Here is a 72,089-nt window from a genome sequence, read left to right on the forward strand (position 1 = left end):
TGAAACGTTAATTTTTGTTAAAATGCATTGTCTCACTTTATCTTAAAAATGCACTTTCGCTTAAAAGATTAAAGATCTATTTCTAAAACGTAATAAGTTAACTACAGATGCTCATTATGGTAGATCCCGTATATTCATTATTGTAGACCCATCGATAAAAATTCATAATTTGACAATTTTCCATCAATAATATCTGGTGTTATTTTTTCATCTTTAATCAAGGAACAAACATGTCAAGGTCTTTTCTTTTTACATCTCAACCATTTTCCAAACGATAGCTAAAAATTTGATCCGGGTTTATATTAATTCTGCAGAAGCAGATCGGAATCAGTTCTGACGTAGTGAGTAATCGCTTTAATCGTAATCATGTTCATTGACCATCATGACGATGAATGCACATCATCATAATGATGTTTCGACATCATCATAATACTGTTCTGACACCCTATGATGTTACATTGTCATAATATAATGACACTACCACATCATATAACGATGTTAGCACGTAACATAAGGATACGTTCACATCATATAAAGAAGTTTGCACATAATATTAAGACATCTGCACATGATATAAGACCATTTGCACATCATATAAGATAATTTGCACATCATATAATATAATTTGCACATCAGATAATGTCCAATTGTCATCATATAAAGGTGATTGCACATCATATAATGCCGTTTCTACATCGTATAAGGAAAGCATCACATAATAAAAGGACGCAATCACATGACATAATGGAGAAAGCACATTATATAATGAATTGTGGACATGATATAAAGATGTTTGTACCTCATATAAATGTGTTCGGACAGCATATAAGGACAACTTCACATCATATAATGACACGTGTACATCATATAAGGACAAGTTCACATCACATAATGACAAGTGTACACCATATAAGAACAAGTGCACATCATATAATGTCATTTGCACATCATATAAGGGTAAAATAACATCATATAAAGGCAAATGAACATCATATAATGAGAAATGTCATAATAAGACAGTGTCGGCGTTCCATAGTTTGATATTGTTAACATGGTTAACACTTAGACAAGGTCTGCAAGGAGTTAAATAAAATTTTGTTCCGATGATGTTTTACAATACCCTTGTAAACAAAACACAGATAGGGGGTCATATTAATAAAGAAATGTATTACCATTTGCGAGTATGGTCTTGAGGAGACGGTGATAGTCCGTCGGAAGGGGACGATAAATGGCTGGCCCGTGTTAAGAGAGAGCCACGTTAAAGACACCCTTGTAGATTTCGAAAAAGAGTAGGCTAATGCCGCTACAAGGCTGGACCCGTACCCGCAAAGTGGAAAGCGATTTATATAAGTTGCAAAACTTGTTTCCCAATCCACTATAAATAAATATGTTTAAACTAAAGAAATGTATAAGTTGCCAATTATTCTATTGACTCATTATGGACGTTATTGCACTTAAAAGATAATATTTTCCAAATGTTTGTAATATTAAAAAAATAACTAAAGAGAAACTGCAATCAGCAAAATTATTGCTAAAGTGTGCTTATTATTACTGTGAAGATTTCCCTCTTACAATTTTTCATGAAACGAGAAATTAGTTTGGATTCAAAGTCGAAAACTGCCTGTATAACGGTTCATATTTCAGTATTAAAGATATCTGTTACAAGATGTTAGGCAAGAATATATAAATCAACAATTTGTAAAATGAATTACACATTATCTAAGTATTAAAAAATATCACAAACACCTAGCGGGTACAGACAAATGAGGGTATAATAAACTTTTAAGATATCAACACACAACCTGAGAAATAGAATAACACACGTTATAGTAAATACTGTGCAATGATTGTCAATGAAAATTGATTATTAATATGAAAACAAATAATCAAAATCATAAGGTTGTATGAGGACTGCAAAATTAATAAGTCGGATATTGTGCAGATTTGTAATAGCAAATTTAATGGATTTTACAATTTTTCACACGCGATTATTTTGTCGTCAACTAGGTTTGTAGCATACTCAGTTGTTTTGAGTGCTTTCATCACGAGTGATTAGACTTAAGTGTATAAGAAGTCAAGGATACACATATGATAATTCAAGTAATGCTATAATGGTGCGAGAACAAAAATATAACAAATATTATAATTGTATTCCTATAAACCTGTTTAAGTCTGAACTGGGTTATATCTGAACTTGAATGTGCTGATTTTTACTCGACCAATCTGAAATAGTTTGAAATTTACTTGATAAGACTCGACTGTAGTCTGAACCATACTTATCACTTGTACTTTAGGTGTCGGACCATCAATTTAAAAATCCCTATCTGTTTAACCACATTTTGCAATTTTCACAGCTTTCTAAATATTTTACCTTAAGTTTAACTTCATAGGAACCAGGTATATCCTTAATTGTACATGTATCAGCTTTTTACATGCCAATTTTCACCATACCTTTAAAGCCTTCTAACAAAATAACTGACCATCAAACAGAGGTACTCCAAAACAAAAACCTTGTTTTCTGGAAATCTAAAATTAGTATACTATGGAGCGCATTAATCCTCAATTTTTAATGCAAACTCATAGAGAAGTAAATTTTGGCTCAAAATGATCTAGATATATTTGTCTTTCACCAAAAGTTTCATTTCTACAAATTTGTTGGTTAGTTTAAGTAAACAAGGACATCAAAAGCACTATTTTGTGTTAGAGTAGGGCTACTTTTACATACGTTCTAAATTGGAGGGAGTAATTGGTGGTCTGACACCTTTACCTTCGCTAAACCAGTACTTAACCATTTTAATCTCATCTGCACCGTCCTTGAGCTAGTCTGCACCTTGCTCGACCTACTCGACAAAGTCTGAACCATCCTTGACCCAGTTGTAATCATACTTTACCTAGTTCCAACCAGCCTAGGCCTTTTTTGTATCTAATTATTGTTTTTCATCAATTTTGGAACTGATGTTCACTACGACTATTTCTTCTTGCTTGAAATTTGAACAGCAATAGGAAATTTAAAATGTATTTCATATAGCATCGACACCCACATTTCACAATAAACATAATATAACTTCAATTCCATATGCTATTAGCACTTACATATATACATGTATATATCACCTTTATAATTAAGATAAACAAGCTGATAATTAAAATCTCAAAACTGAATTGTAACTAATATTTTCAATCATTCAGATATTTTTTATAGTTACTGGACAAATTAATCATTGCATTTAGCCTAGTATAGATTCATGGTGTCAGTTGTGTTTAGTTAATATTGCAGTGAACATTTTTTTATAAAGATATAAATAGTAGAAATATTTAAAGCTACTTAATTAATTTGAAAATTGACACCTTTGTTTTATTGCTTATTTAAACCAAGAATTTGATATAATCATAATAGTAGAACTTTCATAACAATCCCTAAAAAAGGGAAATGTATTACAATGATAAACAAAACATTTTTTTTAAATTAAATTGAAATGAGTCTTGTCAAAATTAAACACATGCCAAACAAGAATCGCTTCAATAAGGTTTTACCTTAGTACAGGTGTGTTTTACAGGTAACAAGAACATTTGTTTTTCTTAAACCCGTGTATTACTTATTTAGTTAATGCAAAATGCCTTGCGATTTAAATTGAATAGGATGATGTTATTTTGAATGATTGTTATTTATAATTAAATACTCTATGACCAGGTGTAATCTTTTTAATTAGTTTGCCCCAGCTAGCAGGTAAACATTTATACGTCAACAATAATCAGAAGAACAATTGTATTAATTTTCTTTATTCTTTTTATCTGTTTTTGATATATATATATATATATATATACAACTCGTCTAAACATTAACCCAACAATGTTAGATCTGTGAATTTGCTTTCGCAAATTTTGTGTTCTTCCCTCGACGGGATTCGAACCCATGCCACTGTGATATCGTGACACCAAATCGCCTGCACTGCAGCCGTCCCGCTAGACCACACGACCACCTAGGCTCTACAATACTATAGCTTTTGGTGGCCGTGTGTTACTGTTCCTCGTCAGTTTTAATCTAGCGTCGTACTACAGTACATGATAAATAAGGCATGGAGATGTTATTGTTACAGATCAGCTCAATTATCTATAGTAAAGGATCTTACAAATTAATGTAAAATACAGTCACAGAAAATAATTATATTTATAAGTACGTCTGAGTCAATGACAACTCTACAACAGATTTATCCATCGGATCGCCATCAATGATGGTGATACATGGCTGTGTACATTATGTATATACAACTCGTCTAAACATCAACCCAACAATGTTAGATCTGTAAATTTGCTTTCGCAAATTTTGTGTTCTTCCCTCGACGGGATTCGAACCCATGCTACTGTAATATCGTGACACCAAATCGCCTGCACTGCAGCCGTCCCGCTAGACCACACGACCACCTAGGCTCTACAATAATGAAGCTTTTTGTGGCCGTCAAGCAAAATTTACAGATCTAAAATTGTTGGGTTGATGTTTAGACGAGTTGTATATACATAATATACACAGCCATGTATCACCATCATTGATGGCGATCCGAGGGATAAATCTGTTGTAGAGTTGTCACTGACTCAGACGTACTTATATATATATATATATATATATATATAACTCGTCTAAACATCAACCCAACAATGTTAGATCTGTAAATATGCTTTCGCAAATTTTTGGTTCTTCCCTCGCCGGGATTCGAACCCATGCTACTGTGATATCGTGACACCAAATCGCCTGCACTGCAGCCGTCCCGCTAGACCACACGACCACCTGGGCTCGTATATATATATATATTTATTTATATATATATATTTAAACGCCTAAAAAGTGTACATAACAACACCAATGATATAAAAAGGAACTATAAATGTAATTATTTATAAATATTTCGGATAACAGATATCCTTCGTCAGTCAGATTCTGATGTTAAATGAATCATCTTTAAGTCTTCTTAGATTAAACTTTTACTAAATCTTGAAATTTATACAATAAAAAAGGCAAACCGAACATCAGTTAAGACGCTTGCACCATTCTAAAAAAATGTTGAATATGACATAGGTTATATGACTAATTACATCAGAGAGTTCACATATATGCTTTAAATAAAAATAATAATGTGCGATGTGAACTAGCACAATTTTAAAGCTTTAACGGTGTCGATATTATGATGTTACAAGAAAGATTGCGTCAATAAGAATTCCAAATAAACAGCACTGAACGGTCTAAATTTCTAAATATTTCAGATTTGACAACTGTAGTGTAGTTACATTAGAGTCTGCGATGTTTAAAACAAACGGCCGTTAAAATATAATAACAAATTTTGACTAAAGTAAAATAGTTGGACGTGGCTTGGTACTTATACATCCCTCAAAAAATAAAGCAATTTAAATTGTTATATTCAACAGATTTATTTTAGAGATGAGTAAGGTAAAAAAATAGAAACGGAGACTGTAATAATAAGTAATATAACCCAGATGTGAAGCACTGCATGGTGTCGAACTACATCTTTTCATTTATCCCATTTGGTGCCAAAGTTGTTAATTTTCTAATCCAAAATCTTTCCCGAGTAAGTCTATCCTCCCTAGACCAAGCAGAGTTGTGGTCAATGATAGTAATGGTCAGTCGATTGAGATCTGCCTTAGTGTGGCCAGGGGATCTCAAATGTCGACTAAGAGGGAGGTCTGGCTTGCATTGGTAGTCGCTACGATGACCGTTCATTCGTTTGTGAAACGGCTGTTCTGACTCGCCTACATACTGTTTACCACATTTACACTGTAGGAGATACACATTAACATTGCAAAATATGGTGTATTCTGTACCAGTGGAGTGACTGTTAAAAGTCTGGGTATCCAGTATTTGTTTGCAAGTCAGACATCGTTTGTTTCCACAACCCTTACAAGAGCCCACTGACGAAGAGCCTGCTTGAGAGGATAACTCAGCTCTCACCAGCAAGTCTTTAAGGCTTTTGGGCCTGCGGAAAGCCAGTACAGGTGGCTCGGGAAAGATCTTGGATAGTTTAGGATGTTTTTCGATATCTTTCCAACTTTCGCGGATAAGGTGAGACAAGTTGTCAAATTTTGGATTGTAAGTCAACACAAAAGGCACCCTCCTGTTGACCTTTTTGACTTTATATTGTAAAAGTTCATCTCGGCTGATATTGCAAAATATGGTGACAGTCACTCCACTGGTACAGAATACACCATATTTTGCAATATTAATTGCAAGACTACAAATGTTGTGTATCTCCTACAGTGTAAATGTGGTAAACAGTATGTAGGCGAGTCAGAACAGCAGTTTCACAAACGAATGAACGGTCATCGTAGCGACTACCAATGCAAGCCAGGCATCCCTCTTAGTCGACATTTGAGATCCCCTGGCCACACTAAGGCAGATCTCAATCGACTGACCATTACTATCATTGACCACAACTCTGCTTGGTCTAGGGAGGATAGACTTACCCGGGAAAGATTTTGGATTAGAAAATTAACAACTTTGGCACCAAATGGGATAAATGAAAAGATGTAGTTCGACACCATGCAGTGCTTCACATCTGGGTTATATTACTTATTATTACAGTCTCCGTTTCTATTTTTTTACCTTACTCATCTCTAAAATAAATCTGTTGAATATAACAATTTAAATTGCTTTATTTTTTGAGGGATGTATAAGTACCAAGCCACGTCCAACTATTTTACTTTAGTCAAAATTTGTTATTATATTTTAACGGCCGTTTGTTTTAAACATCGCAGACTCTAATGTAACTACACTACAGTTGTCAAATCTGAAATATTTAGAAATTTAGACCGTTCAGTGCTGTTTATTTGGAATTCTTATTGACGCAATCTTTCTTGTAACATCATAATATCGACACCGTTAAAGCTTTAAAATTGTGCTAGTTCACATCGCACATTATTATTTTTATTTAAAGCATATATGTGAACTCTCTGATGTAATTAGTCATATAACCTATGTCATATTCAACAATTTTTTAGAATGGTGCAAGCGTCTTAACTGATGTTCGGTTTGCCTTTTTTATTGTATAAATTTCAAGATTTAGTAAAAGTTTAATCTAAGAAGACTTAAAGATGATTCATTTAACATCAGAATCTGACTGACGAAGGATATCTGTTATCCGAAATATTTATAAATAATTACATTGATAGTTCCTTTTTATATCATTGGTGTTGTTATGTACACTTTGTAGGCGCTTATATGATTTATTTTATTGTGTACATGTATCGTTACTTGTAACGATCCAGCTCCCACGTGGGAAAAATCGTTGACTATTATTCAGACGTTTGATATATATATATATATTTATATATATGAACGAGTCTAAATTGAAAACTACGTTCAAACCTATGATTGCGTTGGATAAAAACCGCAATTTTTATACGTGTGCATGTAAAACAAATTTCGTTGTAGAAGGGTCTAAAAACAGCACAAACACATTTTCCAAAAGACCAAAAAAATGAAAAAGTATATTTAAACAAAACGCATTTGACTAACAGGTCGAACAACTGATGTTCTTAAACCCTGCTGTCTGCCATTGGCGATTGCCAAATAAAATTGATCACGAGATGTAACAAAATGGATCTTAATATAAATTCAATATTAAACAGAAAACGATAAACTTGTGACCAAGATGTCATGCCACAAACACAAGATGTCAATATTTTTTGTTCACCAGATCTAGATGTCGACAATATATGTCTCTTCAGTGATGTTAGGGATCGAAACGGTATTTGGAAGGCCATATAATTTACCCTCAATTTCAGATCGACTCTTGAATATATACACTAGTATATATACAAAATATAAAAAAAATGTAATCAATCATGACAGTACCAATTAAAAAGAATAATGAACTGATGATACCCTCGGGATCTGATAGTTCTTGTCAATGGTATTCATCCAGTGAAAACTAAGATTCTTAAATGTTATGCGACAAAGTTCTTTTCTTGATTTCCTTCAACCTAAAAAAAAGTCAAATCTCAAAGCCATATACTGGAAAACCACTGATGTATGAGAACCCATCAACAGGAATGACTTATTGAGCTGTTATTTGACTTTTCAATGAAAGGAGTGACACATGTATAAGTGCAAGTCAATAAAAACATAATTGTAAAGTATACAGTGTACAGAAGATAAGACAAATTATGTAGACTCTCAACATGCTCAAAGCCTTCTTAATTTTCAACAAAATGTAAAAACACCATATTACTGAAAAATTGTTGTGATTTTTTAGTTTTTACATGATCGGTGGCCAAAAATTAACAAACAAAGTATAAACGTTTAATTTTTTGTATAGAAGAATTTGAATCAAACAATGTTTATTAACCATAATACGTACATGTGTGTTATAGACTATCAATAATTTAACAGTAATAAATTAAGTCACATATAATTAGTTTCTTATGATTATATATTTCAGAACAAGTTTTGACAATTCTGGAAGCATGGAAGATGAAAAACTCAAATTTTGTTAAAACTAAAGCTGCCAAACATGTTCTGAAATGTATACAGGAAAACAGTTGCGTTACTATAACTGCTAGTTCCGGTGTTGGGAAGACAGCAACACTACAGCATGTTGTATTGCAAATGGCTGATGCAGGGTACAATGTTTTTCTGGTAACCGATTCACAAGAAATTATTAAGTATCACAATCCGATACAGAAAACATTGTTTGTTATCGATGACTTTTGTGGAACTTTTACTGTAAACCAGTTTTTCCTGAATAGTGTAGAGATAGTCATAGAACGTTTAAAAGAACTAATTAAAAATAAACGTATAAAAATAATTGTGGCATGTCGATTACAAGTGTATCAGGATGAGAGGTTTGAATCTTTAACAATGTTTAGAACATGTGTATGTAACCTGATCTCAGCAGAGTTGTGTTTATCACGAAAAGAGAAGCAGGCAATAGCAGAATTATATCTGAAAAAAGATGCTACTGAAATCATTCAGTACTGTGACAAATATGACTTTTTCCCACTTCTTTGTAAATTGTTTAGTGAGAATTCTGGCCTCAATATTCAAGACTTTTTCAAAAATCCTTTTTTAGTGTATGAGAAAGAAATTGACCAGCTTCATAAAAAACGTGTTTATGGAAAATATTGTGCTCTAGCCCTGTGCGTAATATTCGACAACAGTTTGGAGGAAGAATGGTTGACTGATGAAATACATACAGTCATAAGGACAAAGATAGAGAACACATGTGAGGCATGCAAACTGGACAGAGGTACATCACGACTTATTCTACTAGATGAACTTAAGACACTTGAACATTCTTTCATAAAGAAAGAACAAGGGACTTACAAAACTATACATGATAAATTATTTGACTTCTTGTGTTTCTATTTTGGAAAAAAAATCATCCAATGTTTAATCAAGAATGGGGACTGTTGGCTTATTTCGCAACGCTTTTTACTAGAAAAACGAGATGGCATGGATCAGTTTATCACTGTTTTACCCTCTAAATACCATCACATATACATAGAGAGAATGATACATGACTGGTATGATTGTAGAATACAATGTGTGTTTAATAACATTAATATGAAGTTACAAGATGTCCGACTTAGGTTCCTGTATTTGTTAACCTCATTTGATATTTCATTCCAGAAACAATTAGCACTGACCTGCGATGCTGATACCAAAGACACTGTACTGCTTCAGTGTTGTAACTTAGGTGATATACCATTGATTAAGTGGTGTATTTATCATGGTGTTGATGTTAACCACGGAAACTATTCTGATGTTTGTCCATTGTATGTATCAGCGCAGAAGGGCTATACAGAAGTAGTTAAATTATTACTGAACAACGAGGCAGATGTTAATAAGTGTGAAATTAATGGACAATCTCCTTTGGTAATGGCTTCTCGTTTTAATTTCATAGAGATAGTAAAACTGTTACTGGATAACAAGGCAGACCCTAATAAGTGTTCTCTAAATGGCACAGATCCTTTGGGTGTTGCTTGTGAGCATAATCATTTAGAGACAGTAAAGATTTTACTCGAGAGCAATGCAGACATTAATAAGTGTAACGCTAACGGCACATCCTCTTTGTTTACTGCATGTCAACATAATTTTATAGCACTAGTGAAGCTATTACTGGATAACAAGGCAGACATTAATAAGTGTATAAATGAAGGATTATCTCCTTTGTTTGTTGCTTCTTATAACAATAATATACAAGTAGTAAAACTATTACTGGACAACAATCCAGATATTAATAAATGCAGAGATAATGGATCATCTCCTTTGTGGGTAGCTTCTCAGTTTAATTTTAAAGAGATAGTAAAACTGTTACTTGACAAAAAGGCATGCATCAACAAGTGTGCGTTTAACGGGGCATCACCTTTGGCAATTGCTTGTGAACATAGTCATATAGAGATCGTGAAACTATTACTGGTCAATAATGCAGATATTAATAAAAGTACGAATGATGGACAATCTCCTTTGTATATTGCGTGTCGTAAAAATCATAAAGAAGTAGTAAAACTATTACTGGACAACAATGCACACATTGATAAATGCATGGATGATGGATCGACTCCTTTATTTGGTGCCTGTCTTAATAATCACATAGACATAGTAAACATCTTACTGAAAAACAATGCATACATTAATAAGAGCGGTACAGATGGAGCATCTTCTCTATACGTTGCTTGTCAGAATAATAATATAGCGATAATAAAGTTATTACTAGATAACAATGCAGACATTAATAAGAGTAATAGTTGTAGAATATCTCCTCTATATATTTCTTGCTATTTGAACCACATAGAGATAGTGGAGCTATTATTGGATAACAAGGCAGACATTGATAAGTGTATAGATGATGGATCATCACCGTTGTGTACTGCGGCTGATAATAAGCACATGGAAATTGCTAAAATGTTGTTGGACAACAAAGCAGACATAACTAAGTGTAGATATAATGGTGCATCTCTTTTATTTGGTGCTTGTCAGAGAAATCATATAGAGACCGTCAGGTTACTACTGCACTACAAGGCAGATATTAATAAGCGTGAATCTAATGGAGCAACTCCGTTAGTAGTTGCCTGCAATCTTGGTTATATAGAAATAATAAAACTATTACTGGACAATAATGCAGATATTAATAAAAGTACAAATAATGGACAATCTCCTTTGTATATTGCGTGTCGTAAAAATCATAAAGAAGTAGTAAAACTATTACTGGACAACAATGCACACATTGATAAATGCATGGATGATGGATCGACTCCTTTATTTGGTGCCTGTCTTAATAATCACATAGACATAGTAAACATATTACTGAAAAACAATGCAGACATTAATAAGAGCGGTAAAGATGGAGCATCTCCTCTATACGTTGCTTGTCAGAATAATAATATAGCGATAATAAAGTTATTACTAGATAACAAGGCAGACATTGATAAGTGTAGAGATGATGGATCATCACCGTTGTGTACTGCGGCTGATAATAAGCACATGGAAATTGTTGAAATGTTGTTGGACAACAAAGCAGACATAACTAAGTGTAGATATAATGGTGCATCTCTTTTATTTGGTGCTTGTCAGAGAAATCATATAGAGACCGTCAGGTTACTACTGCACTACAAGGCAGATATTAATAAGCGTGAATCTAATGGAGCAACTCCGTTATTAGTTGCCTGCAATCTTGGTCATATAGAAATAATAAAACTATTACTGGACAACCAGGCAGACATAAACAAGTGTGCATATAATGAAGCATCTCCGTTATTATTTGCCTGCAAATTTGGTCATATAGAAATAATAAAACTATTACTGGACAACCAGGCAGACATAAACAAGTGTGCATATAATGGAGAATCTCCTCTAATTTGTGCTATTTGTAATAACAACAAAGACGTAGTCAAGATATTACTGAACAACAATGCAGACATTAATAAGAGTATTACTACTGGTGAAACTCCTTTATACATTGCGTGTCAGTGGCATCATATAGAGATAGTGAAGTTATTACTTGACACTAAGGAAAACATTAATAATTGTACAGTATCTAAAGCACCGCATATGTGTATTGGTTCCATTAGGAAAATGCAGACTTAATAAGTTTAAGTACAAAATGGCCATTAAGGAGTCACTCATAGATTATATATATACTGAACGACTTTAGAAACGCAACACTAGATTATTTTTGTGTTATTTTTGAATGAATGTGTCAACGTCAAAAGCGATGACTGCCTGTTACTAACGCCAAAATGATTGTCAGAAAGGTCAACAAATTCTGTCTGACATGTTTTGGGTTTTGTTTTACACCTTCTGATTTTGCATTTGTTCAACCCAATAATTGGTTTTGGCAATTATGCGGTTGGAACTGGAGGGCTTTACAGGTTTTCCTTCAGTCAATTCTTTGGTAATGCCGTTCATGGGAAACATGTATGGCATGAATCTGTACTCTATGGCACTCGGCAATTTGGTTAGCAGTTGACGTTACGGTCGTAAACATGATTGGCAAATGACGTTGCATAATCAAATTCTGCTGATGTTTTATTGTCACTACACGTTGATCTTTTCATTAATGGCCAGCAACAAATCTTGTCTTCTTGTATCGTTGTCGGAAGGACAGTAGAACGAGTTTCTGAAGTCATACGGTATGGTTGCAGAACATTTATGTTTTCATGTTGGCAGTATTCTTAAGGGCTAATTTAAATTTTTTTTTTTTTATTTCTCAGACTTGGCAAAATGGAGATGCAACATTTAAAAAAAGTAAGTAAGGCAAAGGATTGAAAGAATTGTTTCACAAAGCAAAAAAACTGAAACAATCTTTCATGGGACCAAAATTTCGCTTTAAGAAATTCGTGCGACTTCAAAAATTCGGTATGTTAAATAACCATAGGTAAGTCAGAGGTTGATTTTTTGTAAGGAGAAAGAAGCATGATTAGCATGAAAAGTAGTTGTATTAAAGAGAATCAAAAAAGATTTGGTAAAAAAAATCAACAAAATGAGTGTTGCCTTTCTAAAGTCGTTCAGTATATATAATACGTTTTTGAGAAAGATCAAATTACAATAAAGTTGATATACTACCGATATGAATTGCAAGAATATAGTGACATTCGGATATATCTACAGATGGGTGCGGTCCTAACCTTGACAAAAGTTAACTTAGAGTTAACTTGTTGACTGCTTTTTTAGTTAACTTGAGAATTTTTAAGCAGACCAGCAAGTTAACTTCGTCTACGGTGGACCAGACCTACGGTCCGCTTTTTTATGACTGCTGCAGACCTATCGACGGGTCGGTTCCAGACCAGACCTGTGGACAAGTCTGCTTTTGACCAGTCCTGATGACAGGTCTGCCCAGACCAGACCTGTGGACAGGTCTGCTCTTGACCAGACCTGTGGACAGGTCTACTTCTGACCAGACCTGTGGACAGGTCTGCTTCTGACCAGACCTGTGGACAAGTCTGCTATTGACCAGACCTGGGGACATATCTGCTTATGAAATGTTATCGTTTTTCCGACTTTCCATATCAGACTTGAGCTTTATTAAAATATGTATAAACAACATTCGCATTGTTCTTCCCAAGGCCTCTGATAGCAAATTTCTTTACTCGCTATACTCTACTAGACATTATTCATAACAACACAATTCTTTCTTTTTTGTATTTTATATATACTTATAAACATTAGTCAATTACATAAAGCTATCATATTTTTTTAATTAGAAGGCGGATAGAAATTAGGGTTGTCCAACGAATCGGAACAACATTCGTATATCATGGGATATCAACATCTTTGTCGACGTTACTTCGTTCCCCGTTTTTTACCTGTCCCTTCATAATTTTTACTTTACGCATTTAAACATGCATGGATATTTCATTGTTATTCTACTTGTTTGGATTGGATTTACTATTCTTTTTCCGCAGAATATTTTAACGAAAATTGTACAGTTGTACAATGTCCGGATATGTACGATGTGGTAAAACTACCAAGTTCACAATCTCGTCAAATTCGAGAGATTTGTGCACATGAATGAAATAGTTGTCACTTGACGTTTAACCAAAAACAAAATCAATCAACCGACATAATATATTAACAGTATACTATTACCAGAGGAGAACCTCAAATACATTTTTCATTAAAAAGCACAAATGAATTCAGACATGTCAGTGTTGGTACATTGTACATGTACTTGGATGATGCGGCCTAATAGTTTCGTTTTACACACCCTAGTGACTGTTCAATATTATGAATACAGAGATAAAACGCTGACATTCTCAATGCATGCGGGAAAAAAATTGCATTAATTGTTTTCCTTATTGCTTACATTTGCCGTCCTACTAACATGTTCACAGGAGTGCCAGGAGAAGACATAATTAGGCACCATTCCAACAGGGGTCATTTATTTTATACATTGAATCCAGACATCAAACATATGGCTGATTTACTATGCGGATATATATAGATTTTTAAATTAAAGTGCACATATGCAGGTCAGTTTTTGGTCGATGCAGTCAAATAATTTTGTTGTATAAAGTCAGCATGAGGTATCAAATCTACTGAAATTTTGTTACGTAACAATATTTTGAATAAAAGGAGGACATGCTGACATCCAAAATTAATGCGAACAAAAATTTGTTGTTATTATATTGCAATTTTACTGTCCATTGTATTATACATTGAATCCTGACATAAAAAATATGGCTTATTTACTATGCGGGTATACATGGTATATAGATTTACAAATTAAAGTGCACATATGGTCAGTTTTGGTCAATGCGGTCAAATTATTTTGTTGTACAAGTCAGCATGAGGTATCAAAACTGCTGACATTTTGTTACGTATCAATATTTTGAATAAAAGGAGGACATCCTGGCACCCTAAATTTATGCGAACAAAAATTTGTTGTTCATGTTATTATTGTATTGCAATATACAATGTGGATAAATCAATTAAAATTAAAACACTTCACATTATTTTCGAAAACAACAAGTGAAAATGAAAGAATCATCGGTATCAGACATATTCAAATCTACGAGATCAAGATTTTTTTTTAATTTTTATTCTGAAGTTAGTACAAACACTATAGTTGATACCGTGTATTTGATTAAAAAGTTAAAACTTCGACAGGAATCTTCACAGACAAGCCTTATAATACCAAAGGACAAATTTCAATTCATGGTAATATAAAAACGTAAATGTATGACTTATATCTATGTGTAGGGTACTATTGAAAAGACTTTCAAACATCATTGAAAGTACCGGTTAACCGGTTAATCGGTCGAACGATTATCCGAGTAACCGGTTAGGCAAAAGTGTACGATTTGACAACACTAATTTAAACTGAATTATTGTAGCGATATTGTAGATGAATGGAATTTTACGGATGCAATTGTTAAAGTGTTTGTAAAATTTTATGCCAGTAATAAAAAAAAATGGAAAAAATGGAAACAAGATATCAAAAGAGGTAAAATATTATAAATCATTGAATAAAAAATCTTGACAATCCTTTAATGGCTTGCTTGTAATGTTTAATTGAATATGCATTGATTTCATTAATCCTGGTGATATTATTGATGATAGAGGGGAAAATATTGATAAAAATAAGAAACACGAATAATAGGAAATTTCAATAGTAACAACGTGAAACCAAATTCATGTTTAAAATTTGTTTTGCAAATCCCCCAACTCAAATGTAAATTTAGTCCTTGGTCGGGCATATAGCAGTTGTTACCTTCAGTCTGATTTTTGTTAATTTAGATCAGTTTTTCTGTTGTTTAATTGTTTTACTCTAACAGTTGTTGTGTTTCCAACGGTTTTAAGTTGTTATCCGAATATGCTTTTGCTTATTGGAATAATGACTATCAAACACTGGTATACTTTTGAAGCTTTAGTTTTACGCACCATTCTCTTTTTCTTTTTTAGCCATGGCGTTGTCAGTTTATTTTTAATTTATGAGTTTGACTGTCCCTTTGGTAGCATCACCGAAATGCGCATATGGTGCAGGAAAATTGGTACCGATAATGTTATTATAGATATAATACAAGAAAAGAAAAAAGAAATTGAAAATTAAAGCAATCACAAATATATCAATACCTCGTTTAAAACAAAATACAGCCAAATATTTTCATAAACAAATTGAATTTTTTTTACCAAAACAAACATACTTAACATTTAAAGACCAATATTCAGAGCTAAAGTTAAAAATAACCTTGAGAATGGAAATGCGGAATATGTCAAAGAGACAACGACCCGACCAAAGTGTAGACAGCTGCCGAAGGCCACCAACGGGTCTTCAACGCAGCAAGAAAATATCGCACTCGAAAGTTGTCCTCAGCTGGCCTCGAAATAATAATTGTTTACTAATTCAATGAAAATGGACGTCACACTTAACTCTAAAACATATAAATGAACTAAAATTCTTATGACAATATTAATGAAAACTTAAATTAACTAAAGCAAACGAATAGTAGAGTATATTGGAAAATAATAAACTCCTTATTAAAAGAAGACAGATCTTCAAATGATATTCCACCGATGCAAAACCCTAGTAATAATTTTGAATTTTCTAATGATTCAAAAGAAAAAGTTGATATTCTAAATAAATATTTTTGTTCAATAGCTAGTCTAGATGAAAAAAACTAAAATTTACCCGACTTCGATGATAGAGGTATTAACATTTAGTCTAAAATTACAGTAGCTTTAGAAGACGTTAAAGATATTATTTCTACTTTAGATCCAAATAAAGCTGTTAGTCCAGACAAAATTAGTAATATAATGCTTATAGCAGTAAAAATGAAATTGCACTTCCCTTATGTATTCTTTTTAATAAATCGCTCTCTCAAAATATATTTCCTAAAGATTGAAAATTGCATATGTTATTCCTTTATTTAAAAATGGAGATAAGTCAATGCCGTGTAATTATAGACCAGTATCACTTCTTTCTTGCGTGAGCAAGGTACTAGAAAAAATAATATATAAACGTATATGCAATCATTTAGTTTCTAATAAACTTTTGTATAAATTTCAGTCTGATTTCTTACCCGGCTGCTCTACTTTTCATCAACTAATTGAGATGTATCATTCTATTGTATATGCTTTAGACAATAAATCCTATACAAGTTTAACTTTTGCCTATGTAAGCAAGACATTCGACCGAGTATAGATAAGGGGTCTACTTCTTAAGTTAGAAAGATATGGTATAAAAGGCAATCTGTTAATATGGATTGAAAGTTACTTAACAAATAGAACTTAGAGGGTAGTATTAAAAGATGCGACTACATAATTAGGTAATCTTAAAGCTGGTGTGCCACAGGGTTCGGTCTGGGTCTTCTTTTATTTTTAATATGCATTAATGACATTGCAGATGATATGATTGGATTAAGTAGAATGTTTGCAGACGATACATTTATTTGACATACTGCTCCAGATGAAAGTACTCTCCAATCTATGATAAATATCGATCTACAAAATATTAATTCCTGGGCAAATGATTGGCTAGTTAAATTCAATCCAAATAAAACTAATATCATGTTATTTAGTAACAAAAATTCAAAAAATAACTTGATTTTTGATTTTGGCGGAGTTCAGGTAGATACAGTTACTTGTCATAAACATTTAGGCATATTTTTAGCAGTGACTGTGAGTGGACCAAGCATGTTGATTCTTTAATAGAAAAGGTATCAAAACAATTAAATGTTCTTAGACGTTTGAAATGCCGGCTAAAAAGGGAATATTTAGAAAAAATATATTTAACTTTTATAAGGCCTGTTCTAGAATATACTTCTGAAGTTTGGGATAATTGTGGACAGTTGAATTCTGAAAGATTAGAAAATTACAACTGGAAGCAGCACGTATTGTCACTGGTCTAACAAGCTATGCTAGCACTCAATCACTTTATTTAGAGACGGGATGGGAAAAATTAAAGATTAAACGGGAAGTTAAGAAATTATGAAAGAGGACGCCCCAGAATACTTATTAGATTTAATACCCCCTACAGTTGCAGAAACAAACAATTACAATCTACGAAGCAGTCAAAATATATACCAAACCTCTAGCAGACTTGCTCTTTATCAGGAATCATTTATTCCATCTAGTATCAAACTGTGGAATTCGCTCGATTTAAGTATTAGAAATGAACTTTCTATAAATATGTTTAAATTGAAAATTAAACAGAAATATTATAAAAGCAAATAACCCCCTACATATTTCAATATTGGCGATAGATTAAGAAACAAATGCAGTGCCCTTAACATGGATCTGTATCACGGAAATATTAAACCTAACGCAATTTGTCAATGTGGTTATTTATACGAAAATGCTCAACATTATTTCCTCTCGTGTAAAAATTATACAGTGCAAAGGAATAAATTATTTTTTGAACTTAGAAAAGAAAATATACCTACCGACTTTGAAAATTTAATGTACGGCAATGCTTTGTTTAATATGAACATAAACACGCTAATTTTTATAAAAGTGCGGAATTATATTAAAGAGACCAATCGCTTTTCATAGTTAATAGACATTGTGGTTAAATATATACCAATAACAATGTTATTACTTTTTGTTGACTTCTAATGAAATTGTTTTCCTAAGACATGGATCATCAATTTGATTTTATTATATAATCCATCAGTTGACAACAACAATTTAATATAATTGTTTAAAATACAATAAAAACTTGCCTATGTATGTAATGAAGAAGACGTTCTAAGTTGCAAAACCAAGAAATAAATCTGTCCTTTATTTCTTAATCGGAATTAGATGTAAACGTTCTAGACAGAATATTATAAATTAATATGCTATAGTCTAATATTTTCAAAGTTTACCCCCGAAAACATAAGGACTGTAACAATTATCAACAATAATTATCGTTAATTTGTTTTCTTCTTTTCAATAGACATATTTTATTGTCCAAAAACATTGACAATATGATTAGACACAAGTTTTGCAACTTAGAACGTCTTATTCATTATATACAAATAATAAATAACCGAACAAATATGAAATATATAATAATAACATCATAAACAATATTAATATGAAAACATGAAATTCACAAGAATTTACATCTAATTCCGATTTAGAAATAAAGGACAGATTTATTTCCTTGGTTTGACGCACAATTTAATTTGTAGATTGCACATCCTACATTTGTTATTATTATTTTGAACCCACTATGTCCGTTATTTGTTTGAAGCCTAGTACTACATCTTTTATTTATATTTACTTATTCAAACTCATTGAAACAAAACTCTCTTAAATGATTTCTCAAAATTCCTACAAAATTAAATAAAAAAGTGCATATACAAAATGTACGTGTCTGTAAGTTGACATTGCCGACAATAAAGGTTAAGTTAGATTTTCCATTTGTAGATTTTGTTTTGTTTTTGTAAAATTCACCTTATCAATTTACTTCCAATTTTTTTTAGAGGAAGGTTGGGATCTCTCAAAACAGGTTTAATCCTCCGTATATTTGCGTGTGTCCCAAGTCAGAAGCCTATGGCCTTTGTTAGTCTTTTATCTTTTTTTTTATTTTAGTTAGTTTAATTATCGTTATTTTAAATCAGATAGTATTTTGTAATTATATAAATAAATAAAATGCACAGTAACTGTTTTTATTTTTTATTTCTTAGCATGAAAATAAATGTATCCTTTATATTATGAAGAAAGCTTATTCGTGCAACGGTAGTATTTTGACAAAATAAGAACGTTAAGTTATATAAGAATTCTATAACAAATTTAAAAAAAAACTTGTATCATAAGTAAAGTTATTTTATTTTTTCAAAAAATTATATTTATTGGTTTTGGGATTCCCTCTGTGCATTTAATTTTAAAACGTTTTTTTTTTGTGCTGTATCAGATCTGCATTTTTGAACATCAATTTATGGCGCTAAATATGAAACAAATTAATGTTATGTATATAAAAAAAATATTAAAAATTTCTTTAATATGGTATAAGAGTCTAAAATAAAAAGTAAAATCACAAAAAAACTGAACTCAGAGGAAAATCTATTTGGAAAATCCATAATCAAATGGCAAAATCAAATAACAAAACACATAAAAAACGAATGGACAAGAACTGTCATCTTCCTGACTTGGTACAGGCATTTTAAAATGTAAAAAATGGTGGAATAAACCTGGTTTTATAGCGCTATTTGTTCATACTTTGCCAAACGCAGTATCTATTGAAATATGTTAGAAAATATAATAAAAATGATAGGTCACCGTACGTTTTTTTCGGCTAAAATAAAATAAAAAAATGAAAATTCCATGTAGATTCCTTCAGAAAATGCACTGTTTTAGAGTTACATCCCCTTAAAATGCCAATTTAAGTAGTAGTCCGCCTAAGAATCAGGCAGATACCAAATAATGTTCGGAACATGAATTTTGTCAATCTGATGCATTATTTGTATATAAACAGTTATTCTCAACTACTTTCAGCTGACCTAGTTAAAAATGTTGTATACATTATAATTTGTCTATTTTAGCATGTCAGATTGTGCCCTAATGCCTTTAATAATGTACTATAAAAGTACTGAAATATATAATTTTCATTGAAGAAATACTTAACAAAACACATGGGAAACCTTGTTATCTTTACTAATTAAGAAAATAAAGTGTCATATTTTATTATAACAATAATTGCTTTTTTGTGTTTTTGTCTCATTGATACAAATATTGTCCTTTCAAAAAGACTGGACAATGCTAAAATGTATGTTAGAGTTATCTCCCTTTACCCACAATGCAATAGATTTTAGCAATGGCAGCCCCCATGGGCTCCTGCTCAATTGGATTTTTTGCCTCTACAAAGTGTGGAATATCATCACTGCACCCTTCAAACACAACTTTATCAAGGTTAAAGGACTGCCACAGGAATATCCAAGCTCATTTGTTGAAAGTTGGATTAAATGCAGGTGTAACAGGAGTAGAAGACGTCACATACGAGGGGGGACTTATTTCTAAAAGAGTGGGGTTGTTTACTGTTGAGAGTGACTTCAGTGTTTGTCCATATCATAGAGATGTCCTTGGAATAAACTGGAGACAAAATGCATTGTGCCAATATCCAATTCATGAGGGAAAGGCCAAGCCTTACCGGAGCTTTACAACGACCATGAGCAGACGAATGTTAACCGACTTTGGTGTACTTGTGCCCATTGGCTCGGGTAAGTACAATATACTTTGTTTTGTGCACATTGTTCAGGGGTGGATCCAGCCATTTAAAAAGGGGACCTAACCCAGGACAAAGGGGGAATGTCCCCTTTCAAATGCATTGATCGTCCAAAAAAAGGGGGTTCCATCCCTGGACCCCCACTCCCTGTATCAGCGACTGTTTTTGTACTAAAAAAAGATCCCTACATGTACCCAAACATTCTCATTTCCTTTGTATAAACATATGACCATACATGAACTTTATCTTTTGAAATCTGACATGTCAAGTTGATATGACATGTATGATAAACTTGTGCATGCACGTTCTGTAGAGCCACCCTACAAGAATACACATAACAATGGGGTTCTTCTCCACTGTGTATAAAAACATTTAAAACAACCAAAAATAATCTACACTGGTACAAATATTATAGTTATTCTTTTTATTCTTATAAACTGCTTCTTGTAAATGAACATTTACATTATATATCTGCATGTCTGCATCACATTTTGCTAACTTGATAGAAAATATTCACCTTAGGTTCTCTGTTTGTTTTTATAATCCAAGCTGGCAAAAGACACCCATACCACCTTAATTGGTTTCATTTTAACATTCCTGAACTGATTATTTTCGGAACTTGTACTACTCCTATAACAGTGAATGTTCAGATCAAGGATTTTTTAATTTGTAATGACTGTAGGGGGTAACTACATAAAACTGTTATGCAAATTATGTCTTTACCCTTGATTTTTACAATTACAAAATATTATGATTTTTACAATTACAAATTATTATGATTTTTACAATTACAAATTATAATGATTTTTACAATTACAAATTATTATGATTTTTACAATTACAAATTATTATGATTTTTACAATTACAAATTATTATGATTTTTACAATTACAAATTATTATTTTTTTTCATTAATGATAAGAGTTATTTAATCAAGTCAATGAACATTAACTTAATCGAATCTTGAGATTGATAATTACAATATTTAAAAGATCACTATTTCGTCAAACAATTTCTCGACGTTATAATATACAAATAGAATAGAGATATTTATAGCTACCTTGGATAACTGTAGAATATTTATCCAATTTCAATTCGGTGATTTTGTCTATCAAAGCCTTATCCACAGTTTTATCAATATATGTCTTTATTGCCTTATTTAGATTTTTGGTATCCAATTTAGCAACCAGTGGAACATCGTCGTTACTGATAAGTGGCATATCAACAGCCGTTTCTGTATTTTCAGGTATGATTGATCCATATCCAAGTCCAATCAAAAATATTAATGACAGCATTATCGATGTAATATCTATACCAAATCGTTAGAATGCACTAAATGAAATTCAAAACATATCTAGTACTATTTATCGAGGAATGTTCCTTCGCAAAACATTTTCCGAGAATGGTATTTATGCATTGAAAAAGATGTTTTTATAAAGAGACGCGTATGTTGTATGCACTCTTCCACAGAACAGGTTGGGTACTTTTTGACACTAACAAAATGAACAACAAGTTATCAATTAGAGAATTAGCAAGCATCTGTCTAGAAATCTTGACCATGACCGTAATTAAATTAAACCGGCAGCCAGTTAAGATTATCTTTTTGATGTTAATCTGATTGAATTAGAATCATTTATTCTTCATTAATTTCTTTTTTATTTTATCTAAAGATATTTTTCACTAGTTTTACGGTCAATATACTTATCGTTCTCTCTCAATTTAACAAAGATACCTTGTAAAACTCTAAAAGGTTTTAAAGCATCCAATTTGATTTGTAGCGGAATGACATAGGTATCAATAAAATTAATCTAATTCAAACTGTTGCTAATGCTTGGTATATTCTACAGATCTAGTTTGTTTTTCTCCTGAAGGCTGAAATCTAAGTTAAGCAGTCAAATACGTCAGAATACATTGACATGAAGATATGAATGCATGTCTTCATTTTATGACATTGACAGTAATATTTCATTCAAAATAATTTATAATTAAAGTGTTTTATATTTTCCTAATTCATGCTCAGAAATTCATGACAAATATCAATGGACTCAAACTTAACTGATGTTACGGTATGTGTCCCCCGGGAGCAACGTTTGTAGTGTAATTGACAATGTTTTATGTTATAACTTCAAACACTTGAATTCTGTCCTTAAAATAAAACGGAACATAAAATTTGTGCTATGAATATATTGTTAATATTTTTTAACTAATTTCTCCTGTTCATCCCGAACACATCCGCAACCTCTTATCGATAGACGAACCAGAATCCTCATCATTAATATGCAAACTAACTGGATGAGACAATTCACATGTGGGCACGCATCGTTGTAAATATAATGGAATTTGATGAGACTGTCGTACAATGAGAGCTTCGCGCTATAAAACCAGGTTCAATCCACAATATTCTACATTTGAAAATGCCTGTACTAAGTCAGGAATATGACGATTTTTGTCCATTCGTATGATGTGGTTTATCATTTTTTTTTGCCATTTGATTAGGGACTTTCCGTTTTTAATTTTCCTCGGAGTTCAGTATTTTTGTGATTTTACTTTTAAGTGACTGTGTCCTGTATCATAGTTAATTTGAACTTTCAATAAACAAACTATACGTGTACTTTCCTTAAATTAAATATAGTTTAAGTATGATGCAATTACGCCGAGTCGTTAATGGTAGTAGCAAGAAAGAGGACATAAAATATACGATATAAAATGTTGTAAATATCTATTCATTGACTTGATGTTTTTTGTCTACTAAAACTTGCGCAATCTCTGATCGATAAACGAATATTACCTTCATCGTTCATATGGTGACTGTTAACTATATCATAGTTATTTTTAACTTTCAGTAAACAAACTATACGTGTACTTCACGTTATCATTTAATGATTGGATATCTTGTATTGACATATCTACGATGTGGTTTTGTACAGGGAAACAATTAAACGTTTCATGTAGAGCAAAGGTACAGGCGGAAGTAAACAATTTTATTTAACTACAATCTAGGGTAAGGTGTTGTAATGATTTCTTATTAGTTACATTAATGTCTGAACTTTTGTTTTGATCGTGGTTATAAGAAACTGATTAGTATATATTGATGATTTGTACAGAGAATTACACGTAAAAAAAAATATATCAGACGATTGAATGCGAGGCTGAGTTATATGAGTTATCAGGTGTGAAATTCTTCCATTGATTACCTGAATCGTTTAAAAGCAATACACTTATTTGACATGACATAAACATCTGAATAAACTGCTTATCGTCCAAATCTTATTCGTCTAGACTTCCAACCACATAACATGATTATTACTATGTCTCTTATTGTGCTATTTATATTATTTGGTTTAAAATGTTGACAATTATGAAAAAGCTTAACCTTTATTGTTTAATTTTTTGAGTTTTTGCAGTTAATTACTTGCATGATTTGTTTGTTAAACCAACCAAATTTATAAGGTGAGCGTATTGAAAAAACAAGATAAATACATTTTGGAGTGTCAAGAACTCGTTGGAAGTACTTGATAAATTGCATGCTTATATTGGTAATTTTAAATTGGCATTTAAAAAGTCAGAATGTGAATATGTATGTTCAAAAACTTTTAGGTCATTTTTTAGTAGCAATACAAAAAAACTATGTCCATTGGACATGCTTCGATACTATATCTGCCCTTGAATTTTTACTAGATAACATGTTTGTTTCCCTTGGATATTCAAAGACTAAGGTTATCAAAATTCCAATGGGAACTAACTGTGCACCACTTATTGCGGACCTGTTTTTTGTATTGCTATGAGTTACACTTTATGACAAAAATCAGCAAAGACCCATCGAAACAACATCTGATAAACAAATTTAATAATACTTTTAGATATTTGGATGACATGTTGCCTCTCAATAATTACGACTTCAGGATTTATACTAACGAAACTTATCCTGTTGAGCTTACTTTAAATAAAGCTAATACTAACAATGACTGCTGCCCTTTCCTCGATCTTGATATCTATATCACTAACGGAAAGCTTAATACTAAAATTTATGATAAAAGAGATTTTTCATTTCCTATCGTTAATTATTCATTTTTAGATGGTGACGTTCCCTTGTCACCATCTAACGGTGTTTATATATCTCAACTTATACGATTCGCTCGTGTATGTAACAATGTTTTAGATTTTAACAAGAGAAATTTATGTATTACTGAAAAGTTATTACACCAGGGTTTTCGAAATCACAAACTAGTCAAAACATTGACTTAATTTTATCATCGGTATAAGGACATCATTCGTAAATATAGCTCAATATGCAGATTTCAGGTATTTCACATCCAATTTTTTTTGGGAAATATTCTTTATAAAGCACAAAAATGTCCGTATTCACCTCAGAAACTAACAAAACCTTTAAATAGACTTATTAAGAAGGGATATAGTTACGATACTGTTGTCAGGTCATTAAAGATTTTTATTTTGGCGTTAATATTGATTTACTTATAGGGTCTATGCATCGGAACTAAACAAACAGTTGTTGGCATGACACGGGTTGTTTATTCTTTAGTTTTCTATGTTGTGTCATGTGTTCTATTGATTGTCTGTTTGTCTTTTTTATATTTAGCCATGACGTTGTCAGTTTATTTTAGATTTATGAGTTTGACTGTCCCTTTGGTATCTTTCGTCCCTCTTTTATGTTCTTCTAATATATGTTATGATGGTATGATACGTAACCCCTAACAGGAAGGATTGTGCATTATATTCATATGATGAAATCATACTCTTTCAACCAGTTTAAATGAAGTCTGGAGCTGGCATGTCAGTTAACTGTTGTTGTTTATGTATTATTGTCATTTTGTTTATTTTCTTTGGATACATCTTCTGACATCAGACTCGGACTTCTCTTGAACTGAATTTTAATGTGCGTATTGTTATGCGATTATTTTTCTACATTGGCTACAGGTATAGGGGAGGGTTGAGATCTTATAAACATGTTTAACCCCGCCGCATTTTTGCGCCTGTCCCAAGTCAGGAGCCTCTAGCCTTTGTTAGTTTTGTATTATTTTAATTTTAGTTTCTTGTGTACAATTTGGAGTTTAGTATGACGTTCATTATCACTAAACAAGTATATATTTGCTTAGGGGCCAACTGAAGGACGCCTCCGGGTGCGGGAATTTCGCGCTACATTGAAGACCTATTTGTTTTCTGTTGTTTTTTTCTATGGTCGGGTTGTTGTCTCTGTGACACATTTCCCATTTCCATTCTCAATTTTATGTACAAAGTAGATTGTAATATATACGACAAAACACAATCTGTTGGTCTATTTTAGCTTTTATTATTCCAATAATAACGTTATTACAATACAATGTTATGATATGGGTTATGTTCTTCTAATGTATTTTATGATGTTATCATATACATGTAACACCCCAACGAAAGGGGTTGTGCCTGAATTTTATTTGATGAAAACGTAATCTGTCAATTAGTTTAATTAAGTTTTGGAGCTAGCATGTCAGTAACTGCTAGAAGTCCTTTGTTAATTTATGTATCATTTGCATTTGCTGAGTTTTTTTTTTTTTTTTGTTACTTATTCTGACATCAGACTCGGATTTTATTTGAACTGAGTATTACTATGTGTATTCTTATGAATTTTATTCTACATTGGCTAGAGGTATAGGCAGAGTGTTGAAATCTCACAGAACATGTCTAACCCCAGCACATAATCACACCCGTCCTCTCGCCGTTGTAAGTCTTGTATATTTTTATTTTATTTAAGTTCATTTAAATGTTTTGGAGTTAAGAGTGTCTTCCATTGTCAGTGAAATAGTACACAATTTAATTTAAGGGGCAGCTGATAACCATCTCCGGTTTCTGGATTTTCTGTCAAGCTAGAAACGAAAAATTATCAGAAACTAGAAAATCCAGACATAAAATTGAAAAACAAATTGGGCATGTGAGACAACAACTTGACCAAAGAACAGAAAACATGTTTTTTATACATTCATTTAGCACATCATGATTAGAAAATTCCTTACTGATGTCTCAAAATTATGAAATTGTATCTGTTAATTAAAATACACATTACTACCAAACATTTGTAGTGACATTATATTGTTAAAGTTTCCCTTTAAATTGAAAAAAACTCGAATATCGCAAATTAAATAGAGTACATACAGACAACAGGTAATTTAGTTAAAGAAATTTAGAATATTTTTGGATTGCAGTTTTTGCTTAACTTTCAGAGAGATCATGGCATTGAAAATGTCAGCTGCTGCGATGGCAATGATGTTGGTGATATCAGTCCATATCTGCCATGGAAAAACTCAAGTGACATGTATGTCTATTTCTGTTTTTTCTTATATGATTATTTGACGCATCTTCTATAAATTCAGTACTGATGATAAAATTTGAGGTCAAATACATGGTGCTTCCTGTTTAGTGTACATAAAGTAACATTTTAACATGGCGGAATAAATAGATCAATAAACACTCGCAACAGCAAAGTGAAAAGGAATAAATATTATTGTTTTAACTCAACATTAAATTTGTTATTTATGAGTGTAAATATCTTTTTTGTTATCTTTCGCCTTTCTTTTGTTCGAAGATCCAATAAAATAAGATATACCTTTGGATTCATTTATTTTCGTGGGTACCAATTTTCGAGGATTGAGACAAACTTAGTGGATATTTTATTTCGTTGTTTTGCCAATGCTACATAAAACCTTAAAAAAATAGTTGAGCATTTGTATTTGTGGTTTATCTGTTGCAACGAACCCACAAAAATTCGTACCTAATGGAAAATAAGGAATCCACAGTAATGTCAAATGTCTCTAATGTATCTGTATATAATCAAACGTTCCTTTCAAATTGAATATTTACTTTTGTTTTATATTTTATCAGATGCATTTCCAACTGATGCATGTGCCTCTGATCCATATCTTGTTGATGAAAATACCATGGTTTACATGAAGTTTGAAGGTGATTTCGGCAGCCAGGAATGTAGACAAATGTCATTCACAACTCCAAAATCTCCTTTCTATTCATATACAATGTGCATGAAAGAACTGTTTTACAGTAGCCCAAAGTGTCAGAGTAAAGTTAACTTTAAGAAGTATTGGTCTGACTACTACAGCTATGATTATAATAATGAGCAGGTAATATATATTATAATGGAACATCGTTTGTAAAGTTCATTTTGATTGGATATATATAGTGATGAATTTTCATGGCATCAATTCAGAATTGATGCTATGAAAATATACGTGCGAACGCAGACGACGTATAACAGATTTTAAATGTATGTTTTAACGTTGTTTCATTAGAATAGAGATCACTATGTTGTACAGGTACAAAATAAACGTAAAGAAAAGGTAGGACGAAAAAAACAATGAGATAAATATACCAGTCTTATATATATATAGTTATTACAGCTTAATGACGCGTGCTTAGGGAGGAAGCACCATTAGGGACTTTCCTTTTTGAATATTCCACGGAGCTCGGTATTTTTGTAATTTTACTTTAAACCGGTTATAACCCTTTGAATGTGTGAGGCTTGTGAAAATATCTTACGTCATTGGATTCACGATTGATGGCGGATAATAAATATTTCGTCAAATCAAATAGGTTTGATCATCATTTTCTTCTTTTCAAGTTCGTCATACGAAGTTATCAACTAGGCATTTTAATATGACATCACTGTAAATGTATACATGTATCGTGTTCTTTCTATTTTTTCTGAAAGACTACCATTTGAAACGCAGAACTTCGGGAATGTCCAGAGAGCCGACAACCTTGCTTCTACACATCTAACTTATTAAAATTACACAGCGACAAGATGTATTAAAGCACACAAGAATATTAGTCACGGTTGTGATAATAAATTTATTTGTGTTATCTTAATGCATCATATTTTTGTACAATAACAAAACTAAATTTGACCGTTTTACTTTTGACAAGCCATTAAATCTTTCGAATTGTTATACTTGGCTTCTACTTCAATTATGTTTTCGTCTTTGTCCACGTTTTGTTTTAATTTTTTTGGGTTTTTTTTCAACTTTAAATATATTTTTTTTTACTACTGGTTGTGAACAAGCGCTACAGCAATGACGCTAAGGCTCCTCTCCGTGTAATTAATTGCTAATGAAACCAGGGGATTTCATCATTTGTGTTGGTACTATTTCTTTATTTTTTTTTAAAGATATTAGGAGAAGACTGTTCTGGCAACTCATATAGCAGAATGTTTTCCCGATGTTTAACCGATGCCAGTCATGTTTCGTTTAAACTAAAAAAATCAAAACGTGAGAATAATGGTTATAACAGATATGATAACAAAAAACAACAGGAATTGATTCCAGACAAACTAAATGATACTTTTAGTTTTCAAATTGAAACAAAATGGGAATACAATTGTAAGTAACTTTTATTTTTATTATGTACTTTGGTTATTGAATTATTACGCTTAAACTGTAATAATAATAGTATTATAATAATAATAATAATAATAATAATAATAATAATAATGATAATAATAATAATAATAATAATAATAATGATAATAATAATAATAATAATAATAATAATAATAATAATAATAATAATAATAATAAATAATAATAATAATAATAATAATAATAATAATAATAATAATAATAATAATAATAATAATAATAATAATAATAATAATGATAATTATAATAATAATAATTATGATAATAAAGATGATAATATTAGTAGTATTATTGAAAATAGAATAGTAGATATTATAATAATAAATTACTAATAATAATGATAATCACAATTATAATATTAATAATCAAATAATAATAATAATAATAATAATAATAATGACAATAATTATGATAATAATGAGAAAAATAAATGTAAAAATATTACTAGTAGTTATAGTAAGGAAACATAAAGGTTACAAAATAATTGTGAAAAAAATAGAACATTGAAATATACCTAAAACATCATTAACAACAATTAACCAAACGCAAGGTCTGAAGATACCAGCCTCTTGAACTGATTGTTAATGTGCGTATTGTTATGCGTTTACTTTTCTACATTGGCTAGAGGTATGGGGGAGTGTTGAGATCTCATAAACAAGTCAGGAGCCTCTGACCTTTGTTAGTCTTGTATTATTTTAATTTTGGTTTCTTGTGTACAATTTGGAAATAAGTTTGGCGTTCATTATCACTGAAATTGTATTTATTTGTTTAGGGGCCAGCTGAAGGACGCCTCCTGGTGCGGGAATTTCTCGCTACATTGAAGACCTGTTGGTGACCTTCTGCTGTTGTTTTTTCTATGGTTGGGTTGTTGTCTCTTTGACACATTCCCCATTTCCATTCTGAATTTTAGATTACAACTCTAGTTTTTGTTGTATGTCGTTGAAACTACAATGCCATTAACTGTTACGACAAAGTGTATATGCCATTTATTTATATTTAGATGGCTTGGTTGGTGGAATTGCAGGTGGAATCGTTGGGATGTGTGTCCTCACAGCAGTAGGAATCTATTTGTGTATCAACTGTCGCCGTAGGAAACGACTTACAGGAAGATACTGCTGCGCATGTCCAACATACAGACCCAATTACTCAAGTGAGTTTGTTTTTTCGGGGTTTTTTTGTTCCGCTTGAATTCTGAAATATTGTATTTAGAATATGAACAACTAGATTTTTGTCCAATGTTAATTGGACTTGATTGAATGTTAAAAGATCCCTTTTTATACCATATTCAATGTATTACTATTAAATTTGTTTCTGTCATAAGTAAGATAAAAATGACTGCCACTGTTTGTCAAATAACTTTTCAACATATCGCACTATAAAAAAATACACGAAATTTATGTCTTTCTGTTTTTTCCTTTTTCGTAAATTTTTGAAATAATTAAAAAACATTCTAAAACATAAAAACGAAATCGAATGCATTCTGTGTAACTTTTTAAAAGCGTAGACCAAATCTATAGAATTGGTATTACACGTCCTAAACAAAGAAAATTCAACAAATAAAGTTGTTTTTATTTCAGGCTACGAGCAATCAACCTCAGTTCTTATTCTGAAACGAAACGACCACTCGAACTACAGTGAAAATTGTTATCATGATGGTTTCTTGATTTTTTTTCATGTATACACAAATTAAGAAAATTTGAATATCTCCAATAAATGTTGAAATGGTAAAAATGGTGGTCCAAACAAAATAAAACAGTACTGCTTGATGCAATATAAATCATTTTCAGAGTTCATGAAAGAAGGGTTATCCCAAGGTTTCTCTGCAGAATGTGCTGTAGCTGGTATATTGTTGTGTTCCTGCGTACTATGTAGACGACAAACACGTAATGGACATGAGTCAGAACAATGTGAAAAAGGTATAAAAATCAAAGAGCAGAATACAACCCAAGGCTCCCATTTGGTCTTCAACACGGCCAGAAAATACTTCACCCAGATGCAGACTTTAGATGGACCCTAAACAAAAATGTATACTCGTTAAGCGAAAATGGATATCAAACTAAACTCCGAAACATATAAATGATTTTTTTTTAAAAACATTACCAACAAATGCCACTAAAAAATGCCACTAACAATGCCTAGAATGTAAACTTCCAAGTGAAGCGTAATATATGATTTAAAACAATGGAGTATGGTGTCGGTTGGAATTTCACACTGTCTAAGTACTGTTGTTGATTAATAATTTACATGATGGTTCATTTTGGCACAAAGCCTCTTTTGAATCGTTCAAATTAATAAGGTGAACGTAAACTGAGAACACCATGACAATCAAGCAAAAAGGACCAAAAAAACAGTATAAAAAACATAAAAAACCAAATACGACTGAGTAACAAGAACAAAATGAAAACCTTTCGCATCCGTTTACTTGTTCATGTTAGTAAAACCTGGTGTTATATCTAATTTCATTGATCAAAAAGGGGGGAGTTTTGTTATAAATGAGACGATTCTTGCAAACATAAGTTCAATGTGAAACAGATGCCAAAACATTTGATATAGTACTATCCAATAACAATATAAGATCAAATGAATTTCCTCTCAATATATACATTTCTAGCAACTAATATAATGCATTAAAAGAAGAACCGCAACATCCATTACAAAATTTCAAAAAAGTTATGAATGTTATAATTTTTCTGTAATATTGCTGCACATAACTACTCTGGTGTCAACGAGTATGTTTTGTGTGTTCCTTTTACAATATACGTACTTTTAGAAAGTTTTCACCATTCGCTGTAGACATGCTAGTTCATTTAGGATGATACTTTTGCGATTGACTGGTCGGTATCATTAAATTGCCAAAATAACATAACCACATTTAAATAAACCGATTATTAATTGTTTCTCTTTTTTGTTTGCGATCACTACATGCACTAAAATAACTCATTTATTCATAATACAGATGTATGTCGAATAATGCATTTGTTTTTTATATGTATTTTTAGTTACCATGGGAATTGATTACACCTCGTCTGATGCAGAGAATAAATGGGAAACCGTTAAGGGCTTGCAAGATCCAGACACAGTTCCTCTTATTCAGTGTGACAACTAAAGTGGCAGACGACATATGAAGATCAGGACAAGAAACATGAATTGCTTGCAAATAGAAAACATTAGTTTTTCCGTAATGCAAATATAATCTAAATGAATGAATATTGAAAATTGCAAAAAAAAGCATTAAAAATCTGATTTTCAAGGTACATTCCTAAAATTGCACTTCATTTAAAATGATTTACTTGAAAGCTATCAATCAACAGAACAATTAAAAATAGATTGATATTATCCTGACATTTTTGGTACACGCATTTTCCACAGAAAAAAATGTGTGTTGAACCAGATTTCATAGCTAGCTAAACGTTCCAATTGTACGACAGCGATTTTTCTTTTGTATTGATTAAAGATGACTGCAGTGATGTTATCATTAATCAGAGTTTAATTTCGAATATGATTAATAACATGTTCCACTTAGGGTTGCCACGTTACCATCCCTTTACCTAGACTTGTTTGAATGTGAATTCAAAATACCATAACCAACACACTGATAACAACTTGTGGATCGAAACTGCTGTGTTCATTTTTTAGCCGATCGAATATAAGTATATTGTATGTGTTTTTATTTTGTCTATAGTTACATGTGTACTTTTATTGTAGCCCTCTCTTTTTGTCAATTTTTCGTTCAACTCTGAATATAAAAAAAGAAGATGTGGTATGTTTGCAAATGGGACAAGATCCACAAGAGACCAAATGACTCAGAAATTAATAACTATTGGTCACCGTGCGGCCGTCAACATTGATCAAACCCAATACCGCGAAGTCTGCTATGTGCGGGATACATTCAGTCCGAAAGCTTTTACTGATTTAGTATCATTGAAATGGACATGCTGAGAGTTTTAAGTTTGTTGCACAATTTGTGATACATAACTTGCTTCCAAATCAGTTTCAGCGTACCTTTGTGGTTTCAATATCTTTAAACTTCGCTGTTTATTTTGCTTTCTCATAGCAGGCGAAAGATATATCAAAAGGATGATTAAAATGCATTTATAAGTCCCAAAGAAATTTACAACCCAACGTTTATAAAGCAAACACAAAAAGACAACACATGACAGACTCTACACAACACTACATAAACACATATTTATCGACCTAAAATATAAGTTGCCAATCCCGGTGCTCTCCGTAAACAGATCCTGCTTAACATGCGACACACGTCATGCTACTCATGTTGAATTCAAATTCGTTGAGGAGTCTTATTCGGTAATGATACAATTGAGTGAAAAGGAACAGAATTATAGTGACGATAAGTTGAACATATCTGTGGCCATGAGTAACACATATTTTCCATAACGATCATCCATCCATCCATCTGGAAAATACAAAAAGGATAACTTAAACCAGTAGAACCGTTCTTGTCAGCAGCAATTCTTTTTTAAGTAAATTATGATTAGAAACTCGGGTTCTAAGGTATGATATCAACTTGGAGATATATACTCATTATATAGATGCTGCTCGAATGTTGCTACTTTGTACAAAAGAAAGGGAAAGTTCACAATTTGGAAACTGAAATCATCCGTTATTCTCAATTTTATATCTAACCAAAACGAATATGTTCGTAGTATCTATTATGGTTTTGATTTGTTCGCAATACCGTTTGGAATTTTGGGATCATCAATGCTCTCAAACTTGTTTATTTGGGCCTTTGACTTAGACATAGACATAGATCATGTAAGTGACTAAAAGAGATAATTAAAAAAAAATCCTGAATCTATACCATGCTACTGATAGATATTTTCCAACCACTCCTTTTTGTCTTTTATATAAATGAAGAGATAAAGCAAAATTAAACATAAACGGTGCTTTAATTAAAGGTTAATAAGACATTTACTGCTGCTTATAAGATAATTAACATGACTTGGTGAGGACTATAAGTATGCACAACCAAAATGAAATATTTCAAGTTGGTAGTGAATAAAGCTATAGTATATGTATTTATTGTATGGTCTTATTACAGGTATGCATTTCATATAAAATCCTTTACCTGTATCACTTTAAAAAAAATTACATATACTACCACCACACCAGTGACATCGCAGAAACTTATTTCATCTGTTTTTCTTATAATGTATTTCTTTGTTGTGCCGTTCAACCATTGTACCACTTTTAGTGCAGCATAAAAGAGGGACGAAAGATAGGAAAGGGACAGTCAAACTCATAAATCTAAATCAAACTGACAACGCCGTAGTGAAAAATGAAAAAAAGACAAACAGACAAACTATAGTACACATGACACAACATAGAAAACTAAAGAATAAACAAAACGAACCCCACCAACAACTAGGGGTGATATCAGGTGCTCCGGAATGGTCATAAGACACTCGTCAAATGTATGCTAGTCAGGAGTCTGTTTTTCAGTTGCTGGAAAAAATATGGTTAAAAAAAATGGCATTTCATTGTAATATAAAAATAAAGCGTTCACATTAAATAAAGCTGTCTCATTTGCAATCATACCACAACTTCCTCTGTCTATTTGACATTATTCGCTATATTGCATGTTCACTATAGTTCATCAATATTAACTAGGTTAATCTCAATATTTAGCTTTATGAACTACGAAAATTACCCTTGCTTAGCACTTATTACACATACACTGATTGTTGAATCTCCGAAACACAGTAGTTTTAATCTACCATTTCACTATGAAATATGGTTCGTCTATTTCTTCCCCATGAATAGAATTAGTATAACATAAAAAAAAATGAGCAAAACATGTCTTTTTTATTATTATAATAGAAAAATGCAGGTTTCGATATTTTACAATACAAATGTTATGATAAAGGAAGAGACACTAGAAATTAAAAAAAAAACAGATGTGTTACAATGAAGCAGTGAAACAACAATTTTAAAGGGATTAATCAAAAGCATCGAAAACAAGTTATCAATTGTCATGTTTTTTTTTCAAACACTGTTATAACAGTAGCATAAAAATTAACAAGAAACATAACACATAGATATATTTAAAAAAAGAAGATCTGGTATGATTGCCAATGACACAACTATCCCCAAGAGACCAAACTAACACAGAAATTAACAATTATAGGTCACCGATCGGGGTTCAACAATGAGCAAAGTCCATACCGCATAGTAAGCAATAAAAAGGCCCAGCAATGACAATGTAAATCAATTCAAACAAGAAAAGTAATGGCCTAATTTTTATATATAAAAAAAATTACGAAAAACAAATATGTAACATATAAACAAACGACAACCACTGAATTACAGGCTCCTGACTTAGGACAGACACATACATGCAGACTGTGGCGGGATTAAACATGTTATCAGGATCCAAACCCTCCCCTTACCTGGGATAGTGGTATAACAATACAACATAAGAACGAACTAAATAAATCAGTTGAAAAAGGCTTAAGGATGTTTGCTCCTGCATTTTTTAATTTTTTGCCAGATTTTCGAAATCCTCTGGTTTTATCCATGTATTGTCAATAAAACATTTTGCCCACTAACGACTACTTTTCTTTTCATATTTTTATTACATAAAGTTTAAAAAGCCATATTTCAAAATTTAATAAAATTCTTGTTATTTTTTCATAGTTTTTGAAACGAATAAGGTAGCAATGTTAGATATATGAAAAATCTAGAGAGAATTATTTCCCGCCAAATTTTCAATGGCTTATATCTGGAAAACGAACACACGGACCCTTCATTTTTTTCTACTATTTTAGTTACTTTATTTATATACTATCAATTTACAATAGTCTCTTAAAAAGCTTGTTATTTTTTAACAGAGTAGCGAACATCCTTAAATCATTAGATGGATGAAAATGTATTGAATATCTTTACTAACAGACTAACTTGATTATTCCATTTATCGTCGGGCACTTTCGTAACCCCTATCTACTTCATAGATAGACAAACCATTCTCTACATCCTCGCCATGCGTATTCACTGAATCAGACTTTCAATTAATGATTGTTATCCATCATTTTCTACTTTTGAAAAATGCCTGTACTAAGTCATGGATATGACGGATGTTGTGCATTCGATTGGTGTGTTTGAAAACAAAACTTTACGATTTCAGCTTTCCAATTTTGAACTTTCCATTTCTTAGTAGCAACATTCCAGTAGCACCTACATACGATTGATACGATATTTCCGTGTTTGCATTTCCTATGATCATGATTTTCTTGATAAGGGGTTGCTGCTCACATGCAAGAAAGCTATTAAACCAAGAGTTCCAAATGGTGAGTTGAAATCATTCCTTCGTAAATTTTACGGACGCCATCACGAGTTGGTTGACCGTTATGGAATAACTGTTTCACAAATGATATCAGATATGTTCCTTACGTTGTAATTACAATCCCATTTCCATTCATGGATGAGACCTACCGAATTAGATTATTTACCAGAATTATTTTCACATAAACAACACGACGGGTGCCACATGTGGAGCAGGATTAGCTTACCCTTCCGGAACACATGAGTTCATCCCTTGTTTTTGTTGGGGTTTGTGTTGCTTATTTATTAAGTTTTCTATGCTGTGTCATTTATACTATTGTTTGTCTGTTTGGTTTTTGTTTCATTGTTAGCCATGGTGTTGTCAGTTTATTTTCGATCTATGGGTTTAACTGTCCCTTCGGTATCTTTCGTCCTTCTTTTATCATATGATTTTGCCATTGGATTTTGGACTTGTCGTTTTGAATTTCCTCGGAGTTCAGTATTTTGTGTAATTGTACTTTGTATCTGTATCATAGTTATTTTAACTTTCAACAAACACACTATACGTGTATTTTTATGGATATCTTTGACAATATGATATTTTGTATTTACATATCGACGTAGTGGTTTTGTAAAGGGAAATATTTCAACGTACCATGTAGACCAAAGGTACAGGCGGATGTATACAATTTTATTTTAACTACGATCCAAGGTAATGTGTTGTAATGATTTCTATTATTTGTATTATTCTCTGAACTTTATTATTGATCGTTGTTATAGTATGATAGTACTTGACAAGGGACTTTGTTTGCCAATAGTTCTAAGTACCTGTTTTTAGGTTGTTAATGACATGAGCTAAAGTATTTGAATATTGTATGTATTTTTATTGTGATTTTGTTATGTCAGACAAGGATTTGAGAAGCATTATGGGTGTATGGCGATTACATGAAAAACTGCAAAAAACATATATGTCAGATTTCCGATTGTGAGAAATATATTAACATTATTCGATGTGAAAGAAACATCGCAATAAAAATAAACAGAACTAGAAACTGTGAAAATATCCTGAATTTTTTTAAAGATCAGAGATATTGTGTTAAGATTGAAACCCCTCGTTTAACGCAAATGAAATAGAGCACATATCCACTACAGAACATGTGTAATTAGGTTAAAGGAATTTTGACTTTCAGAGAGCAAATTATTGAAAATGTCGGCTTCTGAATTGGCCATGATGTTGTTAGTATCTTATGGAACGCCAACACTGTCTTGTTATGACCATTTTCATTATATGATGTGCATTTACCTTTATATGATGTCCAATTGTCATTATATGATGTGCAAACACCTTTATATGACGTGCAAATATCCTTATACGATGTGCAAACATCCTTATATGATGTACAAACATCATTATATGATGTGCAAATAGCATTATATGATGTGCAAACATACTTATATGATGTGCATCTATACTTATTTGATGTGCATATATACTTATATGACGTGCTTATATACTTATATGATGTGCTTATATACTTATATGATGTGCAAACATACTTACATGATGTGCAAACATTTTTATATGATGTGAAAACATTCTTATATGATGTGCAAATGTACTTATATTATGTGCAAAGATCCTTATATGATGTGCAAATATACTTATATCATGTGCAAATATACGTATATGATGTGTATTTATCCTTTTATGATGTGCAGTTACCATTATATTATGTGCAAACATCTTTATATGATGTGGTTGGGTCATTATATTATGTGCTTGTAATCTTATATTATGTGGTTTGGTTTACTTCATTATATGATGTCGACACGTCATTATATGATGTGCTTTCGTCGTCCTTATGGTCAATGAACATGATTACGATTATAATGATTACTGTCTACGTCATAACTGATTCCGATCTGCTTCTGTAAACTATAAACCTGGCTCAAATATGTGTCCATCACTAGCGAGAGTGCAATTAATAGGAAAAATGAGACAATGCAATTTAACAAAATCAACGTTTCAAACATTTCAGACGGAGATAAAGATCAATTAATACATGATCTAATTAGAGAAATTTGCGGCTGTGGCGAAAATATGATAAAACAAATGCTCAGGCTCTTTATAGGTTGCTATTTGGGTTTAGGAAAGGCTACGTGTTGCAGGTCGTACTTTGATTTATGAGTGTTTACTATTACAAATTATGACTTGGATGGAGAGTTTTCTCATTGGCTCTCATACCACATCTTCTTATTTCTATTCATTGCAAAATACATATAAAATGTTATTGAATAATATGAATGGTAAGATGTATAATGTAGTGTTACTCCTCCAAAACCATACAAAGTCGGAAATATTTGTGATATGACGTGTACATGTAGTGTTTTGTACTTCCTTAATTTGTCTTTTTAACAATCTTTTTTCTACAGAAAAAGCCAAAATATCCAAATTCGGAGACTGCATGCTTAATCCACGTACTACCCGCGAAATGCAAAATGGTCAGGTTTGGTAATGTTCACATATTTGTATATACAGATTGTTTATTTTCAACTTATTTAAATGGAGATTTTTTTAATTGCTAATAAAATTCTCCAACTTGAGTATGTCAACAGATTTGGAGTGGCGTCAACGGTTTCTGAGATACAGACGGGTTGATTCCTGTTGAAGTGCTTTGGATTTTATTTTTCATTCGATTAGATGGGATTTTTTTCATTGTGAACTCATGTGAACTCATTTTGATCCTTTTCGGTAATGTCAAAGGATTTTACGTAGTTCATACGGTTATTTAGTTAAAAGGGCAAAACAAAAACTAAACAACTGAAAATTACACTTTGCCACACTTTTTCAATTAATGGGTATTTGATATTTTATTTTCCAACAAAGATGAATGGGGTGATGCCCGTCTTTTGCATTATGTTCCTGGGTTTTCGTCTCTTTAAATTCTTACTGTGTCCACCTTATTACTGTGTCCACACTCTTTGTTTCAACACATGCCCAATTGTTCCGCGATTTCGCTGGCATCTTCTAGAAATTATAATTCGGAATACTTTGCTTGCTTGTGACAATGGTGTTCGACAAGGAGAAAACTTATCACCTTTTCTATTTTCTTTACTTTTATTGACTAACAAAATTTCTTAGCGAGTACAAATACTACAGGACTTAACAGAACTATACCAAAAGATCTGGAAAGAGAATTAGAAAAATATCTTAATTTGTTTAATACATTGTGTCGAGTATTCGAAAACCAGTCCTGAAGAAGCTTTGTTCATTTTTAAAAAAAAACACAATATAAACACATGCGTTTGTCCTCCTGACTAAAGACTTTTGAAACCTCTCTCTCTTGTTTTGTATATATTGTAAAGTTATTATTGTTATCTCTGTACTGATGTCATACATTGACTTTATGAGAGAATAAAGATATATATTTAGAGGCCATAGTTATACCGATATGGATGATTGCTTGGTTAATAGTTAACGCCACTTTCATGCTATTTCGTGGCGGTGAGTTTATATTGGTGGAGGAAGCCGAAGTTCCCAGAGAGACCATCCGACCTTCGTTTAGAAAACAGACAATTCTGGTCAATTAAGATAGGAGTTGAGCTTACCTGCCACATGCGGTATTCGAACTCACACACCTAAGTGTCGACAGACTAGTGATACAGTAGTTCGACTATTCTTACCACTCGACCAGCGAGCGTCCATCTCTTTCATCAGAAATGGTGTAAAGGAGATATGGAATGAACTTCAACTCGGTGTATTTCATTTGCTTTCAGCTTTTTATTATGTTTTCGTGCATATATTTCACAACTTCAACATAGATGGTTATGGATGTACATGTATGCTTGATGTGCAGCGGCAAATTGATATGCATATTCGTACAAGTCTTAGAACATGTTACAGCTATTTTCCTAATGTATGTAGTTAAAAGGTTTGGTTGGCTTGCTTGCTTTGTTTGTATAAATGTTTGTTCAAGCATTCAATAACATCATACAAGCTGAAACCCAGCCTATCTGTTGATTAGAATTGTAAAACTTAATTAAAATGCATGAGCAAACAGTTATAAAGACAAAGCAATCAAGCCAATCAAACCTTTAAACTACATGCGTTTGGAAAATAGCTGTAATGTGATATGAATATTAACCCTGTTTTTTACTAGACCGACACCCTGAGCCGGATTTGCTAGTTCACAAGGTAACTTTCCGAAGGAAGACATGTCACCTTGCCCGGACAAATTCTTCTGATTTTGAGCCGACCAGCTTTTGCTCTTTTGCCGGGTTTCTCTACAGATAAGTTATCAAGATATATAATAGCCAATTAAACAACAAAACTCTGAAAAGCCAAAATTGCCCCAAAAGGACCTTTACTACATATAGAGTATACTCAGACACATTGCACTATTTATTTTTTTAAATCTATTATAGTTTCCAGGATAAACGCAAAATATTTAAAGCCGCTGCCGTAAATCTTTAATTGGAAAAATTCAAAATACATCTCTCTTTCTGTAAGAGAACAACAGGTCTCAGTAAGCAATACATAAATGCAGTGTTTACGTTGATTTAAACATCAATCTGATTAGATTACAGGTATTGTGTGTTCAAGCTTTGCTTACGCCGATCTAAAAACGCTCAATTCAAGACCATTGGGATTCTCTGGTTTTGTCGGATTGATTCACACCTTCAAAAATGTGAAGACTGAAATTTCATTGGCTGATGTAATATTAACCAGGACAGAAAGTAAAACAAAGTGTTGACAGATCCTTGTAACCAAAGCTTAGACAGATGATCTGTACATTATATATTAAATGTAGTAATCATTTGTTAGACACCGACTGTAGTGTGGGTAGGAGCACGGGTATTTCCTTTCCTTGATGGACTTTAATAAAAAAAAAAGAACATGGTTATTTTTTTTTTATTTCATTATTGTTTAATTTTTCCCTGATTTTAAATGGAAACAATCTATTTCACTTCCCTTCTGAAAACATAAAATCTGTTTCAAGAAATTTGGAATCAAACATTTACCAAAAATGTTGCCCCCCCCCCCCCCCCCCCCTCACCAAAAAATTAGTGGCTTCTCACAAAACCTTTTATATTGCGGGTTACTGCATGTGGTGGTGCTTTCGTGGTAACATGTTCGCATATAGTGGGAGAGGTCATGGGTTCGAACTCCAGCCGTGTAAAATCCAAAGACTTGGTTTTTTTTATAAATGAACAAAGCTTATTCAGGACTGATTTTCGAGTACTCGACACAATATTTTAAACAAATTAAGATATTTTTCTAATTCTCTTTCCAGATCTTTTGGTATAGTTCTGTTAAGTCCTGTAATATTTTTACTCGCTAAGAATTTGTTTTAGTCAATCAAAAGTAAAGAAAATAGAAAAGGTGATAAGTTTTCTCCTTGTCGAACACCATTGTCACAAGCAAGCAAAGAATTCCGAATTATAATTTCTAGAAGATGCCAGCGAAATCGCGGAACAATTGGGCATGTGTTGAAACAAAGAGTGTGGATACAGTAATAAGGTGGACACAGTAAGGATTTAAAGAGACGAAAACCCAGGAACATAATGCAAAAGACTGGCATCACCCCGTTCATATCTGTTGGAAAATAAAAATATCAAATACCCATTAATTGAAAAAGTGTGGCAAAGTGTGATTTTCAGTGTTTTTTGTTTGTTTGTCCTTTTAACTAAATAACCATATGAACTACGTAAAATCCTTTGACATTGCCAAAAGGATCAAAATGAGTTCATAATGAAAGAAAATACCATCTAATCAGATGAAAAATAAAATCCAAAACACTTCAACAGGAATCAACCCCTCTGTATCTCAGAAACCGTTGACGCCAATACAAATCTGTTAACATACTCAAGTTGCAGGATTTTATTAGCAATTAAAAAAATCTCCATTTAAATAAGTTGAAAATAAACAATCTGTATATATAAATATGTGAACATTACCAAACCTGACCGTTTTGCATTTCGCGGGCAGTACATGGATTAAGCATGCAGTCTCAGAATTTGGATATTTTGGCTTTTTCTGTGGAAAAAATATTGTTTCAAAGACAATTAAGGAAGTACAAAACACTACATATATACGTCATATCACAAATATTTTCGACTTTGTATGGTTTTGGAGAAGTAGCCCTACATTATACATCTTACCATTTATATTATTCAATAACATTTTATAAAACAAACCATCTCGCCATATTATGCATGAGTAGATAATTTTATAGCTTTTGTTATGAAATATTTTTAAAACTGACTGTGAGTTCAATGATATATAGATATAAGAAGATGTGGTATGAGAGCCAATGAGAAAACTCTCCATCCAAGTCATAATTTGTAAAAGTAAACACTCATAGGTCAAGTACGACCTGCAACACGTAGCCTTTGCTAAACCCAAATAGCAACCTATAAAGAGCCTCAACATTTGTTTTATCATATTTTCAAGCCAGCCGCAAATTTCTCCAATTAGCTCCTGTATAAATTGATCTTAATCTCCCTCCGAAATGTTTGAAACGTTGATTTTGTTAAATTGCATTGTCTCATTTTTCCTATTAATTGCACTCTCGCTTGTGATGGACACATATTTGAGCCGGGTTTATAGTTTACAGAAGCAGATCGGAATCAGTTATGACGTAGACAGTAATCATTATAATCGTAATCATGTTCATTGACCATAAGGACGACGAAAGCACATCATATAATGACGTTTCGACATCATATAATGAAGTAAACCAAACTACATAATATAAGATTACAAGCACATAATATAATGACCCAACCACATCATATAAAGATATTTGCACATAATATAATGGTTACTGCACATCATACAATGATATGTACACATCATATAAGTATATTTGCACATGATATAAGTATATTTGCACATCATATAAGGATCTTTGTACATAATATAAGTACATTTGCACATCATATAAGAATGTTTGCACATCATATAAGTACATTCGCACATCATAAAAGTACATATGTACTTCATATAAGTCTATTTGCACATCATATAAGTATATATGCACATCATATAAGTATATATGCACATCATATAAGTATATATGCACATCATATAAGGATGTTTGCACATCATATAATGATGTTTTCACATCATATAATGATGTTTGCACATCATATAATGATGTGTGTAAATCATATAAGGATGTTTGCACATCATATAAGGATATTTGCACATAATATAATGACAATTGCACATCATATAAAGGTAAATGCACATCATATAATGAAAATGATCATAACAAGACAGTGTTGGCGTTCCATAGTATCTGTCCATATTTGCCATGGACAAAACCCATTGACATGTATGTTGATTTATGTTTTCTGCTTTCTGCTTTTTTGTCGTATCTTCTGTATATTCAGTAATGATACATAAAGTAAGATTTGACTTCAAATAAATGTTAAATGTACAGCAGATCTTCAATTTTAATTGAACGAGATAATAGATTAATGAACATTGAGTAAACATCAATTTCAATTCATTCATTCATTTGTGAATGACCTTTTTGTATCTTTTGCCTCTCTTTGGTTCGAAGATCAAATAATAATATGACAAAACCTTTAATGTATCGAAGTTATCTTTCTCTAATCAAACGTATGCTTTTTAGCTGAGTATTGACTTTTTCTATTTCACATGTTCCATTAGATACATTTCCAACTGATTCGTGCGTCACTGCTCCGTATCTTGTTGATGACAATACCATGATTATCATGAAATTTGAAGGTGATTTTGGCGGTCAGGAATGTAGAAAAATGTCATTCACAACTCCAAAATCTGCTTTTTATTCATATACAATGTCTATAAAAGAACTTTACTATAGTAGCCAAAATTGTGAAAGTACAGTTTACTTTAAAAGGCGTGGTTCTGACAACAGCTATGCTTATAATAATCAGGTAATATATATATATATTATTGTACAGGTATAATTTTTATATGTTTCAGTATAGATAATTTGTGGAATTATACAGCAAACAGAGATAAATTCACAAAAAAATCTTTAATCTTAGAATAAAGTATAAGTATAAAAAACGGTCAAATCTGGTGAAATTTAGGTTTCTCTATTCAATCTGAGAATTTTTTTTATCAAACATACGAGGTGGGAGTCTTTACAAGTACTAAAATTGAAAAAAAATTGTATATCGATGAAAAACGCTTTTGAAGTTTTAAAGTCGTGTGTAATAGCGTTTTAAATAGCTATAAAAACTGAAAATGACAATGCGCATTTGTGAAGATTTAATCAGATGACAAATAAAATTACGATAAATAGTTCACAAACACTTGTATTTTAATAATTGTTGTCTACTGAAACGGGGCCTTCTTCTTTAAAAACACGGTCGATTAACCTTTTCAATGATAAATTTATTTCCTTCTGTTAAAGATATCAGGAGATGGCTGTTCAGGAAACACATACATGTTATATGGCAATTACAGAATGTTTTACGAATGTGTATACCATGCTAATCATGTTGTATTTGAGCTGAAAAAAACGCAGGAAGTATTTCCAGAAAAAGTAAATGACACTTTTGAGTTTCAAATTGAAACGAAATGGGACTATAATTGTGAGTACTTTTATTTCTGCTATATACACGTACTGTAATTATTAAGAAAAAAAAGAAAACGAAAGACTATACGTCAATGATACAGCTACACATGCACACAAATAACAACTAGAGGTCAACATAGAACCATTACCAGCAGAATATAATCGGTTTAAATGTCATGTGTAAAAAAAACAATGTAAAAGATAAGAATTCATGCAGAAACTGTAGAAGATGTGTAATAATTATAATAATAATGAAATAATAATAATAATAATAATAGAAATGTTAGTAATGAGTATGCATCATCTACATGGTCTGACACTTGCATAAGTCATGATGTCGATGAAATTAGGTTACTACAATGCCATCAACTGTTACGTCTTAGCTCCTATACCATTTATCATTCAGATGGCTTGATTGGTGGTGTCGTTGGGATGTGTGTCCTCACAGCGGTGGGAATCTATGTGTGCATCAACTGTCGCCGAAGGAAGCAACTAACAGGAAGATACTGCTGCGCATGTCCAACATACAGATCCAAATACTCTAGTGAGTTTTTTCTCTATTCCCTTCCAGAGCACCTGGTTTCACTCCCGGTTTTTAGGGAAGTTCGTGTGGTTTCTTATTTATTATTTATAACTGTTGATGTAAATGTCCCTTGGTTTTTTTAGTCTTTGTTTACTCCTTGGTTTTGATGGTTATTGTCTATTCCCCTTGAATTCTGAAATAATTTGTAATATGGACATTTGATCAACTCGGTATCTGTCGAAAGAACATTTGATTTGTATTGAATGTTTATTTGACCCTCTATGTATATATATTCAACATTGTTCAAGTGTTTATTGTTGAAAGTGTTTCGGCTCTTTCTAAGATAGACAGTAATTGTGAATTATCTTACCAAATTGACGCTCAACTAAAAACATTCGCATATTTGTCTTTCTGTTTTGGATTAAATGAAAATCAATCGGACGGATTGGTATAAAACGACAAAACCGAAAACAAATAACGTTGTTTTCATTTTAGGGTACGAACACTAACATTAATCACAGTTCTATAGATTCTGAAACAAAACGACCACTCGAACTAAAGAAATTGAACTATAAAAGTCAACTGTGACTGCCTATGCTATCTGTGACAAAGCTATACAAATCTTAATAACATGGTTAGTTGTAGCATAAAATGCAATTATACGAGCTGAATGCTTCTTTTTACCGTCCGAAAAAGGTGTGTTTTCAAAGCATCGGTCGTTCATATATTTTCATTATTTTTTCTATCAAGTAAATCCTCGATCCATGCAAACTGAGCACCAGTTAACGTGTCTACAATCGAATAAAATTTATAAAATGTCGTGGTTTATGACAAACGTATTTTTTAATATTGATAAAAGGATATGTTTTGCTTCCATATACGAAATGAAATAACCTCATTCGTGTACTAGTAAAGACAATAATGTGGCTAAAAGAGGGACGAAAAATACCAAAGGGACAGTCAAACTCATAAATCTAAAACAAACTGACAACGCCATGGCTAAAAATGAAAAAGACAAACAGAAACACAATAGTACACATGACACAACATAGAAAACTAAAGAATAAACAACACGAACCCCACCAAAAACTAGGGTTACCTCAGGTGCTCTGGAAGGGTAAGCAGATCCTGCTCCACATGCGGCACCCGTCGTGATGCTTATGTGATTACAAATCCGGTAAATAGTCTAATTCGGTAGGTCAAATTCATGAAAGGGAAGGGGATTGTAGTTACGACGTAAGGAACATATCCGATATCATTTGTGAAACGGTTATTCCAGAACGGTCAACAAACGTAATTTAAATATCTGCGTATGTGCGATAATATTTGTAAAAAACAGAATAGGACAGTACTGTTTAATACAATATTAATCATTTTCAGAGTTAATGACAGAAGGATTAGCTCAAGGTTTCTCAGCAGAATGTGCTGTAGCTGGTATATTGTTGTGTTCCTGCGTACTATGTAGACGACAAACACGTAATGGACAAGAGGAAGATCAATGTGAAAAAGGTATACATACCTTAAATGGTGTGAACTTCCTAATACAACGTATATATGCTCAAAATGAGTATGGTGTAAATTAAAAATTCACAAAGTTTACGTGCTGTACATAATTAAACTACTGTTTTATGGTGATCAAACGCTTCTTTCGACTTGTGTAAAATAGACGCAAAAGATACGAAAGGAACATTCAAACTCATAAGTTGAAAATAAACATAGAACGCCATGGTATAAACATTAGTTCAATGCATCATGTAATAGAGATGCCTAATGATTGATACATTACTAATTATACATGTAGCTTCATCTAATATAATGATGTGTCCGTGTTGATTTGTGCAGGTGACTGACCATGCACAGCATCATTCAGTCGACACATTGACATAGAAAATATCAACACTTATTACATTGTTTGCAATGAATTACATTGATTTCCCAGTGACAAAAAAACCCGATAATATCAAATATGAATTATAATTAAACGTGGTTATTCCACTCCTCTGACGTCTTACAACAATAGGCGTTGTCAAAACGTCGATTACATCGGATCAGAACAAATTGTGAATGCGTAGAAACAAATATAGTTCTTTACATTATCTACTTTGACATCATAAAAAAAGCCTTTTGCCAATGTAACAAGAAGATTAACTAATAAAACAATTCAAATATCGAAAACTATTCAACTCGAACAACACTAATAATTAACTCATGCGTTACGCGCCTTCTTGAAATAATGCGTTGTTCGTTCACTCGTTCAATAGTTTTCTCTATTTGCATAATTCGATTCGTTATTCTATAACCGATTATTTTACATATTATCAAAATGCTAGCAAGTTAAATGTTTGTATTTATGTTTGCTCAAGCATTGAGATAGATTTAAATCTAAAACAATATAATGGCGGAGTTAAACTAGAATACATTATATTTAAATTTGATTGGACATGATTAAATAATCAAATTTACCTATCTTCATGTTTAACACCGCATACTTCTATTGCTTGCATATATCAATCTTAATTACAATGCTTGAGCAATCTTTTATACAGACAAACCAAACCAGCCAACCAAATCTTTAGTTTGATAGCATAAGGATAACAGCTGTAATAATCAATTTGAAGTGTGGATATTTTCTATGTTATTTAAATTGTTTCTATTTTTTTAGATCTCTAATTTTAAAATTATCTGTGTATACTGTATCATGTCTATAGCATTTGTTTCTAAAATGTTTTATAGTAATTATGGAAACTGATTACTCCTCGTCTGATGCAGAGAATAAATGGCAAACCGTGACGGGCCTGAAAGATCCGGACTCAGCTCCTCGTCTTCATTGTGACAGTTAAAATGGCAGACATCTCAAGATCAAGACAAGAAACATAATCTGTTTTCAATAAAAAAAAAAACCTGCATATTCATTGATTTTACACTCTTCTATATTAATAATTGCAAGAGAAATAAGTGTGAAACAAACCTGAGCAAGGCAAATTCCGAAATTGGCAGTCCATTGACAAATGACAAAATCAACTACTTTCAATTAACGGGACCGAAAACCTACTGATATAGTTTTGACTTGGTACAGGCATTTTCTTTTGAATACATGCTTTTTATAGCACGATATAAATGTTTAATATTAACGAACGGAGTCTTATGTGTTGCTTATCTTCACTATTTGTTCGGGGAAAGGATAATTAAAAAAAAAACACAAAAAAATACTATTACCAAACTCTTTATACACATAATCACAAATATAAGCCCATTTGTAATGTTCCAATTGTCGTAAGCACAATTTTTTCTCTAATCTGACCTACCAAGTTAAGATTGATCACCGGGTTTATAAACAACGGATTTCGTAATTAGATCAGAATCTGCCTACCTTTCAGGAGTACCGGTACTGGGAAAATCCCAAGTTTTTATTTTTGGTTTGGTTCGTGTAACTTAGTCTTATGTTTTATTAGTTGTGCATTGTACATTTTGTATAATGTTTATTTATGAATACTTGTAAAAGAAGATGGTCAAGCATTTACCGCATCGGAATTGCTACCTTTTTATGTCAATGCAATTACCTCAGTTGATCTTTGTGTTTGTCCTTGATGAATAATTTTTGAGATAGTAACTGCAGTTACCTTCCGTTATACTTCATGGACACAATACACATCTCAGATTACTTTTATTATCCTCAGCTTTTTTAGAAATTTGATTCCGCGAACTACTGAGTACATACGGTAACCGTATTTTGTGGTATTAAGTAGTTTTTAACATTGCCGCTCGTCTTGCAGCGCTATGGTAAACTGGGTTAGGTTATAATTCAACTGCTTGCTTGAACGCTTCCAGTGCAGACTTCTTGTCTCCAGTAATTTGCAAAGCTATTCCAAGAATGTTATATGATATAGCTTTAAAACGATCATCTGGAGGTATAAAAACGTTTCCAAGTATCGTAAGATTCAAATATCAAAGTGATACTACACATTTTTCAACATCCTGTGAGTGGTAATAACAAAGAAAATACAAGAAATGTGCATATACTACTGATGGTATCATATGGAATACTTCCTCGACTTCCAAGAAATGTGCATACACTACTGATGGTATCACGTGGAATACTTCCTCGACTTCTAAGAAATGTGCATATACTACTGATGGTATCACGTGGAATACTTCCTCGACTTCCATCTCTAATTCTACAGGAATAAGGTTTGAAAACTTATTAAATTTTACAAATCCCATGTAAAGTATACTTAATGAACGAATAATTCCTTTCTTCTGAAATACTTCAAGCTTGAGAATATTTTCATGTAGATCCGATAGCCTTGATTTAAATTGTGTTTTTTTTTTCTGGAGTACATTTTGATAACGCATACTCTAGAATACGAACACTGTTAATATACCGCTTTTCACGGTAGGTCATTGACGCCAGCATTAACCGGCCAGTGATTGCATCATGATGAACATTTTGAAGCAGGAAACACATTTGATGTTTATATTGATACTTATTGCAACGATAAAACAAGTTCTTTTGGGTTGATTGTGATTTGCCATTGCATATCATCGATTGGTTATACAAATACATTTGCTTCATTCTTGTCGATTTGCATGAAAGTATCTTTGCTACTGCCTGTTGATAATTATGCTGTTCTATCCTATGGATAAGAGTTTTGAATTGATCATTCGATGACAACTCTCTATAAACAAATCACGTGTGTCGTGATTGAGTAACTTATTTCGGACAAGATTTCCTGGCAATGAATTGAGTTAAGATAACGAAGTAATTCATCCCGTCTTGAACCTGATATTTTGTTCTCAAACATATTATTCTCGGGAATGAAATAATTTGGGCAAACCGAATATATTACACAGTAAACAAATCTAACATCTCTTGAAACAAGATAACAAAGTTTCCAAATTGATTGAGGAAGCTCCTCTGATAATAAAAACAGTTTTAAGAGAAAATGAACACAACGCATCTTCAAACACTAGTTCTACACTTGATAAACCTATCATAAACAATTTTAAAAGCACATAGCAAAGAATTTGTGTTTGATTAAAAGTAAAAACGAGAAACCGCACACCTACTGTGAAAGATGTGCGCCATTCAAATGCTTCATTTCGAGATCCTTTGATTTCGATTGGTACAAATACAATTCCATGATCTACAATGGTTTGCTTGATCTCGGTACTTGGCCAAACGTTTGATGATCTGTGAATCCAATGTCTAGCTGAAGAAATCCATGATTTGTAATGTACGTGAAACGTGAGTTTCAGTTGTCACAATGTACAGCATTTTCGCTGTCACTTTTCCCTTCAATATTAGACACACATGGTCTGTGAATTATTTTCGCTTGTTAAAGAGTTCGATATTGATCGCAGATTTCCACTGCCAATTACTTTTAATAAATCAAGTTCCGTTTAACTATGCTAAAACCTGTCCATCGGGTATTACTAGATTTATTTCACTTGACTGTGCGTGGTTTAATAAGTTCGCCTATTTAAGACCATTCTATCTATAGATAGGAGATTTCAGATCAGTTGAAATGACATTGGTAATAGTTAATAAATGATGATTTGTTTGATGATCCTCAAATTGAAGTGTCAAATATTTCATGTATGTTCAGAAGTACAGCAAACAAATAAACAGTTAAATACAGCATGTAGTTCCTGCAATAGAGGATCGACCGGGATGAAATCAAGAAAGCAAAAACGCTAAACATGCGAAAACGCGAAATGTATTTCTCGATTTTATGTTTTCGGTTTCTCGATTTCCCGATTTCCCCATTTTTCGATTTCTCGATTTCTCGATTTCCCGATTTCTCAATTTTTCTTTCTCGATGATTCCTTGATTTCCCGATTTAGCGTTGATAAATAAAAGGAGAAAACAAGAAAACAAGAAAAGAGGAAATGGCTGCATCAGGCCACCATAACAACCAAAAATGAATTGAAAATTATGATGTTATCAAAAGTACTGTACTATAGTTGCACTTTTTTGGCATTAAAAAAAATTAGAAACGGCAGGTAATACACTTAATTACTGGTCTATAATTTCCTTTTTATAAAACACTTAAGAAAGCCATTGAAGATTGGTGATGATAATGACAAATGAAGAGAGGGCATTGCCATGGCTATTTGACCGGCACAGGCAGGATATCAAATTTTTTATTTAGCCGGCACCGGCAAATTAGAAAATTTGTTATTTAGCCGGCATTGAATACAACTGTTGATCGATTGATGTGATTAGTATAGAGAAAAAACTAAATAATCATTTAAAATCATTTTAATATCACAATATCAAGCATTACAAATACAGTACAATAAAACATAAGACATTGAAGATATTCATAAATAAATAATTAATAATTATAATATTAATTAAAAGCATGAAAACACATTTGTATGTACATTATTAAATATTTTTTTTTTCTAAAATATTTCTAAATAAAGTTGATTTTCAAATCTGTAGAATCTATCATGGTTTAAATATCCTGTCATGTAATACAAATAGAGCTATGTAAAACTACATCATCATAAAATAGATAATATCAAAAAGTTGTTTACTTCGAATTTCGAATACGTACATGATTTATTCATTTGCGATTGTTACAAAACCTTTTGAAGTTGTTTTAGTCTAGCACAAGATAAACGAACTACACATTACTGTGACTGGCTTCCTTTGAACTGCGTCATGTGTGCATATGTTACTTATGTAAATATGATTCTTTTTGCATGAAACCACTGAGGGGTTCATGCTTATATATTGGCGTATTAATATATTAGATCGGAAAGATAATACTCTTGTCAAAAGCATTTAATTCAATCGGAATCAAAGAAATATATACAAAAAATATATATATTACTGTATTCATGCTCCTGAAGAAATTAACAATGATTGAAATCAGAATCTTTTCAGAGTTGTAATTAAGAAATAAGTATGTTATATGGAAAGATACTCTGCTTTGGTATTTTTAAATATTCATTTGTAAAGGAAAACATAAAAGTTAAATCTTAATAATTATTGCATCCTACAAAAAATGGTTAAACGTGTTAATTGAGGGTTGGGATCCCGCTAACATGTTTAACCCCGCCACATTATCTATGTATGTGCCTGTCCCAAGTTAGGAGCCTGTAATTCAGTTGTTGTCGTTTGTTTATGTGTTACATATTTGTTTTTCGTTCATTTTTGTACGTAAATGAGGCCGTTAGTTTTCTCGTTTGAATTGTTTTTACATTGTCTTATCGGGGACTATTATAGCTGACTATGCGGTATGGGCTTTGCTCATTGTTGAAGGCCGTACGGTTACCTATAATTGTTAATGTCTGTCATTTTGGTCTCTTGTGGATAGTTGTCTCATTGGCAATCAGACCACATCTTCATCTTTATATTATTAACAATAATCATTATATTTCTACGTTAAAATTACTTACATTTTTCGTATTTAGGTTTGAATTTGTGAGTTATTATTATTTATTTTTTTGTATTGTAATATATCCATAAAACGGAAAGTAAGACAGTTTATTAAATATAAATATTTTAAACGGTCGTGAATAAAAATACTTGTGTGTTTTCATTTCATAAAGAATGATTTTAAATCCTTTCATCTCACAACAGCCGTACAAATAATTGACAATAATCACAACAAAACCAAAATTACAACCATAATGTTGATTATTTTATACTGTTTTAGTATGGATTTAAAAGTCTTTGCTAATATTTTGTATAGTTATATATTTGCTTAATGGAATGTTAGAATTTAAATAGATTCATTCGATAAATAAGATGTCTAATCGTAAGTACTTGACGTTCATGTTTATTAATATTATTTATATTCAAAATAATTAAAGAAAAAAAAACACTTACTAGTTTATTGTATTTTTTTTATATTATTTAATAGTTAAAACTTATAGTATCTACATTTTTTTTACTATGTACGGTAAGGTACGGTTAAAAATGTAAGGTACGGCTTTGAAAATTGTATTCATTGTGTTGACCAACTATCCTACACCTCTTGATTCATTCACATTATAGAACACATTTCAAAAGCACACTATCGGTTTGCGTTCTCAAAGACTCCGAATTAAATGTCAATGAATCCGCAGTCAAAACATTAAATGTAGGCCGTTTGACATTCGAATTCAACTATTAGATTAAGATATGTGATGACGCAAATGCGTATTATTTTCCTGAGTATCAGTGAGATGCTTTCTATTTACTATTATGTGCGCTAAGATACTACTTGCATGCAATACTATTTATATACTTTGACCTTTTCGAAAAACTAAGGATTGTCTACCCAAGGGATACATTCCTTAACTTTGTAATGTATTTAGCCTTTAAATTGTTTTCATTCGAGCGTTACTGATGTTGTTTTTGTAGACTTGACACGTGTCTGGTATACATCATTTTAATTCTGGTATTTTTTATATCTCCATACCTTTTTTTATATAAACTGGTTATTTTGAAAGTGCGACAGGTATTCATAAACTTCTGAATTCAGCCTGAAATTCTTCGGCAAAACTAAGTTTCCCTGTAGAATGTTTGAATTGATTTAAGTAAAATAAGGAAATCATTAAAATTTGAGATCTTTTATGAGACCAAAATGAGTCTCTTCATAAGAGGTCCCAATCTTCACCGCATACAACATCTACCATGATTAAAGACAGCTTCAAATACGAGTTGAGAATATAAAGACATTCATTTAGGAAACAAAATATAAAGCTATGATAGATAAAATAAATGCATCCAGTATTCCACATTACAAAACAAACTGAGCGCATAAACTTATATTGCAATAGTTTTGTGCATAAGTCATCCGGTTAGTAAACTTTAGGATTTGCCAAAGCGTTATAATCGGAAAAATTATGTACATTCTCAAGTAATAAATAAAATAGTCGAGCTTTTAAATAATTATTCAAATAGAAGCTGTAAACATATACTTTCAACTAGCTTCTTCTATTCACAGTCAGTTATTTCAATTTAAAAGTAAACACAAATTCAGCAACAATCTTTTGTTGACCCGGCAGTCAGCAGTCTAAGGTTCAAGTATTGCTTTTCTTTTTTTAAAGAAAGCAACTTGTTATATATTCCATAGTTTTAGGAGAAATTTTTGGTTCAGAAGACAGTTATTATAAACATGAATAGAGCAGTAAATTATTTATTCAATATTCAAGTGTCTAAAAAGGTCTCGTTTGATGAGTTTCAAGAATAAATGTGGGCTTGGTATTATTACGGGGTGTTAGAAGATATATCCAAAAACTATTTCTGCAAGGTACATGTATGTCTAACCGACAGTTCTTGATAATTTGTCAATCCGTCACAACGATTTCAGTCAGCGTTATGGAATAAATGTCTTGTAAAGTTATCTTAATTTCTTCGCCTGTTAATATATTATAAATTATATTTTCATCCAAAGAGCTGTTTTGGGGGTGGGAAGATCCACACTTACTTTAATACGTGTTTAATAAGAATCGTGTTACTCTCGTAAATGCTAAAGTTAAAGCAAAGAGTTTTTACGAAAGGACAAAAACATTAAGATGTTTTCAAGTTACCCAAATTAGTAAGTTTGTGATAAGGGGAGGCAAAGAATTGCCTTAAATCTGTACCGTAAGAAATTAAAATGGCTTAAGGGTGTACTTACATGTAGGTGAGGTTTTGAAATTTGTGTCAAATGTTCGGACTCCTTGGTGTCCTACCATACGATACCAATACCAAGTAAAATAGTTTGCCCCATTACAGCCATTTATCTTTTAATATAAAAGACTTGATAGCTCATAAAAGGTCATTTGACAAAATTTAAGCAGATTCCTGATTTTCTTTCTTTTGAGTTGAGACCCAAATACCAATGCAAATATAAGGTAAAAGTTCGAGTCAGCCGTTTCCCGCCATATTGTTTAACTCAAATGTCTCGAAAAGGCGCTCAATGACTTATCAATATTTTAAGCTTATTCTGATCCTTAACCAATAGTGTTCCAGCTTATAGTAGATCTTTTTAATTCTTGATTTATTTAATTAAACCTAAGATCACCTAAGTATATCCTTAAATAAGGACTGTCAATCATTCTATATAGAAAATAACAGTACTAATTTATATAAATAAACTTAATATGACTATTCTAAGACCATCATAAGACACACCTCGTGTGGTCCTCATTTTTGACAAACTTTAAGAGATGTTATTAGCTAGTACCACATTGTGAAACCAACTTATGACTAAAATATGTCGCAAGACCATCCTATGACATGTCTTAGTCCAGAGACGGCTTCGTTAGACCTTGTGTTACTCTACATTCCGTAAATTCAAATACACATTGTATCTCTGTGATATATTTACGATGTATGATATTGTAAAAGTAAAAAAAAAACGTGTTTGGACATTATATGACTTACAATGTATGCTCCCACTCGTCAAAAGGCTTCATTTCTTTACTCGAGCTGATATTTTCCATTTAAAATAAACAGAAAGCCTCACAAACGAAATGTGCAGTCCATCACTGCAACAAGTGTATTACGATATTCCTGAACTCGAGATAGTTGAATTTTAATATTTATAAAAAGCGCGAGCCTTGTCGACCTATTTAAATAATTAAAACTTAACTTTGAGAGTGGAGAAATATCGCAATACATGAGTTATATGTATTGGTGGAATCTGTTTCTCAATTGATACGTATATTTCCTTTTCAAAGATTTGCAGAAAGTTTTGTTCTTCACAGGTGGCGTCATCAGGTATGCTCGCCTTTTTTCAGTACATCATAATATGAAATTCAGAAGAAATCAATAAAATTTAACGTCATAATCAAATATTGACAAATCATTTGCTGAGAACATATATTTCACTAGTGATGATAAATGTTTTCCCACAACGCTCGAGAAATGTGAAATAGCACAAACATTAGATAAAACAATGTAATAGACTTTGTTTATTATCCCTTCAATGGACAATGTAATTTTATAAATTACGCCTAAAGTTTTTATTAAATGCACAATGTATAGAGATAAAGAGTAAACTTGTCTTTATTTTTCATTGAGAATGTCAAAAAGAGATAATGATCAGCCTGTTTCAACGGCTTATTTTGGAATTGCAGAGGAAACGAGAAAAGAAGGAATGCCCTGGTTGTAATGAAATATATGATAAGCGCCACTTCGAAAATCACCACCTAAAATATTATACTAACAATATATGGCATTGCAGTTATCAAATATCAACACTGCAGGAAATTTCCAACGACGACACTCTAGAACCAACAAGCCACGATTTGTCATCATCAGCGGAAGAAAATGACCGACCATTAATTTCCATTATAAAGGCAAACATAAAATGCAACTTGCAGGCTCTACGCTCTGGCTCAGATGAATCTGACACCGAAGAAGAGGAACTTTGGGACAATATAACGATAGCAGACATTGATAATGATTTCAGTACTAGAGACCAGAAACCCCAAGATCAGACTATACATGTCAGTAACTGCTCAAATATTCCATCCATTCTAATGTCTTTATTACTTTTTTTTTGTTCGTGGCAGGCCTGTCACATTATGCCAGATGTAACAGTTCAGCGGTTGCTCTCTTCCTATACGATTTTTTCAAAGCTTTGTCAGCAGAAAATGTTGCAATTGCAACAATATCAACTGCATTTCCTGCTTCTGTATACAAGTTATATAGAGATATCGGTTTCAAGAAAGATAATTTTACAAAGTATGTCATCTGCAAGAAGTGTTACAAATTATATAATTACGAAGACTGTATTCAAATTATTGAAGGTCAACAAGCGTCTAAAACCTGTCAGAATATTCGCTTTCCGAATCATCCACAGATAGGAAGAAGAAAAGTATGTGGAGAACTACTTTTGAAAGTTGTCCAACTGCAAAGGAAAAGAAAGCTGTATCCCTATAACACATTTTGTTATCTTTGGAATCTTCAGTATCAAGTCTTGTTCATCTTCCAGAATATGAAAACAACTGTGAAAAATGGAGATCAAGACGACAAGAAGATGGTTTTTTGGCAGATGTTTACGATGGACGAATTTGGAAAGAGTTTCAAGGTAAAGAAAAAGAAAACTTTTTGTGTAGCGAGAGACATTATGGATTAATGATGAATTTGGATTGGTTCCAGCCGTATGAACATGTTCAATATTCCGTAGATGTGATGTACGCTGTAATTTTGAATTTACCTAGAAACGAACGTTTTAAATTGAAAAATGTCAACCTCATTGGCAACATACCCGACATGGCGAAAGAACCAAGTCTTCATACATTCCGTGGGTCACTTATAGATGAACTGAAAAGAGTATGGGCAAATGGATTTGCTTCCAATTCCTTCCAAAGTAAAAAGGATAAACAGACTTTCAAATTAGCATTGATGTGTGTCGGCTGAGATTTTCCTGCTATAAGGAAACTCTGTGGATTTTTAGGCCATGGCGCTACTTTAGGATGTTCTTAATGCACGAAAAAGTTTCCTGGCGATGTCGGTAAAAAAATATATTGTGGTTTCGACGTTGAAAATTGGATACCCCGGGATTTATTTCGACAACAACAGTTGGTTCATGTCATACGATGTGCAAACACCCAAACAGAAAATGACAGACTAGAAAGCAAATACGGTCTCAGATATTCTCCCCTTTGTGATTTGGACTATTTTGATCCAATAAGGATGTCTATTATAGATTCGATGCATAATCTTTACCAGGGAACAGCTTAGAAATTGATTAACATCGGTGCCATACCTCGTAAAATATCGTCCTCTTTCGGGGGATTTACTGCAGAGCAATGGAAGAACTGGACAAACGTTTTTTTTTCCATATTTTCCTTGAAAGATGTCTTACCTAATAGAGATTTGGATATTTGAAGAAAATTTGTACTTGCAAGTCATACAATCGCTTCTAAGTATGTTACAGAGGCTAATATAAGGCAATATGAGGATAGCATCCTACAGTTTTGCAAATACTTTGAAGCTGAGTATGGCCAGGAAAGAGTTACCCCAAACATGCATTTGCACTATCATTTGAGCGATTGTATTAGAGATTATGGTACCGTGTATTCCTTCTTGGCTTTTTAGCTTCGAAAGATATAATGGTCACCTTGGATCACTGCCGAAAAACAGTCGATCGATTGAATTGCAGATGATGCGACGTTTTACTCGGGATTCGTTTGTAAATTCTGTACAACTACCAGCAAATACGAAAGCACTTTATTTAAGCACTTTCAACAGATGGATACTCTTGGAGCAGTAGCAGCCATAGCTGATGAAGAGGTCAGACATCTTCTTTATTTAGCAAAGCGAAGTGACCCTATTTGTAACCAGGACTGTTCCCGCATTGGTGCATATCAATGCTCAAAAGAATCCCAACACTGTCTAACGCATGACGAACACCGTATTATTTCTCGTACCTACATGTATCCAGATATGTCGGGTGATGATGTAATTCCGGAATCTTGTAGAAAATGCACAGCAGTTAGTTTAGGCAATGAAATATATAGATCAGGGGACTCCCGACACAAGCGTTCCTCATTTATAATGGCATATTGACATACTAAAGACGGGGAAATAATTACAGAGACCGGCACTGGGGATATTACACCAGGGATTATCCAGACTTACTACGTGCATAATCTTTTGGTTAGAGGTGAAAACAACATTCAATTAATTGCAAAGGTTAAGTGGTAACGTCCTCTGCCAGCAAGATACAGATATCACTGTGGGAGACCAGTAGAATTGTGGAGCCAATATATGTTTGACATTTTTTGGCCATCAGCATTTATACCCGTTTCAAGAATGTATTGTTAATATGTACGAGCGGATGGTGAGCTTTCTGAAAAGAACGTTTCATTTATTTGTCCATTGAATATCGGAACAAATATATAAAACATCATCTTATCATTGAGCATTGTCACGTACGTATGTATGTATTCTAGTATATAATATAGGTTTGCACATACATTGTATTGTATTGATATTAAAAAAAAGTACATTATAATTCGCAAATAAAGACAAGACAGGTGTGCATGCATGGTATTGTTCTTAAATGTTCATAAAGATTGTTTGTCAGACTAAGACAATAAATGAAGTCTAGAAAATAAAAAAAAGAATTATAAGACTTAGTGTTTGTTAAATTAAGACATTCGTGCATAGGAAGTAGGATTTGAACTGGATTGATATTTTACACATGGCAATCATTAAGTATATTAATTTAATAAAATATTGTACAAACCTTTTAAACTATTTTTTAACATACGCGGTTAACCTTTGTAAATGGAATTTGAACACTGTCTTAAACTGTTATACACGTAATTAGACCCTCCAAACAGAACTTTCTGATTTGTTTGGGTGTTCAAAGAAATAGAAACAGCAAACATGAAATACCTCTATGGCTAATACAGTGAAACTTCTGTCCTTTTTATAATAACAATTCAAGAGAGGATACTTTTTTCTATTAATTATGATTAATTTCGTTTTCGAAAGCGGATACCATGTGTAATTTACGTATAATTTCCTACATGTAATTCATATCTAAATAATCAAGTAGCACATGGATCGGCTAGGATGATATGAGTTATTAAAGTACTTCGTATTTATAATGTTTTGTAAATGTTGTACTTTTTATTTATTTTTACAAATGCACATTTTTTTTCGTTGCTTTTCTTTGTCACAAACTCACATTCGTGTGTATATATTTATATATAGTTGGAAAAACATCTGTGAATGTGAAAACATGTAACAGTAGTTTGACAGAAAATCGATTTGTCTTTTCTAATACTTTTAATATACTTTCGAAATTAATTATTGCTTTTATCATCATTTTTATACATGCAATATTTTGATGTATAAAAGTATAAAAGTCTTCATGACATAGATTACTAAAGAATTGTGTAGCATAATATAATCGTAAAGATTTAATTAAAAACAAACACATATTTATTTTCGTTATTTATAAAAACCATTTTTGTATCTTTGTATCATACTTATTGATAGACGGTTGTATGGACAGATGGATTTGTATTAGATAAAAAAAAAAAAAAAGTAACAAAGAAACAGACCGGTAACAACCGTTGCCGGATAGTTTTTCTGCACGAGTAGTCAGGTCAAGGTCCGAGGCGATGGCTACAAGTGCAGAAAAACTATTCGGCTGGTTGTTACCGGCCTGTTTCTTTTTTTCCACATAACAGGTTGGGTACTATTTGACAATAACAAAATGAACAACAATTTATTAATTGGCGGATTATCACGCATCTGTCTAGAGATCTTGATCATGACCGTAATTAAATTAAACCGGCAGCCAGGTAAGATTATCTTTTTGATGTTTATCTGATTGAATTAGAATCATTTATTCTTAAATAATTTCTCACTTTATTTTATCTAAAGATATTTTTCACTTGTTTTACGGTCAATATACTTATTTATACTTATCGTTCTATCTCAATTTCACAAAGACACCTTGTAAAACTGTAAACACTTTTAAAACCTCTAAATTCATGTGTAGTATCAGAGGAAACAAATAAGTATGTATGAAATTAAACAACAATTACATCGAAACTGAAACGAATGCTTTATATATTCTGTGGATCCAATTTGCTTTTCCGATTTGTATACTGTCATGGACACTGAAACAAATGTTCAGTAGTCCATTACGTCAGGATACATTGACATGAACTTATGAATGCATGTATTTGTTTTATGACATTTACAGTGATATTTCATTCGAATTCACTTATAATTTATGTGTTTCAGATTTCCCGAATCCATGATCAGCGAATCATCAAGTATCAAGGGACTCAAACTTCCCTGATAAAACATTAGTTATCCCATAGTGCAACTTATGCAGTGTAATTGCATTATCGCACCGCGGGTAAATTATCACGTTGGTATTGGTTCAACGCCGTCACGTGGTGACCCCCTAAGGGGTGGGTAAATTTCAAAGGAGGTTCATGACGTGGTAATTTTGACGTCAACTATAAAGATTGTTGTGTTTCGTTGTTTATTTTTCAACAAAACACAGCAGAAAAAAATCTAACGTGCGAAAAATTCGTTATACGGTTATCTACTGAACCCCTACGGATCCATTGAGGGATAATAAAATCCTCTACGGATCTGTAGGTGGTCAGTAGCGAACCATATAACTTATAATGTTTTGTGTTATTAATCCTTAAGCTTGAATACTGTCCTCTGAATAATTACACCTGATAAAACAAATTATACAGCATCTTTTTAGTCATTCAAAGCTATTATGCATTTATGGAATTTGACGAGACTGTCGTACAATGAGAGGTTTCGTGCTATAAAACCAGGTTCAATCCACCATTTGCTACATTTGAAAATGCCTGTACTTATTTTGCTATTTGATTAGGGACTTTCCGTTTTTAATTTTCCTCCGAGTTAAGAGTTTTTAGTGATTTTACTTTTAAGTGACTGTGTCCTGTATCATAGTTAATTTGAACTTTCAATACACAAACTATGCATGTTCTTTCCTTAAATGAAAAACAGTTTAAGTATGATTGCATTACGCAGAGTCGTTAATGGTAGTAGCAAGAAAGGGGACATCAAATATACGATATAAATTATTGTAAATATCTATTCATTGACTTGATGTTTGTTGTCTACTAAAACTTGCGCAATCTCTGATCGATAGACAAATATTACCTTCATCACTGTATCATAGTTATTTTTAACTTTCAGTAAACAAACTATACGTGTACGTCACGTTATCATCTAATGATTGGATATTTTGTATTGACAAATCTTCGTTGTGGTTTTGTACAGGGAAACAATTAAACGTTTCATGTAGAGCAAAGGTACAGGCGGAAGTAAACAATTTTATTTAAACTACAATCTAGGGTAAGGTGTTGTAATGATTTCTTATTAGTTGCATTACTATCTGAACTTTTGTTTTGATCGTGGTTATAAAAAACTGATGAGTATATATTGATGATTTGTACAGAGAATTACAGGTAAAAAGAAAATATACCAGACGATTGAATGCGAGGTTGAGTTATATGAGTTATCAGGTGTGAAATTCTTCCATTATTTACCTCAGTTGTTTAATAGCAATACACATATGTGACATGACACCAACATCTGAATAAGCTAGTAATCGTCCAAATCTTAGTCGTCTAGACTTCCAACCACATAACATGATTATAACTATATATCTCATATTGTGCTACTTATTTGGTTTTAACTTTTGACTATTATGAAATAACTTAACCTTTATCGTTTAACTTTTTGAGTCTTTTACAGTTAATTATGTGCATGATTTGTTTATTAAACCAACCAAATTTATGAGGTGAGTGTTTTGAAAAAAAAAAAGATAAATACATGTACAGAATAGATTGTAGTATATACCACAAAACACAATCTGTTGGTCTATTTTAACTTTTATTAATCCAATAATAATAAACGTAATTTCAATACAATGGTATGATATGGGTTATGTTTTAATGTATTTTATGATGTTATCATATTACACCCCCAACGAGAGGGGTTGTGCCTGAATTTCATTTGATGAAAAAACGTAATCTTTCAATTAATTTAATTGAGGTATGGAGCTATCATGTCAGTAACTGCTAGAAGTTCTTTGTTAATTTATGTATCAATTTTTTGGCTTAGTTTCTCCTGTTTCTTATTCTGAGATCGGACTCTGCCTTCCATTGAACTGAGTATTACTGTGGGTTTTATTCTTCGTTGGCTAGAGGTATAGAGAGAGTGTTAACATCTCACAAAACATGTCTAACCCAACCGCAATTTTTGCGCCAGGCCTCTGTCCGTTGTTAGTCTTGCATATGTTTTTTTTTTTTGTTTTATTTGAGTTTATTTAAATGTTTTAGAGTTAAGAGTGAATTCCATTGTCACTGAAATAGTACATAAAATTGATTTAAGGGCCAGCTGAGAACCATTTACGGTTCCAGGATTTTCTCTCAAGCTATAAAGAAAAATTATCAAAAACTAGAAAATCCCAAAATTAAGGATACGAGACAACAACCTGACCAAAAAGCAGAAAACATGTTTTTTCATACATTCATTTGCAAATCATGATAGGAAAATACCTTACTGATGTCTCAAAGTTATGAAATTGTATCTGTTAATTAAAATACACATTACTACCAAACATTTGTAGTGACATTATATTGTTGAAATTTCCCTTTCATTGATCCATGATATATCTGAGCTTCAACATGATATGGATAACCGTATCACCTGCTAGTTGCAACTCAGAATATCAAGCTAGAAATGAACAATGATTTAGACAAGAATATATTGATGGATTTTTCCTTTAAATTATAAAAAACTCGGTTATTTCAAATAAAATAGAATACATACAGACAACAGGTAATTTAGTTAAAGAAATTTAGAATATTTTGGTATTACAGTTCTTACTTGACTTTCAGAGAGACCATGGCATTGAAAATGTCAGCTGCTGCGTTGGCCATGATGTTGGTGATATCAGTTCATATCTGCCATGGAAAAACTCCAGTGAAATGTATGTCTATTTATGCTTTCTCTTAAAATTTATGATTATTTGACGCATCTTCTATCAATTCAGTACTGATGGGATTTGATTTATAGACATGTTGCTTCCTCTTTAATGTACATAAAGTAGAATTTTTAACAGGGCGGAATAAATAGATCAATTAACACTCGCAACTGTTTCTGCGAAGTGAAAAGAAATAAATATTATTGTTTTAACTCAACATTGTTTTAACACAACATTGTTTTAACACAACATTAAATTTGTTATTTTGTTAGTGTAAATGTCTTTTCTGTTATCTTTCGCCTTTCTTTTGTTCAAAGATTCAATAAAATATGACATACTGTGGATTCATCTGTTTTCGTGGGTACCAATTTTCGACGATTGAGACAAACTTAGTAGATATTTTTTTCGTGGTTTTGCCAATGCTACATAAACCTTGAAAAAAAGTTGAACATTTCAATTTGTGGTTTATCTGTTGCAACGAACCCACAAAAAATCGTACCCAATGAGAAATAAGGAATCCGCAGTAATGACAAATGTTTCTAAAGTATCTGTATATAATCAAACGTTCCTTTCAAGTTGAATATTTACTAATGTTTTATATTTTATCAGATGCATTTCCAACTGATGCATGTGCCTCTGATCCATATCTTGTTGATGAAGATACCATGGTTTACATGAAGTTTGAAGGTGATTTCGGCAGCCAGGAATGTAGACAAATGTCATTCACAACTCCAAAATCTCCTTTCTATTCATATACAATGTGCATGAAAGAACTCTTTTACAGTAGCCCAAAGTGTCAGAGTAAAGTTAACTTTAAAAAGTATTGGTCTGACTACTACAACTATGATTATAATACTGAGCAGGTAATATATATTATAATGCATCATCGTATGTAATGTTCATTTTGATTGGATATAGTAAAGAATTTTCATGGCATCAATTCAGAATTAATGCTATGAAAATATACGTGCGAACGCAGACGACTTATAACAGATTTTAAATGTATGTTTTAACGCTGCTTCATTTGAAGAGAGATCACTATGTACAGGTACAAAATAAACGTAGAGAAAAGGAAGGCCGAAAGCAGCAATGTGATACATATACCAGTCTTATATATACAACTCGTCTAAACATCAACCCAACAATGTTAGATCTGTTAATTTGCTTTCGCAAATTGTTGGTTCTTCTCTCGCTGGGATTCGAACCCATGCTGCTGTGATATCGTGACATTAAATCGGCTAGACCACACGACCACCGGATGCCAGTCTTATATATATATATAGTTATTACTGCTAATGACGCCTGCTTAGGGAGGAATCACCATTAGGGACTTTCCTTTTGGAATATTCCACGGCGTTCGGTATTTTTGTGAATTCCATTTAAACCAGTTATAACCTTTTGATGTGTGAGGCTTGTGAAAATATCTTACGTCATTGGATTCATGATTGAGGGCGGATAATAAATATTTCGTCAAACCAAATAGTTTTGATCATCATTTTCTTCTTTCAAAGTTCGTCATACGAAGTTATCAACTAGTCATTTTGATATTAATTATATCACTTTAAATGTATACATGTATCGTGTTCTTTCTATTTTTTCTGCAAGACTTTACCATTTGAAACGCAGAACTTTGGTTATGTCCAGAGAGCCGGCAACCTTGCTTCTGCGAATCTTTAAAATTAAAATTGCACAACGACAAGATGTATTTAAGCACACAAGAATATTAGACACGGTTGTGATAAGAATTTTATTTGTGTTATCTCAATGCATCACATTTGTGTACATTAACAACAATTAATTTGACAATTTTACTTTTGACAAGCAATTACATCTTTCCAATTGTTAAACTTCACATCAATTATGTTTTCGTCTTAGTCTACTTTTTTTTCAACTTTATTTTATTTTGCTAATGGTTGTGAACAATGTCCATTAGCGCAACATCAATGACACTAAGGTTCCTCTCTTTGTTATCAATTGCTAATGAAACCAGAGGATTTCATCATTTGTTTTGGTACTATTTTTTTCTTTTTTAAAGATATTAGGAGAAGGCTGTTCTGGCAACTCATATAGCAGAATGTTTTCCCGATGTTTAACTGATGCCAGTCATGTTTCGTTTGAACTAAGAAAAAAATCAAATCGTGAGAATAATGGTTATAACAGTTATGATAACAATAAACAACAGGAATTGATTCCAGACAAACTAAATGATACTTTTAGTTTTCAAATTGAAACAAAATGGCAATACAATTGTAAGTACTTTTATTTTTATTATGTACTTATTGAATTATTATGCTTAAATTGTATTAATAATAATAATAATAATAATAATAATAATAATAATAATAATAATAATAATAATAATAATAATAATAATAATAATAATAATAATAATAATAATAATAATAATTATTATTATTATTATTATTATAATAATAATAATAATAGTAATAATAATAATAATAATGATAATAATAATAATGATAATAATAATAATAATAATAATAATAATAATATTTTATAATGATAATAATAATAATAATAATAATAATGATAATATTAGTAGTATTATTGGAAATAGAGTAGCAGACATTATAATAATCATGATAATAAATTGATATTGATAATGATAATCAAAATTATAATAATAATAATCAAATAATAATAATTACAATTACAATAATTATGAAAATAATGAGAAAAATAATTGTAAAAATATTACTAGTAGTAATAGTAAGGATACATACAGGTAAAAAATAATTTTGAAAAAAGAACATTGAATATACCTAACAACAATTAACCAAACGCAAGGTCTGAATATACCAGCCTCATGAACTGAATTGCGTAATGTTATGCGTTTACTTTTCTAAAGTTGCTAGAGGTATGGGAGAGGGTTGAGATCTTATAAACATGTTTAACCCCGTCGCATTTTTGCATCTGTCCCAAGTCAGGATCCTCTGGACTTTGTTAGTCTTGTATTATTTTAAATCTGGTTTCTTGTGTACAATTTTGAAATAACTTTGGCGTCCATTATCACTGAACTTGTGTTGATTTGTTAAGGGGACAGATGAAGGACGCCTCCGGTTGAGGACATTTCTCGCTACATTAAAGATCTGTTGGTGACCTTCTGCTGCTGTTTTTCTATGGTTGGTTAGTTGTCTCTTTTACAACTTCCCAATTTCCATTCTCCATTTTAGATTACAATTGCAGTTTTTGTTGTATGTCGTTGAAACTACAATGCCATTAACTGTTACGATAAAGTGTATATGCCATTTATTAACATTTAGATGGCTTGATTGGTGGAATAGCAGGTGGAATCGTTGGGATGTGTGTCCTCACAGCAGTAGGAATCTATTTGTGTGTCAACTGTCGCCGTAGGAAACGACTTACAGGAAGATACTGCTGCGCATGTCCAGCATACAAACCCAAATACTCGAGTGAGTTTGTTTTTTCGTTTTTTTTTGTTCCGCTTGAATTTTGAAATATTGTATTTAAAATATGAACAACTAGATATTTGTCGAATGTTAATCGAACTTGATTGAATTTTAAAAGATCCCCTTTTATACCTTACCAATGTATTACTATCAAATTTAATTCGGTCATAAGTAAGATAAAAATGACTGTCTCTGTTTGTCAAATAACTTTTCAACATATTGCACTATTATAAAATACACGAAATGTATATCTTTCTGGGTTTTTTTTCCTTTTTCGTAAAATTTTGAAATAATTAAAAAACAATCTAAAACATTAAAAAGGAATCGAATGCATGCTGTGTTACTTTTTTAAAAGCGTAGACCAAACCTATAGAATTGGTATTACACATCCTAAACAAAGAAAATTCAACAAATAAAGTTGTTTTTATTTCAGGCCACGAACAATCAACCTCGGTTCTTATTCTGAAACGACACGACACTCGAACTACAGTGAAATTGTTATCATGTTGGTTTCTTATTTTTCTTTTCATGTATACACAAATTAAGAAAATTTGAATATCTCCTAATCTGCAATTGAACACATGTTGAAATGGTAACAATGATGGTCAAAGCTAAAAGGAACAGTACTGCTAAATGCAATATTAATAATTTTTAGAGTTCATGACAGAAGGAATAGCCCAAGGTTTCTCAGCAGAATGTGCTGTAGCTGGTATATTGTTGTGTTCCTGCGTACTATGTAGACGACAAACACGTAATGGACATGAGGAAGAACAATGTGAAAAAGGTATAAAAATCAAATAGCAGAAGACAACTCAAAGCCCTAATTTGGGTATTTAACCCGGCCAGAAAATCCTGCATCCAGGTGCGGATTAAAGATAGACCCTAAACAAAAATTGATACTAGTTAAGCGAAAATGGACATCAAATTAAACTCCGAAACATATAAATGAATTATATATATATTTTTTAAAACATTACTAACAAATGCCACTCACAAATTTCACGCAAATAAAAAAAATGCCTAAAATGTAAATCTTCCAAGTAAAGCGTATATATGATTAAGAACAAGCGAGTATGGTTTCAGTTAGAAAATCACACTGTCAAGGTACTGTAGTGGATATAAAATTTACATAATGATTATTTCATTTGGGCAAAAAAGCTCTTTTGAATCGTTCAAAATAGAAGCGAAAAATACGAAAAGGGCGTTCAAACTCATAAGGAACACCCCGACAATAAAGCCAAAAGGACAAGGAAGAACAACAGTATAAAAAACATAAGAAAATAAATACGACTAAGCAACACGAACCTAATCAACAACCTGTGGTGATCTTAGATCCTCTGGAAGGGTACGCAGATCTTTCTCCACATTTCGCATCTAATTAGATGCTCATGTTAGTAAACACCTAGTGTTATATCTAATTTTTGGGGTCACCATGGGGGGAAATTTTGTTATAAATGAAACGATTCTTGCAAGCATAAGATCAATGTGAAAGAGATGCCAAAACATTAGATAAACAATGTAGTATTATTCAATAACAATATAAAATCAAATGAATTTCCCCTCAATATATACATTTCTATAAATAATGCATAAAAAGAAAACAGCAACTTCCATTACAGAATTATGTCAGAAATGTTATGAATTTAAATTTGTTTCTATAATATTGCTGCACATAACTACTCTTGTGTCAACGTTCATGTGTTATTTGTTCCTTTAGAATAATTAATCCTCATGAAGTTAAAGACAGTTTTCATCCCACCCTGACCCCAAATAAAAAAGAGAGTTATTCTATTATATACGTACTATTATGAAGTTTACACCATTCGGGGTATACATGTAAGTTCATTAAGGATGATAATTTTTAGGTTGACTGGTCGGTACCATTCAATTGCCAAAATGACATAGTACATAAACAAATTTAAATAAATCGATTATTAATTGTTTCTCTTTTTTGTTTTAGATCGCTAAAATTATTCATGTATTCATAATATACGTTTATGCAGTTGTTTTTAAAATATTTTTATAGTAACTATGGATACTGATTACACCTCGTCTGATGCAGAAAATAAATGGGAAACCGTGAAGGGCTTGAAAGATCCGGACACAGCTCCTCTTCTTCGGTGCGACAGTTAAAATGGATGACATCTGAAGATCAAGACAAGAAACATGAACTGCTATCAAGAACTCAACAGTTCTAACTGCATATTATTTTTTTCCATTATGTACATAAAATCCAAATGAATGATTATCAATTATTGCGATAAAATAGTATACAAATATCTTAACTCCAAGGCAAATTCCAAAATGGCAGTCCATTGAAAATGAAAATAAATGATATCAATCAACGTATCAAGTAAATAAAGGCAACAGTAGTATAACAAAATTCATAAATCGATTGAGAAAAAAAAAACGGGTTACAAACTAAAACTGAGGGAAACGCATTAAATATAACAGAACTACGACACAACAGAAACAACAACAATAAAAAGCAACACTCAAAGAAACGAACTGTAATATAACAATGCCCATTGTCCTGCCTTGGTACAGGAAATATTAAGAAAACAAACGACTTCATGTCATTATCATGACTTGGTACAGGTATTTTCATAGAAATAGGCCTGATTTTCTAGCTAGATAAACGTTTCAATTGTACGACAGCGATTTTCCTTTTGAATTGATTAAAGATAACTGCAGTGATTTTATCATTAATGAGAGTTTAATTACAAAAATTTGTTTAGAGTTTGACCAATAAAATATTCCAATTAGGGTTGTCACAGTACCATTCCATCTATCCAGAACTTGAATTGATTGAATGCGACTTAAACCTACCATGATCAACATAATAGTAGAAACTGCTGCTTTTAATTTCTAAACGATCGATTTCAAACCGCTATTAGGTGCTTCTGTTTTGTGTTTAGATATATGAGTACTTTTTTGTTGTTGGCTGTCTTATCGTCATTATAGTGTTGTCTTAAAGGATACATCAGTCCAAAAACTTTAAACTGATTTGGTATTTTGGGGATATGTGGAAAGTTCTAACATTTTGTCTAAGGTTGGTCTACCTCAATGAATGGATTAAAGCAACAGTAGTATAACGCTATTCGAAAGACATAAATTGATTGAGAGAAAACAAATCCGGGTTACAAACTAAAACCGAGGGAATACAGACTGCTTCCAAACCAGTTGTGGCGTAACTTTGTATTCGGTCATAAATGTTCAACACACTAATATTCATGTAAAATTGAATTACTTACAACATCTTACGAGCGGAGCGAAAAGTTTGAGATTAATTATAGTAATATTATTTCGTCCTTTATAAGACTGTTACATAAAGTAAACAACATATGAACAAATGAATAGTATTGCCGTTTATAGCTGACTACATGTATGTGTCATTGGTTTTGTTCATTGAAGGCCGAACGGGAACTTATTGTTGTTAACTTCTATTTCATTTAGTGGTGGTGAGTTGTCTCATTTGATATTATACATGTAATACTACATTTTCTTGTTTTAAAATCGGAGAATGAAAATTATAGGAATCCAAGGTGCTTGAATGCTCCTTTGTGTTTCAATTAATAGTATGGTTGAATTATATTAATGTTGAAATAAGATGAAGTTTATAAAAAAAAGCCTGTATGTATGTGCCTATCCAAATCCAGGGGCCTTTAATTCAGTGGCTATCTTGTGCTGCTGTCTTACATATTTGTTTTTCGTTACTTTTTTAACATTAATTAGCCGTTATATTTCTCGTCATAATTGTTTCATTGGTGATATCTGTGCCTCTTATATAGCTGAATATGTGGTATGGGTTACGTTTATTGTTGAAGGTTGTACGGTGACCTATTGCTGTTTTCTGTGTGATTTGTTCCCTTGTGGAGAGTTGTTTTATGGACAATCATACCACTTATTTTTTTTGGCAGTGACAATAACATTTTTGTCGATTTAAAAGATATTTTCTATTTTATTTTATATTATTTACTCTGTACTAACACGATTCAATTAACTTGCAAAACTAAAAGAACCAAAAACGAACAAAATAAGCCACCATTAGTCTAAAGAAATAAACGTCTGCATTCTGGCAATCGCATAAACATTACTATTCGTTAATTCCCCTACTGAACATAATATTTTTGTTTACAGCTATCTAAAAGGCTAAATAAATGTTTTGTCTCCATAAAATTATCAGGGAAAGTGATATTTTATGATATATTTTGCAAAAGGCCAAAATGATTTGATTTGTGTTTTGCTACAAAGCAT

General features: G+C 32.0%; 2 protein-coding genes across 6 annotated transcripts; both read left to right on the forward strand.

The window, feature by feature from the left end:
- Positions 1–24,000: 24,000 nt before the first annotated feature.
- LOC143059375 (uncharacterized) lies at positions 24,001–48,819 on the forward strand. 4 transcript variants are annotated; one of them, XM_076232865.1, is made up of 7 exons: positions 24,001–24,156; positions 27,371–27,462; positions 28,029–28,282; positions 29,326–29,536; positions 30,576–30,725; positions 31,363–31,491; positions 32,575–33,054. In XM_076232865.1, the coding sequence occupies exons 2-7, from the start codon at positions 27,378–27,380 to the stop codon at positions 32,679–32,681; spliced, it is 936 nt and encodes a 311-aa protein (XP_076088980.1). In that variant the 5' UTR covers positions 24,001–24,156; positions 27,371–27,377; the 3' UTR covers positions 32,682–33,054. The 4 variants fall into 4 exon arrangements, with proteins under 4 accessions (XP_076088980.1, XP_076088981.1, XP_076088979.1 ...); XM_076232866.1 differs by having other exon boundaries at positions 24,082–24,114; XM_076232864.1 differs by lacking the exons at positions 24,001–24,156; positions 30,576–30,725; positions 31,363–31,491; positions 32,575–33,054 and adding exons at positions 24,232–24,269; positions 45,842–45,979; positions 47,339–47,467; positions 48,692–48,819.
- A 13,807-nt stretch (positions 48,820–62,626) lies between these two features.
- On the forward strand, positions 62,627–70,177 carry LOC143059374 (uncharacterized). 2 transcript variants are annotated; one of them, XM_076232861.1, is made up of 7 exons: positions 62,627–62,765; positions 64,316–64,407; positions 65,011–65,264; positions 66,437–66,650; positions 67,686–67,835; positions 68,488–68,616; positions 69,859–70,177. In XM_076232861.1, the coding sequence occupies exons 2-7, from the start codon at positions 64,323–64,325 to the stop codon at positions 69,963–69,965; spliced, it is 939 nt and encodes a 312-aa protein (XP_076088976.1). In that variant the 5' UTR covers positions 62,627–62,765; positions 64,316–64,322; the 3' UTR covers positions 69,966–70,177. The 2 variants fall into 2 exon arrangements, with proteins under 2 accessions (XP_076088976.1, XP_076088975.1); XM_076232860.1 differs by lacking the exon at positions 62,627–62,765 and adding an exon at positions 62,841–62,878.
- The last annotated feature ends 1,912 nt before the right edge of the window (positions 70,178–72,089 follow it).

The sequence above is a fragment of the Mytilus galloprovincialis genome, chromosome 14 (assembly GCF_965363235.1).
Source record: "Mytilus galloprovincialis chromosome 14, xbMytGall1.hap1.1, whole genome shotgun sequence".
Classification (NCBI taxonomy): Eukaryota; Metazoa; Mollusca; class Bivalvia; order Mytilida; family Mytilidae; genus Mytilus; species Mytilus galloprovincialis.

What these genes read in the sequence shown, in the direction of transcription:
- LOC143059375 (XM_076232862.1), top strand. Translation starts at nt 24,247, where the DNA reads ATGATTTGTACAGAGAATTACAC. An exon ending in TGGAAAAACTCAAGTGACAT is followed by an intron (nt 27,463 to 28,028) that starts GTATGTCTATTT and finishes ATATTTTATCAG; the next exon opens with ATGCATTTCCAACTGATGCA. An exon ending in AACAAAATGGGAATACAATT is followed by an intron (nt 29,537 to 30,575) that starts GTAAGTAACTTT and finishes ATTTATATTTAG; the next exon opens with ATGGCTTGGTTGGTGGAATT.
- LOC143059374 (XM_076232860.1), top strand. Translation starts at nt 62,856, where the DNA reads ATGATTTGTACAGAGAATTACAG. An exon ending in ATGATTATAATACTGAGCAG is followed by an intron (nt 65,265 to 66,436) that starts GTAATATATATT and finishes TCTTTTTTAAAG; the next exon opens with ATATTAGGAGAAGGCTGTTC. An exon ending in GGAAGAACAATGTGAAAAAG is followed by an intron (nt 68,617 to 69,858) that starts GTATAAAAATCA and finishes ATATTTTTATAG; the next exon opens with TAACTATGGATACTGATTAC.